At 41.6% G+C, this 68,914-nt stretch overlaps 5 protein-coding genes and 1 non-coding gene across 7 annotated transcripts in view; 4 read left to right on the top strand and 2 right to left on the bottom strand.

Moving 5' to 3' along the window:
* MRPL18 (mitochondrial ribosomal protein L18) overlaps window positions 1-2,149 on the bottom strand; it is a 2,975-nt gene extending 826 nt beyond the window's left edge. The window contains exons 1-2 of the mRNA XM_059468719.1: window positions 1,948-2,149; window positions 1,303-1,483 (exon numbers count right to left, since the gene is read on the bottom strand). Of these exons, the coding sequence (XP_059324702.1) occupies window positions 1,303-1,483; window positions 1,948-1,999 (233 nt within the window). The 5' untranslated portion in view covers window positions 2,000-2,149. The remainder of the gene's footprint in view (window positions 1-1,302; window positions 1,484-1,947) is intronic.
* Window positions 2,150-3,484: 1,335 nt separating this feature from the next.
* Window positions 3,485-11,912, top strand: TCP1 (t-complex 1). The gene is made up of 12 exons (XM_059468755.1): window positions 3,485-3,646; window positions 5,196-5,281; window positions 5,974-6,102; window positions 6,482-6,579; window positions 6,727-6,837; window positions 7,518-7,699; window positions 8,282-8,408; window positions 8,741-8,916; window positions 9,628-9,751; window positions 10,677-10,869; window positions 11,186-11,349; window positions 11,608-11,912. Exons 1-12 carry the CDS (start codon window positions 3,574-3,576, stop codon window positions 11,822-11,824), a joined length of 1,680 nt encoding a protein of 559 aa, XP_059324738.1. The 5' UTR covers window positions 3,485-3,573; the 3' UTR covers window positions 11,825-11,912.
* LOC132071903 (small nucleolar RNA SNORA29) lies at window positions 4,476-4,611 on the top strand. Its single transcript, XR_009418246.1, has one exon. It is a non-coding gene; the product is annotated as a small nucleolar RNA SNORA29 (small nucleolar RNA).
* A 182-nt stretch (window positions 11,913-12,094) lies between the features above and the next one.
* Window positions 12,095-20,876, bottom strand: ACAT2 (acetyl-CoA acetyltransferase 2). Its single transcript, XM_059468756.1, has 9 exons — window positions 20,775-20,876; window positions 20,553-20,687; window positions 19,259-19,440; window positions 17,987-18,104; window positions 17,075-17,218; window positions 15,921-16,043; window positions 15,074-15,228; window positions 12,890-13,000; window positions 12,095-12,344 (listed from the first exon to the last, which is right to left on the bottom strand). Exons 1-9 carry the CDS (start codon window positions 20,821-20,823, stop codon window positions 12,177-12,179), a joined length of 1,185 nt encoding a protein of 394 aa, XP_059324739.1. The 5' UTR covers window positions 20,824-20,876; the 3' UTR covers window positions 12,095-12,176.
* Window positions 20,877-28,849: 7,973 nt separating this feature from the next.
* On the top strand, window positions 28,850-52,247 carry WTAP (WT1 associated protein). Its single transcript, XM_059467324.1, has 8 exons — window positions 28,850-29,039; window positions 33,057-33,094; window positions 33,178-33,233; window positions 35,967-36,025; window positions 37,583-37,710; window positions 44,174-44,352; window positions 49,060-49,214; window positions 51,024-52,247. The coding sequence occupies exons 2-8, from the start codon at window positions 33,065-33,067 to the stop codon at window positions 51,605-51,607; spliced, it is 1,191 nt and encodes a 396-aa protein (XP_059323307.1). The 5' UTR covers window positions 28,850-29,039; window positions 33,057-33,064; the 3' UTR covers window positions 51,608-52,247.
* A 2,885-nt stretch (window positions 52,248-55,132) lies between these two features.
* SOD2 (superoxide dismutase 2) lies at window positions 55,133-63,404 on the top strand. Of its 2 annotated transcripts, XM_059468974.1 has the most exons (5): window positions 55,133-55,369; window positions 56,509-56,711; window positions 60,670-60,786; window positions 61,382-61,561; window positions 62,891-63,404. In XM_059468974.1, the coding sequence occupies exons 1-5, from the start codon at window positions 55,341-55,343 to the stop codon at window positions 63,034-63,036; spliced, it is 675 nt and encodes a 224-aa protein (XP_059324957.1). In that variant the 5' UTR covers window positions 55,133-55,340; the 3' UTR covers window positions 63,037-63,404. The 2 variants fall into 2 exon arrangements, with proteins under 2 accessions (XP_059324957.1, XP_059324958.1); XM_059468975.1 differs by lacking the exon at window positions 61,382-61,561.
* The last annotated feature ends 5,510 nt before the right edge of the window (window positions 63,405-68,914 follow it).

Below are 68,914 nucleotides of genomic sequence, written 5' to 3'. Positions count from 1 at the left end.
ACAAAATAGAACGCCTGTTGGGAGGAAAGGGTTAAAAGCAGAAGAATATCAAGGAGGATTCTCTCAAGTGACCTTGCAGCTGGGAATGCCAAGTCCTGGAGAATAACATTGTGGGAAACCCCACATATTATGCCTACTGCTGTTTATCCTCTTGACTGTTTTGAGAAGTAGAATCTCTGTGTGGAGGTAACAGAGGTGTTTGAAGAGCCTTGGAGGCTCTCTCATGAACATGCTTGAGCTCCCTCTTTTGACAGACAGACCATCAAAGCTCAGAGATCCAAAAAGCACAGGAGAGACCATAGCATGATGGCAAACCTAAATGCCCCTAATAAATGGGTGCCAACGGCAGGCTCAGCACCTGCACAGACTAGGCCTAACAGTGCCTGCATTCCTGCCTGTGTCTCTACCTGGGTGTTGCTTTGGGCTCCTTCAGTTAGCAAGGTAATGAAATTAAGTGTACTGTTTGCATTTCAGCCATAGTTTTGTGGTCATTCCAGCAGCCTGCCTGTGTTGACTCACACAACTCCTATTGGTAGCTCAGAAGAGTGAAATTCCAAGAGCAACTTCTCATCAGTTACTCAGGGCACAGTCCTATGTTGCCCCAGAGCAGCACCCACTCCAAACCAAGCACTATACACATGTAAAGCGTGGAACAGATATATATGAGGGGAACTGCTCCAACAGAAATGGAATTTTGGGGTCACTATTCAGTCCTTTAAAAGCTTGGGCTGACACAGCAACTTGTTGAGATCTGCAAGTGGTACCCCATAAGCATCCACACAGAACAGTAGAATATTTATTAGGAGCAACTATTTCTTATTGCACTGAGATAGTATCGGCTTTCCTGGTATGAACAAACTGGATGGGGTTCTCCCCACAAGGACAAAATAAAGACTTTGAAATGCCAGCTTAAAATGAACTTATTTTCCAGAGGACAAGTAAATTAAAACAAAACAAAACCCACAAATTTAAAACAACCCTAAACAGACTATTGTGGTGCCTCAAATAAAACCATGAAGCATGGTAAGCACAGGAGTGAGAGAATGCAGTATAAAAGCTGTTGCTTAAGCAACATTACTGTTGCTTTAACAATAGATGGAAAAATCTTGACTACATATGCTTTCACGTGCTACTAGTCTACTCTTCTCTGAACATAGAGGATGCCTGCTGATTAACACTAATGTGCTAACTGATTCAGCAACCCAAAATGCATATTTTGTATGTAGGTTTCTGGGGTTTGTTTTGTTGTTTTTGAGGGGTTTTTTTCTTTCAGAGTCTTAATTTCTGGCTTAACTGACTCACCTGTGCCAGAACTCACGCTTTGGCCATGTTGTCTTCCAGCCCCGCTCCTTCCTAGCCAGGGCCATCTGCTCTAAATTCCGAGGATTTCTGTTGGTGAAGTTTGGGGCAACAATCTCATTTTCACTTGTGTCCACTTCAGTCTCAGTTTTGAGACTGGCTGTAGTTGATGCAAAACGAAAACCTTGGGGGTGGAGAGCAGATACAAAACCACCAAAGATTAAAAAAACATGCAGTGCAGACAACAGAATGGATACAGTACAGAATGACATAGCTTACAGAAGTCAGCAGGGTAGAATCATTAGAATCATCTTGCTTTTATTTTTTAAGCAGTTAAAATTGAATGACAAGACCTCAACCTGTTTCCCCAATTTATGAGGTGAACGGCAAGTATACTAACGCCGTTTCTAAACTTGTATATAAAATATAAACTCACGCGTTACTAGGAAATCCCTAGGTCCAAAGCTTTACAAAACGCTGAAAGCGAAGTACACAAGAAACCAGAGGCAGCGCTACCAAACAACAAGCTATAAACCCTTCATCCTTGACGCCGGAGCACCAAGACACCCGGCCGCCGGATGGCCCCGGGAGCGCGGGGGTCGCGGAGCCGCAGCCCGGAAAGGCCGGCACGGCGAGCCCTGGGCTTACCCGCTGCACGGAGCCCGCCGGCAGCCTGCAGCAGGCGGCTGCTCAGCGCCATGGGGAGCCGGAGCCGCTACAGCCCCGGGCGGTGGCACTCCCGCGCCTCCGCTCAGGGACACCCGAGCGCCGCCATGCGCGAGGGGCGGCGCTTCCCGCGGAAGCGGCCGCGGGAATTCCGCCCGCCGCCGCCAGCCCAGGGGTCAGGCGGAAGCGCCGAGCGCGGGGCCGGGGCCGCCCCGCCGGCTGAGCCGCCTCAGCTCCCGTGGGAGGGGCGCCCGTGTGCTACTCATGCCTGGTAAAACTGAGCTAATAACACTGCACCGACTCGGGGGATCATCTTTTAACTCTTCTCCGCGGAAAAAGGGCTTTGGGGAATGCCGGCCTCCGGGTCGGCTTTTCCTGGAACGGGTGTAGGGAAGAGGGACCAAGGCGCGGAAAGGAAAGGGGAGTGGGTAAAGAGCAACAATAGGCGTTTCAGGAACTGCCACTATCCCGTTTTGGGCTTCTTTCCAACTGCTCCCGCGGCACACAGGTATAGCAGAGCTTCTTTGCCTTCCCGAAGCATCCTCCTGCAAGCCTGACCGCGCAGGAACCTTACTTTGGAGCTGTATTTAACTGCTGTAGTCCTGAAAATGCTTTTAATGAGCCATGTAAGAGTAAACTGCATTGAAAGGAGAGTGAAGGCCTGGAGATCCCCCTGGCACCACCTGGCAGGGGAACTCGACGCTGGTACAACTCCGGCAGTGGAGGTTGCTCCTGGCCACACAAGGTACTTGCTTGTCAAAATACAAGAAGCTTGTTCACATCATGCCCTATGAATGCTCAGCCTGAGCCTTGCAGGTTCCCCATCTCCCCACTACTCCCTGAGATTTTCCCTCAGACTGTAGCAAGTTTTCCCCCTATCCTACAAGCATCGCCATTTAAGCTAGCCATTGAAAAGTGGCAGGATAACAGTTACAGCTCATTGATCTTCAAACTATACAATGGTGCCATTATCAAGTGCAATCGCAATCATGAGTTAGGGTCATTCTCATTAAAGTGTTCTGCTTAAAGTATCAGCTTGAATCTCAGTTTCTCCAGGAAACAGATCTTTAGCTTCTTCATCTTTTGCCATCTCAGAACCCAAGATTGGTCTCGGAATTTGCAGCCTTCCCCACCTTGCCCCCAGGACTCGGGATACAATCCCGAGCAATGAGTAACGTGTTTGAGAAGGGCAGTTACGGCCCCGCATGCCGAAGTCCCCACTTTAAGAAGCTGGCTCTGTCCCAGCGCAGAGCAGCAGGCGCCATTCGCGCACCCCTCCCTTGCCCCGCCACCAGCAGCAATCCCAGCGCCTGCGCGCCCCGGCCCGCGACACCTTCTAGAAGCCCGTGGAAGCGCCCCAGCCCCGCCCCGTCTCACGGCTTCTTTGTTTAGCGGCGCCCGCCAATCGCGGCTCGAGGCCGGGCGGCGCCGCGCCCGGGATTGGGCAGGCTCGGGCTGCGGCCCCGCCCCCCGCGGGGCGTGCCCCCCCACCGCCCCCGCGCGCAGCGGGGCGCGTTCCCAGCGTGCCTCGCGCTGCCCCGGCCATCCCGCCTCTCCGCGCCCTCCCGTCCCTTCCCTGTGCGTGTGGCGCCGCGCCCGGGCGGCAAGATGTCCGCGATGGAGGGGCCCCTGGCCGTGTTCGGCGAGCGGACCAGCGGCGACACGGTCCGCACGCAAAACGGTAAGGGCAGGGCGCCCCGGCGAGGGCCGGGGGAGGGGGGGGGGGGGGGGGGAAGGGAGGGGCAGCAGGGAGCGAACATGGCGCGGCCATGGTCACCCCTGCCATGTGCTCACCCGCCCCGCTCTGCCCGGGAACTGCCGCTCCTCTCGAGAGATTCCTGCCGTCCCGGGCCGCTGCTGCCTGCAGGGAGGGAGCAGACGGAGGGAGGCAGGCGGCAGTGGAGCGCACGCCATCCCGCGCCTCTTCCAGGAGTCTGAGTGGCGGCCCCGCGTCCCCCTCCGTCCCTTGGAAGCAGCGAACGCCGGGCCGGGGCGGCTGAGGCTGCGGCTGCTGCACGGAGGCCTCTCTGCCCCGTCCCGGCCGCGGAGGGCCTGAGCCTGCAAGGCCTGCCGGGAATTCTGCAGGGGAAGGGGCAGCTGGGGAGGGTCCCTGCCGCCTAGCACAAGGAATAAATAACCTGATTTGGAAATTGGGGATCACTCTCGGAATGCGTGTCTGTGACTGCATTTCTCAAACGCGTTACCCATTGCTCAGGATTGAACCCCAAGTCCTGGGGGAAGGCTGCAAATTCCGAGACCGATCTCAGATTCTCAGTAGACAAAATACAAAGGAAGAAGCCAAAACTTGCTTCCCGATCGAACTGAGATCCTTTCCTGTAGCGCTGATAGTACTTTAGGCAACTACTGAAAATATACGAGCCTTGCTTTAATTCACGAGTGAGATTCCACGTGATAATGGCACCTTTGGTTCTTTCTTCGAGAAAGCTGACATTAATCCGCCTAAGCAGAATAAATTGTTGTGTTGTTTTAAGGTCTCTTGAGTTATAACTGTTCCCATTTAACTACCACTTTTTCAATTTCCAGATTAAGTGGCTATGCTTGTGGGATAGAGAAAAACTTGCCATGGTCTGAAGGAAAAGGTTGATTGTATCTTTTTCCTATATGAAGATGGCAGAACAACCTTTAAACAAGTCAGTGTTTTAGAGGTGTTGTTGTTTTAGTAGTGACTGAAAAGTCGCTTTTCGGTGACTTAGTTGCAGAAGGAAATGTTTTGTGTCAGTCACAGGCCTGATAAGGACCAGAGGATGTTTTACTGATTGATGTGTGGTGATGCCTTTGTTCTCTGTCTGCCCAGAACTGAGGACTAAGTGAGAGTGAAGTCTTGTTGTACAGCTTCCTGCAGCCAAAAGCAGCAGTGCTACCAATCCCTCCTGATCTAACACCACTGCTCCTCTGACCTCAGTCCTGTCCTCCATCTTACCGAGACAGCAGAGAAACCATTCTTTTTCTGGTCAGTCAGCTTAGCTAGCTAAACCAGCCAGGAGGGAAGAGTGAGGTTTGGTGCAGATTGTATTTTTTTTAGTAGCAGCAAGCCTAGCAAAGTAAGGTGAGGCCTCAGGTTAGATAGGCTGAAATGTAATGCTAGATTAGATCACTTGTTGTCAAATTCCTGATCTCTTGGTTCTTGGCACTGTTCCTTACAAACCTGAGAATCATCTTAAAGCTGGGAAGATAAAACTTTTTTTTCTTTACTTGTTTCATGTGTTCAGTTACTGCTGCATCTGCTATTGCCAATATTGTGAAGAGTTCTCTTGGGCCAGTTGGTCTGGATAAGATGTTGGTGGATGATATTGGGGTAAGTAATGTTACTTTAGCAAGTGTCAGGAGGGCTTGTATTCCTGTGTAAAAGTGCTCCCACTTAGTGTGCTTTATGTGCCTAATGTGCATGTGCCTGTTTTTTCCTGAGAAAGGTAGGAGAACTGTGGTAAAATTAGCTATTGTGTGTTACATCATTTTAGTTTCATCTATTGTGGTAATGTATGTGTTACAGTTATTTAATTTCTGTAGATAAGTCTTTGTAACCATTTAAAATATGGATCAGATTGCAAAAAGACAGTTTCACCATTTAAGTCAGGTTTAACAGGTGCTGACATAATTCAAGTAATTAATAATAAACTTTTAAGCAGTATTTTGAAATATTTCAAGCAGTTGAAGAAAGTTTGTCATTTTCCAGGCTGATGTAATAAAATACTGTTGGAGGGAAGTCATTGCATGACTACTTATCCAGTATTTGCAAAATGTTCAATAAATTTCTGTACCATAAGGCTTTTCTGATCAAAAGAAAGGGCAGATTCTGCACTGGTAACATTTCTGTTGCTAGGATGGGACTCCACGTTAAAAAGAAGCAGGAAAGTTTTGTTATAAATAGTTATTTTATGGGCAATTGCAAAGAGTCATTAATTTCTTTCTGTATGAGCATTATGAAATGCAACAGTGAAAGTGTTATAGAAATATACCTCATATGCACATTTGATTTCTGAAAATTAGGACGTGACCATTACCAATGATGGTGCGACCATTCTGAAGCTCCTGGAAGTGGAACATCCTGCTGCAAAAGTCCTTTGTGAGCTGGCAGACCTGCAGGACAAAGAAGTTGGTGATGGGACCACCTCAGTGGTAGGTAGCAAGTTTTACAGGCAGATATATCAAAAGTCAGTGTTTAGATTTGGTGTTTTCCGTAGATGATAGTTTCCATATACCAAGTGATGCTTCAGAAGGGAATTTGACCGCTTCTGTTTCATTATTGATTTTTCCTATATTGGAGGTTGGTCATAGAGGCTGAATTTAGGTTTTGAGTTTTTAACAACTGAAAGAACTGAAATATGAACAAGGATACTGAGTGTTGAAAACTTGCCTGAGACTTTAGATAGCCTGGTGGGGGTTGGAATTAGGTAGCTCTCACCTCACATCAGAAACTGGTTTTAGGTCTGTGTTGCACAAGGTAGTTACTTTGCTTATGTGGAATGCACCTATTTAGTGTTTGTATTTCAAACAGGTAATCATTGCTGCAGAACTTCTCAAAAATGCAGATGAGCTGGTGAAACAGAAAATTCATCCTACCTCCATTATCGGTGGATACAGACTTGCCTGCAAGTAAGAATCTGATACAGTTGAATTTCAGCATTTTGTGACTGCATTAATACAGACTTGTTGGTGCCAAGTGGAATATGGTGGTTTGTTGCAGGTTTTGGGTTTCTATGGGAGTGGTTCTTTACTAGTGTATTTGTCTTTATTTTACAGGGAAGCTGTTCGCTACATCAATGAAAATCTTGTTATTAACACAGATGAGTTGGGCAGGGAGTGCCTAATTAATGCTGCTAAAACATCAATGTCCTCGAAAATCATAGGAGTGTATCCTTTAAATTGATCAAGTGAGTGAAGTGGGAGTGGTTGATTAGGAAGCTTCAGTAGCTGGGCTAGAGTATCCTTGGCAGCAGTTTTTATGAACATGACACAGTATTGAAGCTGTTGTGTTTATAACAGGCATATTACAGGTATTGTGACCTGGCATAGGAAAGCATGTTCAAACTCTTCACAGTTTATTTAAATTTGGGTTGGCCCATCATGATAGCTTTTAAAGGGTATTGTTCCCTAACAATTGCTTTGCTTATTAGGGAGACTAGATACAGAGTTTTGTGAATAGAAGAAAGTGTTACAGAAGTACCTGGGAGTGAATCAGAGGAAAGATAGTTGAATTTTACTCCATGGGCACAGAAAAACCTGCATGTTTAGCTTTTGTGCAGACTGACCGTAGGATACACATTTTTCTTTAGCAACAAAAGGTACGTAAAATGCAGGTTTCATACTAGTCTGTCATAATTTCCAACCAGTGTTTCCGCTTTTAGAATTACTCTTTCATTTAAGAGAGTGGTAAGGAGAGCTAGCACTTACATGCCTTTCTGAAGCTCTTTTCTGGAAACTTAGTTTTGGCACTGTCAGTTATTTCTGTTCATGGTTTGTTTTGGGGGTTTTTTTCCCCTTAAGCATAATACTAGTTTCCTGCTTCAGTTCTAACCTTAACAGCCTGTCAGTGATGGCGATTTCTTTGCTAATATGGTGGTGGATGCTGCCCTGGCAGTTAAATACACAGACCAGAAGGGTCAGGCTCGGTACCCCATCAACTCGGTCAATGTTCTGAAGGCGCACGGCCGCAGCCAGAAGGAGAGCATTCTCGTCAACGGCTACGCGCTCAACTGCGTCGTGGGCTCTCAGGGTAAGGACAGGCTTCCAGAAATCCTCCATCTCACCTCAGTCCTCTCCATCTTTCTGCATCGCTCTCCTTACTGGCTGTGTTCATTGCAAATCATGTGGGTTTTCAGTTCCAGAACAATTAAACAGGAATACAAAATACTGCACTTCCCCAGTGTTTCTTAGACTAGAGCCTGCCAGCTAGCAGTGATCCACAAAGTGTTGGTGTAGTTTCCCTGGATCAGTGTCAGCAAGGTAGCATTGTGGTCTGGTGGAACTTAAATGCTTCCCTTATGGGGAGCCACTGCCAGGTTTGTGGGGAACTGTTCATTTAGCAGAGCTGTGCTGTGATTAGGTGACTTAGAGGATGTGAGACCAATAGGTCAGATTGTCATGGTCATGCACATTTTGGGGACAGGGTATGTAAAAAGGTAACACAGGAAAGTCTCAATTGGCATTTTTCTGCAGTAGGGCAGAACTGAAGGTGGAGAAGCAAACAGTAGGAATCTGAAATGTGAAAATAATGCTAATATTAATCTCTAATGCTGACTTGATGTTCTGTTAAATCAATTTGACAAAATTCTTCTTGCTTATTTTTCCTCATCAGGTATGACCAAGAGAATAGTTAATGCAAAGATTGCATGCCTTGACTTCAGCCTGCAGAAAGCAAAAATGAAGCTCGGTGTTCAGGTTGTTATCTCAGACCCTGAGAAGCTGGACCAGATAAGGCAGAGGTGTGTGGAAGCTTGAATAACTGAGGCAGTGGGGTTTCACAGGCTTGATTTGGTCTCTTCAGTTGAGGTGGCTCAATCTAATTTTGGCTGAGTGCAAGAGGTAAAAAATGTTTTGAATGCTAACATTTCCCACCAATACCAAATAGTAATGTAAAAAGCCTTCACTTCTGGAGGCAGAACTAGTATTAAGTCAGTTTTCAAGAAATACAAGTATGTTTGTGCAGTGGTCCATTCTTGCAGAGCTCTGCATTAAGGTTTCAGGAAGTTGGCTGACAAGATGTGATGTTACATTTTTTAATACCTTTTTATAACTTTGGCGCTAATCTTTGCAGAGAGTCAGATATTACCAAAGAAAGAATCCAGAAGATTCTGGCCACTGGTGCCAATGTGATTCTCACCACTGGAGGTATTGATGATATGTGTCTGAAATACTTTGTTGATGCTGGAGCTATGGCAGTACGAAGAGTCGTCAAAAAGGACCTTAAGCGGATTGCTAAGGCATCAGGAGGTATGTCTGTGTAAGAATAACTGGTTTATAAATTTATTCTTCAAAAGAGTAGCTGTTGTTAAGGTATTTCTTAACTCATTTTTAAAACACAACTTCTTAAACTTCAAGGTCAGCATGAGTAAAGTTGAGCCACTTCTTTTTAGCTTTACTGTTGCTTTTAAGTGACCTTTGTCAAAGTAGTAGTATTGTAAAACTTGATTGTTACTGTGGGAGGAGAAGAAGCTGCCTGGCACTGTGAAGACTGGCCTTTTGTGGAAATAGGAGCCATAATCTGTGTTTGTTTAGAAGTCTTTACTATGCTTGCATTCATAAGCCTCTGTTTAGACAGTTAAGTACATTGTTTGGATAGTTGAAGATGAATAAAGAACTCCTAAATCACTAAATCATACTTTTAAAAAAATCTGGTCCTGTACATATTTTTATCTGTCAGTTCTTAAATTTGGAAGAAAACTTTTTCATTGTGGTAAAGCATGGGAACTTGTACTGGCTGTGAAAAAAGAAGTGCTGTAAAAGTTGAACAAAAGGAGCAGTTTATCAGTTAGAACTACTGAATTGCTGCCTGAGAACTAGAAATGTTGTTTAAGAAAAATCTATTCAACACAGCTTTTATTTCTGCTTTTCTTTCTGTACACGTATTCTGGGAAGTGGGCAAAGGGTTATGTGCAGGAATTGAATGTTAACTTCACTTTTTTGTTTGTTTGTTTGTTAAAGCAACCATATGTTCAACCCTTGCAAACCTTGAAGGTGAGGAGAGTTTTGAGGCATTAATGCTGGGACAGGCTGAGGAAGTGATTCAAGAGAGAATCTGTGATGATGAGCTGATTTTAATCAAGAAGTAAGGATCCTTTTAAAAATACTCAGTTTTGTTCTCTACTAAGTTTGAGATATAATTGCATTTATTTACTTGATGCTATCTGAGTGGTTGGAGTAGTTATACACATAGGAAAATAGTTATACAAAAATCCAGTGCAAATTAGAGGTGAAAGTATCAGTATTTAATATCTTTTGCTGGAGCTGGATAAGTTTTGTGAACTACAGTAAATGAGACAATCAGATTGCTAGGCAGTTTTTACTTAAATTTTTGTTAATAAACAGATATTTCTAAACTGGCTTCCCTTTAGAGATGGTAAAGGGAAATAGGTGCCATCTGAGTATTTTCATTTGAATAAGGAGGTGTGAGCTAAATCTTTCCATTTGTTGTGAAAGACAGTGTTCACTTCTGCTGCTGTCACTGCTGTCAGGTACCTGAAGACTTAAATATCAATTCATTTAACAAGAACATACTTTGGATAATAACTTTCCCGCTGCTTCAGTATCCCTTCTGGGTGTTCATGTTCCTGTGGTGTCATTTGAGCATGAATGACACTCTCCCCATGGCACTTGTGTGTCAGCTACATGTGACAGCCTTTTCTGTAACATTGGCAGTCATTAATTTACTTGAGGGCTGTCCAAAAGGGATCTTTCTTGCTATCTAAGTATGCTTTCCCCTCTTTGATGGGGAAACATCTTGTCATGTCACTTTGAGTCTTTCTTTAAAAGATTAAAATTCAAACTAGATCCATGCATGTTAGACTTTAAAATGGTGACTTAAGTTACAATGTATGTATCCTGCAAGGGACATAACAATGTTAAGATTTTATTTTAAATGTTGAAATAATGAGGCTGAACTGAACTTGGCTTTAGAAGAAAAAAATTTCCAAGAAGAATTTTAATCTAGGTTCCATCCAACACAGCTGACTTCTGATTCCTTTTCTTCTTAGTACAAAGGCTCGTACTTCAGCATCAATTATCTTGAGAGGAGCCAATGACTTCATGTGTGATGAAATGGAGCGATCTATACATGATGCTCTCTGTGTTGTCAAAAGGGTTTTGGAATCCAAGTCTGTTGTCCCAGGTGGTGGTGCTGTAGAGGCAGCACTCTCAATATATCTTGAAAATTATGCAACCAGCATGGTAAGTCTTGCACAAAGCAGCAATGTTGTGTATGTGTTAGACTTGCACCATGAATCTCCAGGTGTTTATTTTCGTCTACTAGAAGTCATTTCTGTGGTTCATGAAAACATAATCACCTTACAGAATCTAAGATGGTTCTTTAAAATGGAGGATATTAGTTAATTCTTTCTCTCATAATTAGATTCTATGGTTTTTTTGACCCAAACACAGGTTTTGCATGTGAAAACCCCTACCTGTTAGTGCTGTTCTGGATTGTGGCTCTATTTTTTCCTCTCTTGTTGTAGTATGGGTTTAAAAACTTTTTTCCTCTTTCTAGGGATCACGTGAACAACTTGCAATAGCAGAATTTGCAAGATCCCTCTTAGTAATTCCAAATACATTGGCAGTAAATGCTGCTCAGGATGCCACAGATCTTGTTGCAAAGTTGAGAGCATTCCACAACGAGGCTCAAGTTAACCCAGATCGCAAAAATCTGAAATGGCAAGTATCTATCTGGTAGAGGGCTGGTAAAAGTGATGTGGGTTGGTGACCTACATGGAAAATTATTCTCCCAGTTTACTGAACCATGATTTGCATAGTAAAAAAAATAAATGTATGTATGTTATCAGTGAACTCCTTTTCCCCTGCCCTTCAGTTGTGTGTATGTATTGCTGTAATGAAGCAGTAGCTACCCAGCATACTCCCAGCTGTATTTCTGCTGTTTCTCCCTCTCCATCTGACAGCATTCCTTCTTTCCAGGATTGGTCTTGACTTGATCAATGGAAAACCTCGTGATAATAAGCAAGCTGGTGTCTTTGAACCAACCATGGTCAAAACGAAGAGCCTCAAGTTTGCAACAGAAGCTGCAATTACTATTCTTCGAATTGATGATCTTATTAAACTGCACCCTGAAACTAAAGAAGAGAAAGGAGGGTGCTATGAGGATGCAGTTCAGTCTGGAGCACTTGAAGAATAACTTAGGCTTTATTTATGTTTGTTTCACTTACACTTCCCACTCTTATAACTAAAATGTTAATAAAACAAGTGGTTGAATGTTGCTGCTATTTTCTTGTGAACAAACTTAATTTTTGAAAGTGAGCTTGGTCCTTGCAGTGAGAATTTAGGCTCTAGAGTGTGTTAACAACTAGTGTGCCTGCAGTAACCACTGACCTCTTTGTCAAATCAGTGCTTGAGTGTCAAAAAGTAATGGTGTAAGCTTACTTACATTTAGGCAAAACAAAATGTGAACTGTTAAAATGTTATTAGAAGTTTATTAGTAAAATGCTTCAAAGCTAGTTCATACTAGCTGTTCATTCATTCCCTCACATTTATCTCTCAACACACATGGCTATTCCCATTCCTCCTCCTATGCAGAGAGCAGCAACACCACGTTTTCCACCAGTTCGTTCCAATGCATAGAGGAGAGTTACAAGGATGCGACAGCCAGAGGCGCCCAGAGGGTGGCCAAGAGCAATAGCTCCACCCTGTATGTTGATCTAAAAGGAAAAAAAAGCCAACATAGACAGTCGAGAACATTTAACTGGCTTAGCTGATTTTCAACATATATTACTTCACTGGGATCTAGCCCTTAATTACTTGTGAGCTTGAAATCCCAAACCTCACTTCATGCAAGAAAGTGCATACAGCTGGTAATAATCAGTATTTCTTCTGCAAGGGTGCAGTCTTTGCTCTGAAGAAAAGAGGTGAATTTAGGGAGGGGAGAATAATACCCATGCTTTTTGCCATCACTGAAATAATACCTGAGGCAGCAGTTTCAAATTCTGAATTAAGTATGTTTGAGCAGTTGCCTACATTTGCATAAAAATCCACTGCAGCAACCCTGGAAGTTGTTCAGCTGGGACACTGCTAGCAAAGCCAGTGGACTGAGCAGTGTGAGGAAATGCCTGCTAGGGCTCCCACCCTATTTGCTTATACCAAAGGGATTGCAAGAGAGCTGTACTCATCTTTACAATCCACATGCACAGAATGGGACAAGTTTGAATTACAGGAGGTAAGCTAATGCCAGCCTACAAATCATTACCTTTTCTGGGTTTACTTTCAGTTCTTTTGAAATTGCAATAGATAGTGACGCAAAGGCTTCATTAATTTCAAACAGGTCAACTTGTTCCAGAGTCCAGCCAGCTTTGTCAATCTGAGAAAACAGTGCAAATAAGACCTTATTATCTTTTAGCTCTTCCTCAGCACCAGAGGAAGTTTTTCATAAGATGTAAATTGTGTAGTTTGAAGCTTTGTAAAGTTGAAGGAAAACAATTTTTTATAGCCACTGTTGATGACAGAATTCTTGAAGACCACAGTGTCAGACAAGTCAGTACAAGTCAATACAATAATGCTGGCTGCTCATAAAAATCTTGACTGATTTTATACGTAGTAGCAGTGGTGGTGCAATTGTGAGAATCAAACTGTATCTGGTGCCCTTACTACAACAAACACTGCATTCAGAAGCAGACTTTAAGAGATCAAAAGCAACTTTTTAGGACATAGTCTGACTCCATTAGGGAGACTTTTTAATAAACAGGACATAGTGCGGTGTCAACCATTAGTGCTCAGTGCCACATCTGATTTGTCCAGTCTCTCCTGCCTTTACACTGAAAGCTGGCACTTTAAGCTTTTCACAGGTGACTATTTTTGAAGATGGTTTGGCTCATGTTTTCACTTGAGAAACCTGTGATGCAATTGCCTACTCTGGTACAGGTGTAGGCATGTTTCACATGTGTACATTTTTACTTCCACTCGCTTTGTTTCTAACAGCAATACTTTATCAGCATAATCATCACTATTGATGTTTCACAACCTAGGCTGGCCAGACTGGTGCACCTCTGAGACTGTAGTCAAGGAAGAGAGCCTTTTTCTATAGATAAAATAGACAATATGGAGTATCCCATTCTTCTGGGAAAAGCTTAAGATACACAATTGTTATTGTAACACTTAATGTATAACATAGTCATTCTCTTACTATAAAGTGCTACTCTAAAATTCTGAAGTGATAAACAATACATGGGGGGTCTGAACATTTGGTAACACACATTACAAAGTTTAATTGCCGAATCACAGGATATTCTGTGTTGGAAGGGACCCATGAGGATCATCAAGTCCAACTCTTAAATAAATGGCCCATGAAGGGATTGAAGCCACAGCCTCGGTGTTATTGGGACCATGCTCTATGAAGCAGTGTGCCCTTTCTCATAGTATGTGTACAGTTATAGGTACAGCTTGTCTGTCCCACAGTTTATACTAAAACTGTATTGTATATGCAGCCACTGCATCCTTATTTGAAAGAATGCTTTGAGATCTGGTACGAAGAAGCTTTAGCATGATAGTTCTGATTTTCTTGTCAAAAGCCACAGAGCTTGGATGAGTTCAGGTCATATCTCCACATCACCAGGACATTACAGAGGTGAACAAAATAAGACCTTTACACAGTATGAAAAAAATAAGGAACATTGAAGCAAATCTGTTCTTAGCTCTTTCCATGCTCACTTTCATAGCTAAGCTTTAACAAATAATCATGTGAGGCTGCTATGGGTTATGGATGCATTAGCAAGCAGTGTGGTACCAGCAGGGCTACTCCCTCAGGCACTGAGAACCTTGTCCTGTGGACTGAGCACTGAGCACATCAGTGGCTCAGTAATGCTCTGAGCACGTTAGATGTGGTTTTGGAATACACCTTCCTGTTTAGTTGCACCTGAAAGGAATCCAGTTTGTAAGCTGCAAGCATTTTGCAGGCCAAACTGAAACACAAAGGGCACTGTCCCATTTGCTAATGCAGATGGCACTCAGTGGCCCTTCCCTCAGTGTTGTACTATTGCAAATACATTCAGGCAATGATCTGAAAATTAACCTGGCCACACACAGCATGAGAACCATATCACTGAATTAGGTTAGTTACAGCATCCCTGACATTTGATCTTTAGCCTCCTTGGTTATCTAGGTACCTTTCCACAAACCTGACTAGTTTATACTCTGAAGTCCATTTATACACATATGCATTTGGGTTTTCTTTTTCCAACATGCAGGTGCTAGGCTAGTAGCACTAGGATTCCTAATCTTATATACTACACTATTTTGAGTCTGCTTTTCACATAGTTTACTTTTTTCTACTAAATTTTCTTTAGAACAGGTCAAAACCAAAACATGGTCAGAAAACAAAAAGCAATTAAAACCAAGAGTTTTAGCATCATGGATACATAGATAAATGATTACTTACAGCTTTCCTTATTGCTGAAATGGGCCCTACTCCCATAATAGATGGATCTATACCTGTCTGAGCCCAAGATACAATCCGAGCCAAAGGCATAAGACCTCTCCTAGCAGCTTCTGATTTCTTCATTAGAAGAACAGCTGCAGCTCCATCATTTAAACCTGTGGAATAACAAACAGCTTGTATCTATTTGTTGGACTTTATGGCTTTTACTGTACCACTTTCTCCTGCTTGCATAAAATCACAATCTAGACAAAACAAAAATCACAAATAATTTACTAGTTTAGGTCGGTACTGCTCATACCAGCTAAGTCTGTTCTCTGCCACAAACACTTGAAACTATATCGCTGTAAATGTGACATGTTTGTGATTCTATTTGGAAAACAGCAGGTGGAAGAATCAAAGCAAAATCTGAAAAATAAGTACATCAGACTTGTTTGGCAGGCTTTGGAAGGAGCAGCATAAAGACACAGGAAGATGTTTAAAAGCTGCTTGGGTCAGTCCCACAGGAGTAACATTTTCAAACATGAATCATTAAGTTTTCCACTGTCCAAACCTGCAGTGTCAGAAACCCCTACACAGTTTTAAAAGGAAATAGTCCTTCCAGCCTATCAAATATTGCTGTTACTGTCCAAACTCTTGTATTGTTTCATAGAAAACAAGGAAACAAAAGACAACTCTCTAAAGAAATCCCCCACCACATCTAAAATGGAGTTCTACCCATGTTGGCAAACACATTGCCATTTCCTGCATAGCAGGGAACACACAGCAGCCACACCCCTCACAGAGACCCTGCCTTCAGCCACAAACAGCTACAGCTCTTCTCCATGTCATTTAAGCCAGGTGGACCAACCTGAAGCATTAGCTGCTGTTACTGTCCCAGTTCCATCTGTCAGGAAACAGGGCTTTAACTTTGACATTGTTTCCAGGCTGCTCCCATGTCGAGGGTGTTCATCTATTTTAACTTCTATAGGACCTGCAAAACAGAGCATTATGCTCACAAGAGTGTCTAATCACACAAACACATCTCAAACAGAAAGACAGCAAAAACAACATGCTGAGTGGGAATATACACCATATTCCTTTCAACCAACAAGGCATTCTTACACTGGAGACAGCTGCCGACTCAGGGCAGTTTAACAAGCAGCTGTAACCCTCCAGCTCCTTCTAGCAGGGCAGACAGCTCAGGTTTCCTAAGACAAACACTAGCAGCTAAAAAGCTGTCTAGTTATGCAAAAGTCAGTATTGTTCTTGCTGTTCCTAACCTATTGCCTTCTCTTTCAGCAGAAGGCTATATTTCAAATGATACTTCTAGTAATCTTGGTACAAAGAATAGTCAAATGTCAATGAATATGATAATCTAAACTGTTATCATGAAATAGTTTGTAGCCAGCATAAAGCCAGGACTTTTTCTGCAAGGTCTGTTCAATGGAATTGTTGAAGAACTGATTCTTGATTTCTTTTTGGAAAATTCAGTTTTTGCATCTACCTCACAAGGTCCCCTGCTCAAGAGAGACCTTAGTTCAGACATTGTAATAGGTCTATCCCTCACAAATTTAAAGAGAAGCATACCCATTATATGTAACCTGACTACATAATTAACTAGTAACCCTAATTATTGTCAATCTGTATTTTACTAGGTGGGCAAGGTTTGCCAGATCAATATGACTGTTTTAAGTTTGGTGCAGCAGGAGTCTTAAGAAAATGAAAACCACTGATTTTGGTACCATATCTAAGCCTATGTTAAATCAGTGCTTTGTCTAGGTTGTTCTTCTATATCCAATAAACACACTATTACTATTTGCAGAAAGCTACACTGAGATATTCCAAATTTGCATTGCTTCTCTGTTATTTAAAATATAACCACTGAAAGCTGAAAAAGAGAGCAACAGGCCACTTGCTTACAAAAAGGCTGTGTAAGTGGGAAAGCATCCACTGATTACAGGAGCCATAGCAGAAAACAGATTTTTTCCTTAAAATCAGCTCTCGTTATCCATTCACACCTACCTTTTTTAGAAGGTACAAGAACAGGAACTATTTCTTTTGTAAAATAGCCAGCTTTCTGTGCTGCCTCTGCCCTGTTTTGTGACTGTACAGCAAGTTGGTCTTGCTCCCCTCTGCTGACTTGCCACTTCTTGGCCACATTTTCAGCTGAAACAGGAACAAAATGCAAACTGCCATCAGGAAATGCCAAAATTTTAAGTTGCAAAATTGTAAGCACAAAGGTAGTCATTAATGTTTGCTGTAGCAAGCAGCTGAGTTTGTTGAACCCTTTTCATTCCAATTTCCTCGTTTTGTTTATTCATGACTTTCTACTGTATTTTCACTTGAGGGTAAAATGTTCCGTGTGGAATCACCTCCCAGATGATATTATTAAATTAAAAACAAATGCAAACAAGCTTTTGTAGTTTATTGCTTCTCTGAAGTACTATGCTCAGATCTCTCTACAGCCACTTCAGGAAAGGGAACACTTCTGCAGTCACTCTGTTTCACAAGCAGGGTCTGGAAATGCAGTTGGCTGACCATCCCAGCCAGGGTGCAATAACCTGAAGCTGCAGAACCAAGCATATCCACAGGGCACTTTACGTAACTGCCCCCCACTGTAAACCTGTGCTGCTGAATGCTCCAGTCACATACAGGGATTATTTTATTTATATTTTTTCTGAAATTAAATTTCTCAGATGTAGAAAAGATGCAGAGAGATTAGTTCAGACAGAAGAAAAACCCAAAGCAGCAGCTTTGCAAACAAAATGAAAAATGCCTTCAACGCCTTTCAATATTATGTATTTCTTTCTTTCTTTTTCATGACTACAACATAAGGACAGCTTGAAACATGTTATTTGTAACTTCAGGTTTCTGAAATTTCATCAGTGAATTCTTCCAGTTGACTATTTCATTTTATGGACTGTCATCACTTACCTGTTATGCCCATATGATACTGGTAAAAAGCATCTGTAAGGCCATCAAAGATTATGGTGTCCTGCAAGGAAGCCTCTCCCATTCTGACCCCAGCTCGCATGTGAATGACGTGAGGAGCCTGCAAAAGCATATTTTGAAAGGAGTGAGATATTCACATCTCCAGTACACAATTCAGACAGACCATGGCAGAGACAGACTCCTGCCGGCTGGCTGGAGGTACCCATCCCAAACCCTTGCAGTCTCTCCAGCTGCCTGCTCTCCCTGTCCCTCCAGAGGCTGCCAGCTGGCGTGCCATTTGGCCTGTGCATTCCCCTGGTAGCAGACCACCACACTGCAAGTGCTGTTGCCTCTCCACAGACCAAATCTGTCATTCCTGGGCCACATGGCTGTAGCTCTCCCATCCTACTAGCCTCCTCCAGGTAGTTCCCAATTGCACTCTGCTGCCAGGGAATGTTAACATCACTTTCAGCACAGGCAGCTGAGCCCTGGCAGAAGAGGTCATCTGTTTCTTGGGAATCAGATCACCAGCTCAGACCCATTCCTGAACACAGCCTTGGGATGAACACCTTGAAATAAAACTGCTTTGCTTTCTTTCCAAGCTCTAATTTCTTGACAAGCAATAACATTTTCAGTTATTCCTTCTCTGGGCTTCTAACAATACAAAAATCCTGTTTATTGTGATATGTCACAGGAAAATCTATAGAGGGATAGAATATAAGGAAATAAAGATAGTGTAGAGAGTAATCATACCCCTAAGGAGTTGCAGCTGGGCCAATTAGCAAAGATTAGGAACAGGCCTGACTTTAATAGGCCACAGCTGTAACCAATGAGAAGAAGAGTGCTATAAAAGAGTGGGGGGGGCTGGGTGAGAAGGGAATAGAGTTGGTTGGCTGCTTTGTGAAGAAAGAGTCAGTGCTCTGAGGAGCTGTCCATGAGAAACACCAAGAAGGTGTGAAACTTCTGTGGTAAGGAGACAACAGCATGGAACCCCTATAATGAGATGACAAAAAAATCATTCACCATAACAGGGCTAGATGGAAATAAAGATGGAATTTTAAATGCAGTGTGTGTTTGTAGGGCACCTTTTCAGTAGCTACAGTATGAAGTCTTGTTTCAAAAGAAGTGTGCTACTGTTGCATATGTAAGTTCATTCACAAGCACAGCGACCCTTCTGATCTGGCTCCAGGTGCCAGCCTGGAGACCCAGGGTCTCACCACGGGGCTCTCTGCTCCCAGCACGTCAGCACAATGCCAGTCTAACCCTCTGCTTTACCTTGCTCATGCTCTCCATGCCCCCTGCCACCACGATGCTGGAGTCTCCCATCAGTATGGACTGAGCAGCCAGACACACAGCCTTCAGGCCCGACCCACAGATCATCTGGCAGCTCCAGGCGGGCACGGAGTACGGGATTCCCGCAGCCACGCTGGCCTGCCGCACGGGGTTCTGGCCAGCACCTGTGGGAACAGGAGCATTGTGCTTTTGGCTGCTCTTAAAACACAAATCCACCTTGTCACTGGTCACAATACCCCGACTCCACAAAAATTTAAAGCTCACTCCTACTTTTAGCTGGTGGGTAGAGAAGTGCCCAGCCGTAATCCATAAACAGATAACCTCTCTCATTTATATTGATCAATAAATACCTGCTACTGATAGTTCTATATATATATAGCTCTGCTTTTGATGCCAGGTGAGAGGAAACACTACTTCAGATCAGCCCTAGCCTGTTGTATGTGTAGGATGAGAAATCATTTAAATTGCTACTTTCTGAAGAGTTTCTTTTTGACATCTTCTGTACATCACCAGCAGTTAACTTTTCCTGACAGTTCATGTGGAAACCAAAAGCATAACTATGCACAGATGGACCTGAAATCTTCCAGTCTTTGTTGTGATCTTGATGGAGATAATAGGAGCACTATATTCAAAGAAAAGAGTCTTGATCTGCATCTCCCCAGGCCAAAGCTCTTTGTACACAAAGAAAAGGACAAGGAGAGCACATCATTCAGCAAACTGAAAATACAGAGGAATCTGAATCATCTGAGACAAAAAGATATATTTCCTTTCTCCACATTTAAAATACAAAGCTGCCTAATGATTAAACATTACCCTGGAAAGAGCAGGAACAAGTTCAAAACAAACAATTCCCTGCCAGTTACATTTTCATTAAATCAAAATATTTGTCTCCAAACAAGTTGCATCACAAGATCTTGCAGGTCAGTCCTGCAGACTAACACAAATGCAGGCCTAGCTCTTAAAACCTCAGTTATCATTACTTAGGATATTAAATTTAGCAGCTGAGATGAGCAAGGTGAGAAGGATGCTGTAACAAAGAAAAGAAACTGACATTCACACGCACACTGTTGGCTACTTCAGAGATTTAAAAAAACCCGAACTATTCCCCACAACACCTCCTTTCCAAAACCCCATCCTTTCGATCACCCAGAGTGTAGGGAGAAGCAGCCAAGTCCTTTGTTAAGGAACCGTGCTCCCAATGGCAAGGCATACGGCCCTGGAAGGTGAAACCGGAGCCGTTCCCATGGGACAGCCCCGAAGGGACGCTGTCCTGTACCTGCGGTGAGGACCTGCCCCAGGATCACCTCGGACACCTCCTCGGGGGCCATCTCGGCGCGGCGCAGCACCTCCCGGATGGCGGCGGCGCCCAGCTCGTGCGCGGGCAGCGACGACAGCCCGCCGTTGAAGGAGCCTGGATGGGGACACAGGGGGAGAGCTCATTCCCGGGACACCCGCCCGGCCCCGCCGCGACCCTCCGCCGCCCGCCGCCGCCTCTCACCCACGGCGGTCCTGGCGGCCGACACGAACACGACGGGATCCGCGCTCATGGCGGCGGCGGCAGCAGCGGCAGCGGCGGGCACGGAGCGGAACGGAGCAGCGGGAGCCCGAGCGGAGCGGCGGCCGGGCCGGAGCGAAAGCGGAGTCGGCGGCGGTCCCGCCCCTCGCCGCCGCCGGGCGGGGCGGCAGCACGGAGCCCGGGCACGGGATTCGCCGCCGGACACCGGAGCGCGGCGCGGGGGCCGGGCGGGCGGTGGCGTGGTCGGGCCGCGCCCTGGGGCGATCGATGGGGCGGCCTCGGCCGATTCCTTGCCAGCCCCTTCCCTTCCTTTCCCTTCCCGGGACAGAGGAGCGGCTCTGCCCGGTATACCGGGGCTGCCGGGCTCCGGCACTTCCCCGAGTCCCCCGCTCGCACACCCGGTGCCTGCGCAGCGCCGGCTGCCAGCTCCCGCTGGATTATTTATTTACAAAATAAAGCGTGCGGGTCAAGTGCTACCTTGTCATATTGTGGCTTTAAGGACAGTTTCTTTATTTCATGGCGGCCTTTCTTGGGATCTGCGTGAGCAGGGAGAAAAGAATAATAATCTGAGTAAAACTATACAAAACTGCCGATCGCTGGTTTGATCTGCTCAGCAACTGATGTGCAGAGATTACCAACACCCTTTTAATATTTTTAATATTTTAATATTTTAATTCATGATTTAACACATTAATATTAAAATATTAAAATATTTTAAATATGTAAATATTTTTATGTTTTTCCTAATTTCAGCAGAAGCCTGACATATATTTATATTTATATTTATATTTATATTTATATTTATATTTATATTTATATTTATATTTATATTTATATTTATATTTATATTTCTCCGCTGCTGGCCCAGAAGCTGTTCCTGCCTGACCTGACGAAAGAGGCAAGCAGGGGGCTGTTCCCAGGCCGTTCCGTGGGAAGCGATGCTGCAAGGGGAAAGGCGAGGTAGTCTGGAACGACGCAGGAGCTGGAAGGAGAGGAGGCGGCCGCAGCAGTGGCCGCAACCCACAGCCGGACGGGCAGGCAGGAATGTTTCTCTGCGGGGAATGTAGGTGGGAAGCAATAATATTAAGATATCTGTAAGAAGAAGGGATAGAATAAAGGGAGGAAGCAAGAAAGTAAGTTAAAGTAACAACAGTTACAACTAACAACAGTAACAACTAACAACAGTTAAAAAAAATTTACACGGGCTGAAATAACTGGTCTATTGCACAGCCTTGAACTTCAGTCCTTACTCCTTCTATCCTCATTCATGGGTACCCAGCCTAAGAGACATGCCAGCCAAAGCACTGCATTGAATTTGCATCTGAAGTCCAAGAAGATGGTTAGAAAATGTGCTGTTGCTCCTACCTTAGCTATGAAGTTGGGAGACTTTTTTTTCTATCCAGGTAGTAAAATTCTGTAGGTTTTCACAGAGAGAACAGAAGTACAAATTAAGTCCTAAAAAAGCACACAGCATGTGATGACAAACACTGACAAACATAAATGTGGTTATATATGCAGTGAATGCACCAGTACACCTGTGCTCACATCCTGCATGTTGGCTAATCTGAATTTGGCAGATTAAATCTGCATCCACAAAATGCATCTGTACTTTCTGTGAGGGTACAACGAGCAAAAGGAGCACTACAATCCCTGAGTTGGAGTCTTCTGACTCCTATCAGCTTCTATTTTTGCTTTAAAATGTAAAAAACTATAGCATTACGAGACAGGGAAAAAATCCTACTTCAGCTATGGAAAGCAAGATTGGCCTAGATTTCACCAATAACTCTGCTAAATCATGCTGCAGGACTCCAACACTCAAAATGCATTCCTCCTTTTTGTGGGATCTCAGCACCTCAGGATGGAGGTGCAGAGTGGCCAAGAACACCCTTGGGGGGCTCGGGAGTCCTGGAATGTTGCCAGAAGTGTCTGGTGGCTGGACTTTGATCCGACACAGGAGACGACACCTGTATGAGGACTGGGAAGGTTTCACTGGGTGTATGGTAAAGGGATAAGTTAATTAGAGTGTAAAACACAGGGTTTAGGATTTTGGTACAGGGGGGTCTAAAGAAGTAAGATGGAGGAATTGGGGCGTGCCCTGTTCTTCTTCTTCTTCTTCTTGGCCTCCATCTTCTGTGGTGATGGTGGCACTCTGGGATTGGTTATTACTAAAAGTGCACCGGTTAATAAGGGTAGAAGGTATTGGGGAAAAATTATAAATATTGTATACGTAACTTCAGGTATAAAGATAAGTGACCACCCCGGGGGCTCTCAGTGTGCTCATGGCTGGCTTGCTGTGCAGACCTCTGTCGGGCTGAAAGAAAATCTTTTAGATAAACAATTAATAAACACCGAGACCGAGAAAAGATCAGAAGTCTCTTCTCGTCCTTTGAAGCGTCGGCTCTTCAAGGCCATTCCTGGGCCTTTCCAGGCCACCTAAACAGCCGAGAAACCGAGCAAGTGGCATCCCTGAGCTATCTCCGGACATAAATCAGCAAAGAGAAACATGAAAGCGACACCTTTTAGGTATTTTGGCCTTTGTGAAGGATAAGGCCATAGCAGAAAACCATGTGTTCTTCAGTTACTTTGGGGTTTCCAGCTTTCAGCAAGAGATGAATCCCCATCAGGTGTCTTCAGGAAAGGAAATTGCTGGAAAATCCTGCAGGCAGCTAAATGCTTAGGCAGACTGATGTACCAGACTCCTAAGATGATGCATTAAAGGATGTGTTAATTGGCAACATGCATGCAGCACTGCTGTTCTTTAATGGTGCTGTGCACTCAGAGCAGCCGATAACACTGACAAAAATGTAAGATTAAATCTGGAGGGGAAAAACATGTTTTGTGTCTTTTCAAAAGGCTATCACTAAGCAAGTAGTAGAACTAACATAAAAGCAAAAGTTAGGACTCTAGGATATTAAGAAATACAGTGATTGTTTTAGAAAAATATTGTACAATTCCTGAGCAAACCTGCATGACTGAATATAGTCCCTGCACATTTTCAAAATTCAGTAGAGAGTGAGTAACACAGACATATGAGGGCAGCACCAAGTAATGTTGTTTATCAACTGTACCATATACCAAAATGTCATTCTTAATGCAACATTTGACTGATTACAACTTAAGGCCATCAATGGAAATACAAAGTCAATAATGTGAGATGAGCTCAGATTAAATGTCAGCAGGTGTTCACAGTCCACAACTGACACTACACATGAAGTAACCCTCATGAACAGGATTCTGTTGATTTTAAAACTTTACAAATATTGAATGGAACATAAAGTGAGGCTTCAGCCCCTTCCCTCTCCACAGTTCACTAGCAGACAGAAAAAGTTCAAATATGAAGCAGCCTTAGGGCCTTGAGGCCAGCACACCCCAGCGAGCTGACCTGCTGCACCTTTGCTCTCAGCCCCAAACAGCAGAAGAGTTTTGCAGCTCAGCATTAGTAACAAACCAGGCTGTGAGGCTGGAGCACCCCAAAACAACAGAGATGAATTTTATCCTGGTATGTCTATCAGGTTTGCAGTATTCTATTAACTCTGCTTGGGTGGTGTCCAGGGTTGATATCCAAATGGACAAAAGGGGCATGTAACATAGCGAAATAATGTAGCAATCACACAAAGGCAAATAATTATGAAACATGCATGGTACAGATCAAAGTTGAGTTATTTAAATGCAGAAAAAACACTTCTGAATGGGAGTAGGCAGCTGTGCTTTTAAATTCAATGTAGTTAATGAGCAGCATAATACTCAATAACAAACTACTGCCTCATGCTGGTACATTTTGTCATTTCTCAGAAATCTAAACTCTGAGAAATGAAGTAATCGATTCAGAACAGAAATCTCACCTGTACCAGTTGCACAAAGTTTATTTACTACTTTGCTATGAACACAATCAAATGGACAAGTGCCTTTGGTTAATACTCAAGGATTTTTGCATTTTCATTTGCTAGTGGTGGCTCTGTTTTATTAGAAATAGACAAAAAGTTAGAGGATTTCAGTGTTCACTGATTTAGTCTCCTGCTAAATGACTTTTTTCTAAATCTGACCTTTTAAAAAATCAGTATGGTTACCAAAATCTGAAGCCTTTGATTTTTTTTCCTTAAATCTGACATTTGGTCAATGAATATTCACAAAAACAGGTTTGTTGGGAATGTGATTTTAATAAAAACTAAGCTGCACCTCTTAAAGGGAAAAAACCCAAACAAAATCCAATTACTTTAATAAATCTCAATATGAGATAATTCTATTTTTTAAAATAGATTTCAAAACTTTCCTGTAACAGCAAATTCTCTAGTCTATTAAGTCTTATACACAAATATTGGTACTAATATCTGCTATAGGAACTCGGGCTTCCTGGATGCCTTTAGTACTTCAAGACCTTTCTTCATTGATATAAAGACAATTCATTCTTTTTCTGGGTCTTCTTAGCAGTGGACTGACATTCAGTTGTTTATGAGTAGGTTCAGCACAGAAGGCCTGTTTTAAAAACAGACAGACACACTGTTTCCCAGTGAGGTAAAGAGCTACATTTTCTAAAATTTCTCAATCTCCCACCTGACTGACAGGGTCCTTGGAAATCAAGGGAACGAAATGTCCTTGGCTGTGTTAAGACCAATCTGTGTTTTCCTTGAATCCATTTTTGTAAGGGAATGTTTGGTGCTTAATTAAAGGGAATATAATTGGTGCTTAATTAAAAAATGTAGTCTTCCCCTCAGTCAGGAAAACATTTGCACTACTAAAACTATCTTGACCTTTCTATGGTTTAAAAAAAAAAGTATAGTAAACACCTGGGCTTATATCCTTAGCAACTATATGCACACCTGTACTCCAAATGCAAGCTGGCAGTATTCATCAAGCATCCCCAAAAATGAATTTAACTTGAGTCATAATTTGGTTGTAATTGTATCTGGATGGATTATCAGTCAGGGGATGTCTTCAGGAGAGGCTCTGGAGTTCACTCACTCTCTCTATATATAAATTGCTGTTAAATAAAAAGTAATTATTGCAAGAGCTTTCTGAAGAAGTTTATTTACTTCTTGCTATAAAGATGTGAGCAAAATAGGTGATAATTCCACTAAGACCCATAAAAGCATGTTAGCAGGGGATATAAAGACAGCATTAAGCCTGCAGCCTCACATTCAGGAAACTTCTCTAAAAGAGAGAGTTCTCTGATGTCAAATTTGGACTTTCTGCAGCCTAGATCTTTACCTAGTAGTTACCTGAAGGACCTCTCTGTATCCCTTTCCTCTCAGTGCAATCCACAGATTTTATCTTTCTCCCATACCTGTAGGCTGCAGCAGCCTTTTCCAGTGCTCCTGAGAGCTCATTCTCTGCTGCAGATGTACCAGGGGTTTGCCTTGCTCCATCTCCTGTCCTTGCAAGTCAAGGACAGCCTTTGCTACAGCCCACTGGCCTTTCTTCTGTTCCTGGTATTTCAAGGTCCTTTAAAACGCCAAGAGTATGTACAGTACTCCCAACTTTTTTTTTTTTTTAACTTTTGAAAAAGGCTTTATGTCATTTTTCCCCTAATTCCTCATTTTCCTGACCTACAGACTAATTTTTTTTACAAGTGTTTTACACTAGGAAGCTTTTCCCTTAGAGCCTGCCTTCCCCAGGGACAAATAGCATCCCTCAGAGCTGGGAAACATTGTAGTATTGTGTTGGTCCACATGGCTTCCGTGTGAAACCAAGGGGTGGAACAGAAACCCAGAACTGAGCCAGTAAAACCAAGGAGGAGCCATCCAGTTAATGGACAATTAAGTTAATGAGTAACACACCATCATTCAAGGAACCTAAAACCCAGTGAACTCTGCTGCCCACTCATTCATAATCTGGTTTCTATTCCATTTTATCATTACAGTTGAATCAATATATGAATTTGACTTCTGTGTTGATGCTTGGACAGATCAGGACATGCCCTCTCATCCAAACACCAATGCTGCTGCTGGGGGTTATGACAGCACCTATTACCTGAAAAGCTAATTTACTCCAGTTACCACACTGTAGACACAACCCAAGGCGGGTGTTGACACGTTTGTTCCAGCAGCACTAAAAAGTCCCAGGTAAGTTCTCCCTGTGTAAGAGATGTGCAAACAGAACAAAGGAGTATTTCAGTTAAATGTCCTCTTCCCAAAAGTATCAGAGGACAGGTTACCAAATTGTTGCCCTTATTTCCCTAAACAAAAATTGTAGGTGTAGCCTGATAATACACTTACCAACTTGAAAGTACAGAAGGAAGAAAGCCCGGAATATTAAGCTCTGGAGGCTGATTCCACTTATCTCTACATGTCCCTGGCTGCCTGCCTCTTGTTCAGCTAGCACATTTCCCACAAATGTAATCTACACTTGTAAAGATAAATTTAAAATAACTAGGTGCTGACAAGCGGTAAAAAACGCAGGAATACTTTCTACATGCTCATGAACACAAACAATTGTGGAAGGTTTACCATCCCACACCTTAGAGGGTATCTGAGCTAGACCCTTTATCTGTACTACTGGGAAGACACAAAGGAGTTTTGGTTTCTGAACATAACAAAAAGTAGCCAAACTCTAGACAAAGTACTGGGAGATCTTGAGTTTAAATCACCACTGATACACAGAACACGTTAGATATGTTACACACAGAATAAAAGAAGCCCCAAGCATACGTCTGCACCTATTTTATGTAGAAAAAGTTTCAGCTTCTTCTCCTGCTTGGTTAATATGCATTTTTAGTATCGTAATGGTTACATTTGCTCAAGGAAATCAAGTCAATTTGCTACATTAATGTTTTTGTTAAGGCCAACTCTAATGTTCATCTCTCATGCTGCCATATCCTGGGATAGCTTCATCTGTTAATTGGTATCTTGAATGCTTAAAACAAATATCTGCAAGAAAAGTAGGAGCAGGTAACAATACAGTAATCACAGTGCATCTTTTGTCACTTTTAAATGAGGTAAGATTTCAAAGACATCTATTCAGGTCCTTTCTCCTTGTGGTCACCTTACCACCCTACCTCGGGTAGCTACATCAATTCATTTGCAGTGAGGTTTTTAAACATTTTAAGTTCTCACTGAAAATTCTGTGTATTCATATATACACTACATGTGGATGTGGGACCACGTGCATTGGGTTCTATTCTGTAGTGATTATATTGTTTCTGCTACCATGAAGAGTCAGGAGAGATTTCTGGAGCACCTTCAGCCCTGTCACAGTGAGTGACAATCAATTTCATCTGTGCAACCCATGTGACAGACTAATTTAGCCTGCAGCAGCTCTTCGACTTTGTCGACAAAAGGCACAAGTATTTACCCAACAGCACAGCCTGCGAAATCACGACAGTAAGAAGGATAAACTTTATTTTAAAGCACCAGCTCACTGTTAGACCTCAACGAAGGGCAAACTTTATCGGTTTTTATTCCCCAACGCGAGAACTGATGTTTCACTTCTTTGGAAGCAGCTGAAATTTAAGTCCTGTATCTTTCATCAGTGGCCGAGGACACTGACTTGCACTGCCGGCGGGTAGGCAGCCCCGGCAGCCACGCCGAGCAGCCCGGCACCCATCTTGCGTTTTATTTAGCGCTGCGCGTAGTTTTCCTTCCCAGAGCTCCCATGTTCTCCGGCAGCCTTCCGGGAAGGCGCCCAGCGCTCTTCCAGGAGGCGCCGGCTCCCGCTCCCCTCAGCCGCTTTGGCGGGAGACGGGCGCCGCTCGCCCCGTCCCGCCGGACAGCGGCGCCCCCCGCCGGCAGGAGGCCGCGCGGCACCCCAGGGACACGAGCGCTGCGCGGTCCGTTCGGCTGACAGGGTTTAAATCGGCGCTCTAATAACCCGCGGGAGCCGCTTCTTCCCGGCGGGGCGAGCGGCGATCCCCCGCAGCAGCCGCCCCGCAGGCGGGCCGAGGTACCCGGGCCGAGGTACCCGGGCCGCGGCCTTGCACCGCTGCGGAGCCGCTGCCGCCCCCCCCCCCCCACGCCGGGTGCGCGCGCAGCCGCCGGTCGCGGGGCGGGGCGGGCGCTCATTTCCTCCCTGGGCGCCATTTTGTAGCGCAGAGAACCCGCAAATAAAGAGCGGGCGGGAGCGGCGTGCGGGGGAGCTCGGGCGGGGGGAGGCACGGCCGTCTTGGCTGCGGAGCTGGTGGCGGCGGAGGCGCCCGCGTAGCTGGTGGCGGCAGGCGTGGAGGTGGCGGGTTTCGCCCCTGCTCGATGTGAGGCGGAGCGCGGCCCAGGCAAGCGGCGTGCGAGGGGCGCGGGGCCTCCGCGCCGCAGGCGGGAGGTGAGTGACCGTGCGAGCGCTCCGCCCCAGCGGGACGGACGGACCGGGCAGCCCGGGGTGCCCGACCCCTGCGGCGCCTCCATCCCTCAGCTCGGGCGCGGGAGGGAAGAGCGGAAGCACTTAGAGCCATTTTGTACGAGGCCCCGGAGCCTGGCCTGGCAGCGCGGCTGGGATCCTCCCCCGGCCTTGGGCTGCCGCCGCGCCCCCGGGAGCCGCGTTTGGTGCTTCCCTGTGGGAGAGGAGCGAGGGCGGCGGGGCGGGCACTGCCTGGGCCGGGGGGCGGCCGCAGCAGCTGGGTCTGTCAAACACCTGCGGCTGCGGCCCTCGGAGGGGGGTGGGACTCCCGCGGTTGTTGCTGAGGCGAGTGTGAGGGCTGAGCAGTTACGGGGCTGCTGTGAAGATTTTCTTTCTAAACGTCAGAGGGCTCCTTAGTACGAGGGAGACAAGGAGATACTGGAGGGGGTCCAGGGGAGGGCTACAGATACGATTTGGGGTCTGCAATGTTTCTGTTGCGAGGAGAGACTGCGTGAGCTGGGCCTGTTTACTCTATGGAAGAGAAGACTAAGAGGGGTTCTCATCAATACATACAAATATCCTAAAGGCGGGTGCTGTCTTAAAGTGAAAGGTGCCAGACTCTTCAGTGGTGCCCAGCGGCAGGACGAGGGTCAGTGGCCATAAACTAAGACACGGGAAGTTTCACCTCATGAGGAAGAACTTCTTTGCATTGAGGGCGGAAGAACAGGCTGCCGTGGTGGTGCATTCCCCCTGAACTCCCTTCCAGGCTGCAGTGTGAGCTGAGAAATTTTTGAGCAATCTCAGGCACACTCATTCGGGACAGCTGCCCAGGCAGGTCACGGAATCTCCCTCTGGAGACATCCGGAACCACCTGGACACGTTCCTGTGTCATCTGCTCTAGGTGACCCTGCCTTGTTAGGGACAGGGCCTTCCAGCCCTAGCGATTGTGTAAATTATATGTTTGTATATATGTACACACGTACGTGCTTTGGGAGCTGGGAGCCCATACTGGGGTTTCCCCGTGGAACTCTTTCTAGGTATCATTAAAATAACTCTCAGTTTGTGTATAACAAGTAAAACCTCATACCTGATTCAATTACTTTTTGTTCATTGAGGTTTTTAAAAAAGTTTTTAAATCCTGTGTTTTATAAACGTTGTAGGAAAAGCTGTGTGGGCTTCTATCAGAGTTATTAAAATTAAAATGTACTTTCCTTGTTTCACATTTTTTCTAATTGAAACTGCCATAGAAGCCTAAAACATTGAGTTTTTCTGAAAATTCATTAACTGCCTGTTATTCTAAGTATGGAGTATGGTTTTGTGTTGCTTGTTGCCAGGAGCAGACATGCAGGAGTGGTGTGTGGCAGCCACTGTTTCTGCAAAATCATGCAAGTGCTTAGTTAGGACAGTACAGTTAAGCTGTTCATAATATAAATCACAAATACAATTGTGTTAATTCCAGTCAGTTATGTAGGAATGTTGTTTACATTGACTCTTTATTGTAGAAAGTGACTCTTCATCATGTTCTTGCAAGATATTTCTGATATGGGTAGGAGAGAGATGATTTCTTCTAGAGGTGAGCCGAGTGAGAAGATGTGCAGTGCTTGAGAAGTTACTGTATTATGTTAAAATAATGAACATTTCAGTGACAGTTGTGTCTGTAGCATCCAGATTCACCTGTTTGTTGACAGAAAACTAAGGAAAATCACCGTGACTGTTGCTGCAGCCGGCCTGGCGCTGCTGCTGTTTCTGAGAAACACGGAGCACAACGACAGCAGTATTCAGCAGTAGTAAATGCTCAAGCTTCTGCTGAGTTACTGCAGGTTCCCAAAAAGCTGTTGCAGGGCAGTAGCAAGGTGAAATTTATATGTGTGGAAAGAGCATTAAGTGTTTATCTGTAGATATTATCAACCTAACTTTTCCAGAATAACCTATGGAATATTTTTAGCTAGTGTGTTTTTTATCATAGCAAGTAATAATAGGTGGCAGTAAGGAGTAACTTCTGTAATGCAGTGGCCCATAACTTCAGTCTTTCGTGCTCTTATCTGAAAGCAAGAGGTGGTTTTGTAAACAGTGATGTGCTGGATGTAGAGTTAGAGTAGCCTAGTCTGGTGCTGGAATTTTGTATAAGGTCTGGAGATGCAGGGTTTGACTACCATTGCATTGGAGCATCGACCTTTGATTTCTTGTACTCTTGATTGTGACAGCAATTGTATGTTTATAATTGCCATATGCTGCAGCAGGGGTTACAAGCCAGATCTTTGGGGGAAATTCACGTTTTTTGGTACTTGTGTGCTTCTGTACTTTTTTGGGGAACACACACATAATGATGTGTGCACCATTTAATCAGTGTTAGGTGTAGTTGTGTGAGACATTTGAAAAGCATGTTTCTCTCTGTCAGGAACTTAACACTAGCTGAGATCTTCAAGATTACTTCCAAACTCCAAAGGAGTTAAAAGCTCTAAAAATCTTTGGAAAAATTACAGTGAGGGGGAAGGTAGGCAGCTTAAATACAGGGGTCACAAGCATTCCCTGTGTAATCTCAGGTTACTCTAAATGATTGAATTAGGCACTGGCAATTTGTATCAGCAGCCTCTTATGCTTGTATTTTCTATTTGAGGTATGTTTTTGGTAAAACAGTTTCAAATAAGGAGCTGCATGCAGAAGTTGAAGCAAAATACTTGAATAACTTCGTGTTAGCAGGGGGAAGGGGGTGGGAGTGAAGGGCACTTCTTAGTTTAGGGAAGCACTTAGTGTGTTACTAAGCCTAGCGACAGGAAGCTGCCATTCATCAGTGAGATGCTTCTACTGAATGTTTTCTTTCTGTGGGTTCTAATGTCAGTATTTATTCTAGGAAGGGAGAGTGAGTGTTGGTTGTTTTGTTTGTTGTTAACCAGGCCCTTGTTTGGTAGCGTGCTGTGTAGTTGTCAGCAGTCTCACTTAGTGCGGGTTGAAAACTCTGCTTCATTGGAATGTGTTTGCTTGTCTTACTGACCAACAGTTTTAGGGTTTGGAAAAGTTAAATTGGTTCATTGAGTATCATTGTGGAAATACTAAGATAATCCATAAAAATCATTGAGAAAATAGAATATCTACTCTTTAAGAGCATTGTTTCTTTAAAGCTCAGTGTTCACAGCTAAGGAGTTGACGCATCCTTTCCCTGGTACATGTGCAGTAGCTTTACAAGCTTGTCAACTCTTAGTATTATATGCAATTTTTCCACTGGAAAGCATATTGCAAAGATGCATGCCACCAGCAAACCCTGCATTTATTGTTACTTGAATGCCTGTAAGATTTAGGAACTCAGTATTTCTTACATAATCATAGTTGTAGAAAATACTGTGCATTACTCTTTAGAGATAAGGAAGCATGTCCTGTAACTCAGAGCAGTGCGAATATTTAACCTCGCGAAATGCAGCCCCCTTGTGCTCTGTGTGCGCCAGAGGAATTCAGTTTGATGGCCTATCTAAGCTAGTTTGCATTCTACTTTTCTTGAGACTATTCACACGGGTTTTAAAATAACCGTACTTCCCATTTGTTTGAATCTTAAGAGAATAAGTACTTGTAAGAACATGTTGTAATGTTCACAAATTATTCTCTTTTATTCCAAAGAGGAGGAGCAGTAGTATAAATTGCTTTCCTCAGACCCTGATTATCCTTTACCTTGTAAAATACGTTTTGTAGATGTAGATGCATACTAAATGTCAGTTTGATACCAAGTTGGGTGGTTTTGATTAGTTAAATTGGAAGGATTGATTACTGATTGGCTTTTTAGATAGAAATAGAAAGTTTGAGGTAACTTTTAGAAAAAAATGCAGCTGACTATATCTAGATTACCGGAGCAAACATGTCATAGTGTTATTTTGTACTCTGGTGCTGCCTTGTGCGGAACCAATATTTCAGTGGTGTAATATTGCAAACTAAAACAATTAAGGCTATAAGTTTCTGACTTGTTCAGTGTTCTGTTTACACTAAATAAAACTCCTCTTTTTCCTCTCCCTTCAGAGTTCACAATGACGAATGAAGAACCTCTCCCAAAGAAGGTATGTGTAAAATTACTTGTGACTTCACCCTTCCAGGTAATCAGGACAGCTTGATAAGTTATGCTTTTCTTTTTGCTTCATAGGTTCGCCTTAGTGAAGCAGATTTTAAGGTTTTACCTAGAGATGAGCTTATCCTAAGGTAATGTAAAAAGTCTTTTTTTTCCATCTCAACATTTTTGTGAACTTTCTGTGGAAGATGTGTGAATTTACTCTTTCGTTGTCTTTCAGCATCCTTGTTCTGAAAAACAGTTTTATTTGTTTCATAATGTATCTCTTCTGTAAAGTTCTCCTCTTGCCTCAAATATTTGTAGTTTGGAAGGGAACACTTCTTCCCAAGAGGCAAAATCCTTAATAGTATTTTGTAGAACATGAGTACGAGTATTTTTTTTCTTCACTCCTAACGATAGAAGATATGATTGCTTGCATTCCTTGATAGATAGCAAGCTATTTTAAACATCAGAAAAATGTCAACTCTTTACTTCTCCAGTACTTTTTTACGCTTTCTCAGTCCTTGCACTTTTCTTCTCAGCATGTTCAGATATTAACACAAAAATGTTAAAATGAAGCTTTCATTGCCTAGAACTTTGATAAGAAAGAACCTGGCTGTCTTTTTAACTTTTTAGAAGGCTTAAGTGTCACGACAGGAACAATTATGGGGAATTCTGTTGAACATACCATCTGTTTAAAGAAACCACCCCAGGCCACTTGTCTCTGTATGCCTGAATTTCCTGATTTGTAAGCCAGGAGCTATCCAAACCAGTCTTCTGTGAGGTGTCTGTTTATCTGCTGAAGTAGTGGTAAGCATTAGTTCTTGGCTTCTTGTACACGGAGTTATTAGTGTTATTAGGGTCTCAAGGTAAATTTTGCTGTTTTATAGAACAAAGACTAAATTGTATGGAAACAAGGGCTAACATATGCAACACTTAGTGTACATGGTGATCAGCTACTCTCCCTTCTGGGTAAACTGTCCTGCCAGCTCCTTTTGGGGTGACAGTTGTTTTTCCAGGGAGTAAACGGTCTGGCTCCATATGTTTAAAACTAGTTTCTGTCTGCTTCTGAGTATCCAGTCTTTTGGGTTGTAAAGAAAAATGTATTTAAACAGTTAGAAAAATTGCTTCTTTCATAAATGGTTTTGGCCCTGTGATCCTTTTTATAGAAAACTCCTAAGTCTCCAAACCTGTGCCCTTAACTTGCTGCAATAAAATTAATGTGAAAGTACCAAAGCATAGATTGTGTGCCACTTGCTTTCTGACTGGTAGTGTGAAAACAAGAACAGGCTGTCAGTTGTAGTCAGTTTGTAACTTGCAATCATTAGTTGCTACATAGAAGAGATGCGTTTCCAGCACATATTCAGGAGAGAATGTGATGGAATGCCCGCAAGGAGGTAAAGTATGTTAGCAGCTCACCTGTGTTGATGAAGAGGCAGAAGGGAATTTGCTAATTAAAGCTATGTTGCTATTGAATCATCTTCTTAGTGTGTAGAAAAACTAATATGCTCTCAAAAAGGGCACTTGATGGATTTAATGAATATAACTGTTCAATATACTCATGTCAGTTTTTTAATGTAAAATTAGGTTCTTTCTTTCTAGACTTGCTGTTTAGTAGGCCATTTCAGTTTTACTTCTGGGAGATTGAAGTCTCCTGAATTAACATAGAATTTTTAATGGTCAAATGGTGAAACTCCTTAGATCAGAGAGATCAGTTTAAGGGTTAAGTATGAATACTACTGCTCTCTTTTACAGAGCTTTGAGAGTTTGTTCATGCTGTTGCCATGCTCAGCTGAAGAGATGTAAAATTTTGTTGTTGCTTGAAGGAAGAGATCTCGTGATTTCATTTCCTTTTCCCAGTGATGTGGTCTTGCTTGCTGTTACAGATCTCTGATTCTCTGATGCTTTTTTAGACCCTTCAGTGTACTGTTGGAATTCACTAAATGGTCCAAATTACCTATAGGTAGATTTCATAGTTTCAATTCAAGTAGTGGTATAGGTTAGAGAGTTAAAATGGAGCACTTGTGATGAGTCTAGCATAAAATACATGTCAGGGAGAGAAGGTAATGGGGAGGAGGGAGCAGACACCTCCTATAGTGGTAAGCTATCAGATGAATTTTCTTTATAATGTGCAGTTGTACCATCATGAGGAACACACGTAGTTAGGTGCAGAGTACTACTTAAAAATCCCAAAAATACTGTGATGTGAACTTTTTCATAAAGCATTTCATGCTAAACTTCACAGCAGACTTTATTTGCTACTGATTTGATGGTTTGTATAAAATGCAGTGCTGTTTTTAGGTGATGTTTGACTGCGGATGAATTTCCTAAATAACGTGTTTTCAGAGAGTTGTTAAGCTGTTTGGCTTATTGATGGTGGATGTAATCAGAGAGTGGTCTTACCCTGAATGAGCTGATACAGCTGCTTAACCTAGACTGCCATTTCTAGTGTTATGATACACTTCTGCTTGTCCTGTTCACTTGGTAACATACTTAATGTTGTATTTGTATTGCACTTTGGTACAGAATTTTGTTTGAATTGCTTTGCTATGAGAGTAAGATGCATATAGGGTACTTTACAAAGATAACAAAAATAAGTAGTGTTTGATCCTAATGTTTGTCTAAAATACTGATTTTTAAGATGTTTTAAGTGTTGTAATACACAACTACCATTTTGTTCCTCTGAGATGCAAAGCAAATTTAACTATTTCCACAATTAAAAGCTCCTTTTTTAAAACTGGAATTGTCTTTTGTGCAATTGTGTAATTCCTTCTTAACATTTTCTGATTATGGTATCAGTGTGTGCTCTGAAAGTTTAGGAATGACATGCCTTGATTTAATAAACAGAGCTTCAGAAATGTTTTTTCTTTTTATATCTGTGACAGGTGGAAACAATATGAAGCATATGTGCAAGCTCTGGAGGGCAAGTACACAGACCTTAATTGTAAGTTAGCTGGGTTTCAAAATGGTGCATGTTATCAGAATGTATAAAATAATATGTGTGCTTTCTAGAAGTAAGATATAATAATCTGTTATGTCCGCTACTTGTTAGGAAAACAGCCCTTGTTTTTTCTACTGCAAGTTTTCAGCCTCTCCCAGCTTTCTTACCAACTTTTCCAGTTGCAAATTTCTCCCACCATGTAAAAAGTCTTTATTTTGCATCTATAGGACACAGACTGCTGGGCAGGGGGAAGCTTCAAAGCATAACCCCATAAATAGGTGTACTTTCAGAACTTGACCATTAGAAAAAGAAACTCTGTCTACTGAAATACTCCAGCAATGTCTGTGTCTTTATTAGTCTTACAGGATTATAAGGCTGGGAGGAGAAACAGTGTTTAGGGGTAAATGTCTAAAATGAGTCCCCAAGAATTGTTTGATCTGATTAGGCAAATTTGATTGTCATTCTTACATGATAGTTAAAACTTGGTCTTTTGGAAGATAATGTGGGGAAAACATCCTACTCTGAAATGATAAAATATGAATACCTTCTGGGAGTGACTGAACACCCAGTCCTAAGTCACTTTTAAAAGTTGTATTGCCAGTTAGGGATGGTATCTTTCGTGTTTTCCACTCACCTTTTCAGTCTAAATACTTAGAGCTGTAGTACCACTGAGTTTGAAGGGCATTTTTCTGTCAGTCCAGATGGATGTCCTCTTTTTTGCTGTTGTTACCTCCTTTTTCTACTGCTGTCTCATAATATTTTGTAGAGAATAAAATAGAGCTCATGGAAACTGGTGGTTCCATTCACATCTCAAACTGTCTAAACATAGATAAATAAGTTGTTTCAACATTCCTGGTTTCTTGATTTTAAAACAATTCATTAACATTGACTACTATGGCCTGTACTATCTGCAAGGATTTATTTAGAAATCATTGTCCTGAGGCAATTTGATGCTCAGGTTATATTTACAACTGATTATTCTCCAGAAATTAGGAAAAAATGAAAATTTAAATTTTTCAAGTTTTTAATTGTGTTACATATGGCAAGTAGTAGAGTGAATGTACACAGTTGGTATTGAGCTGCCTGCATGTTTTTGTTTGAGTAATTTGGAAATGTGCTGCATTCTCTTGTATTTCATATATAATTTTTCATAAATGTCCGTGGATCAGAATTCTAGTTGGAACAGAATATTCTTGAATGTCTTACTGTTTGCTCCTGGAGTGTTGAGGCCAGTTTGAGGATTGCCCATAAACAGCAGTGTTTTACAGACTGCAGATTGATTTTTGCAGCACAAAGTTATTTCCTATACAGACATGGAAACATCTTGAAAGTTTTAGTAAGTCTTAAAGGAGGACCAGGAATATGGCTTTAAAGCCAGCTGTTGTTAAGCTTTCCCAATACTTAATGACATTTTGTTTTTTGTTTATGCTAGTTATAAACATGCCTGCAAAAAGTGTAACTGTTTATGAAATTGGTTTTTAGATTCTTTTAGCTGTCTTTTTAAAACTTCCTATGAGAGGGTACTATAAAACTTGCTTTCTCTGTTGTTGCTTGTGTTAGCTAATGATGTGACGGGGCTGAGAGAATCTGAAGAGAAGTTGAAACAGCAACAGCAAGAGTCTGCCCGAAGAGAAAATATTCTGGTGATGAGGCTGGCAACTAAGGAACAGGAGATGCAAGAGTGTACTGTAAGTATTCAGAAAGGATAAATGTATTCAAGCTGTTGTAGCAACATCAGCTGTTGAGCCAGTACCTACGAGCTGTGCAATGTTTTTTGTGTATCTACACCATCACATTTTCTGTGTTTAAAGGCACAGCAGGGTAGTTTAATTGAATGAGTAAAGATCACTTCTTAAAAGTTTGGGGTTTTTTTTAATACTAGTTATTGCTATTGATTTTCAGCAGCAGTTGTGATTGAAGCTTGGTTTGCTTCAAACCAAGCTAATTCTTGCATGTGCCATGCTTACTCTTTTCTAGCATTTATCTGCAGAGCCTATCTACAAAAATCTTACTTCTGAGTATCATTAGAGTCAGGAACAAATGAAAACATAAGGATATGATTGTGTTTGTTTGGTTTCATTTAGGAGGTTTTAGGCTGACACATTGCCTTTGGCTAACAGTGTAAGGCTATTTGTAAGCCTCTGCCTTCTTGGCTGGATAGATGAAGTTGCTACTGACTTGTTTAAAGTTCTTTTGCAATTTGGCAGGTCTGCTTAATTTCTGCTGTTCTGAATATGTATTTTGTTGATCTTTGTTTCTTGCTTCTTCATTTCTGGCCATTTTCTGTGTCTTTTACATCTGTGTTTAGTTTTGGTTTCTTGGAAACTATCTCATATTGGATTGCTTTCTTAACATAATTTTCATTCTGCTTGAATCTGGCAGCTTCTGAGAGGAATGTAAAAAGCTTATTGCTAGTTTTAGTAATATACTCTTTAGAGCTTCTCTTATGAAAAGTACAAGCTCTGTGCAAAACTAATAACTAGTGTTGTAGTTTTCCTAAGTTTTCCTTTCTTTTTTGCCTGAAGTTTTTCAGAGCAGTCAGGTATAGTAGTGTGACTGAACTCTGTACACAGTATTTTCACTGTTGTTAAGACCGTAAGATCACTTTGGTTCACGGTGTTATAAACAAGGAAGAAATAAAGGGGATTAAGCTTACTTTGCAGTGGCAAAAAATGAAGCCCAGAATCATTGAGGTTGGAAGAGCCTGGCAGTTTCTAGTCCAGCCTGCCTGTTCACAGCAGGTCAGTCAGGCCTGGTTACTCAGGACTGCACACTATTTTAAGCATCTCGTGAAATGGAGAGAAATGCAAAAGTCTTTGACCTGTGCCAGTGTTGAACCACTGATGCAGCAGAATGTGTGTTCTTATGTTTAAGTGGAACTTCGTGTGTTTCAGCTTGTGCCCATCACCTTCTGTGCTTTCAGTGGGCACTGTTGGCTTTGCTTTCTTTACTCCCCATCAGGTATTTATGCACATTGGTAGCATCTCCAGATTGAGCAGCCCTAGCACTCTCAGCCTCTGCTTGTGTGTCACATGCTCCAACCCCTTAATCAGCCTCACAGCCCTTCATTGGCCTCACCCTGGTATGTCTGTGTTGCCCTTGTACTGGGGTGTCCAGATCTGGACCCAGTACCCCAGATCTCTCACCAGTGTCAAGTGAGAGGAAGGATCACCCCCCTCAGCCTGTTGGCAGCACTCTGCTAATGCAGCCCAGGGTGCCAGTGAAGATCTGTTCTGGTACAGGACTGCAATGCTTCCCCAGCTGTAAGGCTACTGTATTGGTCCTGCTTCACTTGTGCAGTTGTACTGATAAATTCTGCTATGTGGAACAGCAGTAATAATAGGTTTTTTTCTTTTGAGCTTCTTAGCATATAGCTAAAACAGTAAATACTAAAAATAAATAAAAAGAAATACAAGTTTTTCACCAAAACCAAATTTGTGTGTGCTGTATTTGCCTTTGTTCCTTCCTTGAAGTTATAAACTTTAAGTATTTAATGCTTTGAATTTGGCTATCATGAATGATTTGAATATCATGAAGACCACAGGGATTTTGGCTGCACTTTGTTAGATGTTTATAGCTGCATAATCGTTCCAGAACATCTGTTTAGAAGAACTTCTGGAGAGCTTTTATTTACAGTTTACTTTTAAAAAGAAAAAAAGGGTGGGTAACAACCTACCAAAAAGAAATAAAAAACAGACACGTGCCCACACCCTCGGGTGGTTTATATTTCTCCTGCTCTTGACTCAAGAATAACACTGAGGATGTAATCTCCACAGCACATGGTGGTGGGAAGATGCATCCTTGAAGAAGAGGTGTAAAATGGGTACCCTGGAGGTGTATAATGGAGACGTGGTCACGTTTAGGTATTTTCAAGTTTAAAAATGCACATAGTTTCAGGAAGGTCTGAAGGACTGCTTTCCTTCATAATACTAGAGAGTATTTTTTCCACTACAGTAACAGTAGAAAAATGTCATGTTGGATAAGATGCAAAGCTACAGGTTGCTAAATCATTTAATAAGCTAATAATCATGTGATGTTACTTGACATGCCTGATTTTAATCTATAAAATAAATTTTCCATACCTTTATTATAGTTAACAATTCTTTTATAATCCAAAAATACACCATTAACATTTATATTAACATTTAATGTTAGTGGTAAAATATACCATAACATTTATATGTAAGTCTTCAGTGTTTCCTGTCACATTGTAATTAGAAAGACTGAGCTGTTATGGTGTCTAGTTTCTTGAAAATCTGCAGATGTGGTTTTGGGACATTTTATTTTTACAGACTTACCACATTCAAATTTTAATGGTTAAAAACTTAATACCATACCATGTTCAACTGCTAGTAGTTGGCAAAGACTGAGTTTTCTGGTCACTTGTGTAGAACACCTTGCTTACTGAAGTACACCAGCTCTGTTTTAAAGCAGAGTGTGATGAGCTCTATTTTGGTGTTATAATTTTCACCCTTTTAAAAAATAGTAGCTTTTTAGTGTGTTTTCAGCTTATGAAAGTCACCAGTTGTCATCTTAAAGTGTAGGTGTGCATGTCAGAGTAGCAGAATCATTGCACTTATTCTGTGTCAGTGCTGTTTTTGAAGAAAGAAAATGGGAGGGGGTTGCATAGCTCCATTCTCTAATGCTCTGTGCTGAGTCTGGCAGGAGAATATATAGATTTCTTCAGAGCCAGCAGCTTAGTAAAAGTCTGTGGCAGGTGCTGCAAAGTTACTCTGTGGTTTTAGAGTCACTAAGGGCTACTTTGAAGTACAGGTGTTTCACATCCTGTGTGCCCTGCTGTCAGCAGCAGCCTCGAGCTGCCTTCCCCCAGCAGGAACAGCCCTCTAGAAGAGGTTGCTGCTCTTTGGCAGTAGTATTGGCTGTGGTTTCTACATAAAGCTTTATTTCTGGCACAAGTGGTGGTCAGGTTAATGCCACTTCAGGGAAAGGCCTTAACCTCTTTCCAGGCTACTGTACAGTCACTGAGAGTCAGTGGGTAGACATTTGGAAATACTTGCTGCTCAAATATACTTTTCATGGAACAGATAACGATGAGTGGAACTCTCTGTGGATGCAAATTGGACTGTAGCACTAGGTAGTCATCACTCCTGTGGTTTACATTACAGCTCTGTTTTTTCTCTTCTTAGTTGTGTGCTTTATTCCTTCCTTATAAGAAGGATATACAGTTGATCTGACTTTGGTTGCTTATGCTTTCTCTCAGGCACCTGTGATCTGTTTTGTAAATTTGTTATGTTAGAGTGTCTGTTTTTTATAGCTATCTTTGGATGATTTCAGCTGAAAGCATGCAACTGTTTCCAAGAATGTGAGAACTAGGGGGATTGAAAATGTTATTGTCTGTCTTTAACAAAATAATAAAAATCCATATGAACAAAACCTCACACAGCCCTATACATAGACTGCTTTCAGTGCTCTCCTGCCTTGGGTTGGAACAGAGAGAAAGCTGTAATGCTTAATGTAAAGCAAGATTTTTATTATCTTTGTGAAAATTACCTCTACTTGTCCATCTGTTAGGCTTTTGAAAAATACCAGCTGGTGTGTGCTTTCATGTTTGGGAACATGAAGAGTCTGTAGGCATTTCAGGTGTTAAAGTGGGCATTCCCTGGGGTCTAGCATTGAACATGACTATTCCTGTATGTACAGCTATAGCTTGAGGTTGGGCCTGACTGTAGGCAAACTCTCCTGCTCCCTAACCCTTGCCACCTGGAATATCAGTGGGAGGTGACTCATACCAGAAAGTGATTAGAGGGAGCAAGAATGTGAGGTTTGGACTGGCTAAGCAGGAAGACAAACGTTGGGAGCAGGTCATACTTGGGAGGAGGAGGTTGTTAGGTCTTCATGGATGAAGAGCCTGACAGATGAGAACTCTGGAGTTAACAACTGGAGAAAACACTTGTGGAGGAATTGAGAAAATTTAAGTTGGAAAAAGTGGAGGGAAAGAATGGTCTTTGAGGTTTGGGGAGGGAATGAGCAAGGATTGTTAAGCTTAAGTAAGTTTTTTTTACATGACTGCTTTAGAAATGATGATTGAGCTGAAGTCCTGTGCAGGTGCCATCTGCTGGGCTCAGGAGTGTGAGCTGGAGAGACCCCCATGAGATTGTTAAGTAACTGGCATTGCACAGCATTGGCTGGGTCCTCTGGAGTGTTTAAGTGCATTTCTGGTGTGAGGAGCAGCAGCACCAATTCTGTGTGCTAGTGATCCAGGCAATCTATTACAGTTTTTAGATTTATGTGTAAGAGGGAGGATTCTGGGCCTTGGTAAAACCAGAAATGTGGCCTTTCTCCCCCCCCCCCCCAGGTAGTGATGTCTCTTTAAAAATGGATTGGGAACAATGTTGCTGTATCATGATTATATATCTGAAATATGTTGCCAGTGAAGTTGTCCATTTTACTGTCTACTAGCTCTAGCCATCACAAAGAATTGACAGGTTGTTGAAATACTTCAGTAGCAGAAGAATCAAATAATTGCGTGGATAGGAAATATAAATCAATAACAATGAATAAAATTTACCTTTATTCAGTGAGCAGTATATTTGCATTCAGTAAGGCAAAGGCCCGAGAGGTAAAATGCCATCCAAGAAATGTTAGCATAACCTTTATCTGGATTTTCCTGTTTCTAGGTGCATTACCCACGTTGCATGTGGATTCTTTATTTCCTTAAAATATTTATATGCAGTGCTTTATTCCCTTTATATTTCTTTCTGCATATATAGAATTTTGTCTGTTTAAAATTTAAAGTATGATGATTTCAATTTTAAGTAGCCAAGTATTTTTATTTTTATAATAACAAATTAATGTGTCCAAGGAAAGACTTCTGTTATTCCACCTTTGAAACCACTTGAAATAAAATCCAGGAAATTTTACTACTTAACAATACATAAATTAAAACATGTTACACTCAATTTAGAAGTGACTGAGGTTGCTACTGCACACTGAATGTATGTAGGACTTGTGTACTTCCTCTTCACCACTGCTGTGTAAAGACCCCATGAGAGTAGCTGCCTGTACAGGAACATGGTTGAGCTGTCAGTGCTGCTGCCTGTGCTGTGTGTCCGAAGGGAAGGAGAGAGTGCAGGGAGACTCTTCCCCTTTAGGGTTTTGTCAGTTAAACTCTCTTGCTCTCAAGTCTGCAGGACTGCCTGCATGGGAAGCAAACCATCTGGCTTTCAATGAATGCCTTTTAACAGTGTGTGGTTCTGTTCACCTCTTGCTTATGAAGAAATGTGTGTGATACAGGGGGCATCATAAATTGAATTTAGGAATCAACACATTCTGTGCAGGCTTATGCAGTATTGGTGATTAGCAGGGTTCCAAATGTGTACATTTCATACAATTTTAGATATGTCTGTTGTGATGGGATTAAAATTGAAGAAACTTTTAAAGTTAATCCTATTTATTTACATTTGTTTTGAACAATAAATACTATATTTAAAAGGAAACCTCTCAGTTACTACTTCTGAAATGTTGACTATTGCTAGTGTTTCAAACATATAAAATTGCAACTCCTTTGGCTTAGTTTTTTGCAAAGAGAATAAAATCCAACCAAAATCTGTTTTAATTGCTGTTAATATTTCTAAATTTTTGTTTTAGAGATACTCAATCTTGCATCATAAGTGACTACTGCAGTTGCAAAATCCCTTAGGTTCTAAAAAGCTTTTTTTATTTGCTTGTAAATATTTCTTGTCGATTTCTGCTGTAATGTTCCTTAGTAACTTCCACTGAACTTAAGTGGGAATTGACTGTCTGTTTTAAGCAGGTAATTCTTTCCATATGCTCTTTGTTCCCCAGAAGGAGTGCAGGGAGATAGAAAAGAAAGGGAGCATTCTAATGTTCCGGATATTGCTCTGACAAATGTAAATTGACATGTAGAAAATAATCTTGGGACCTGGAGGGGAGTCTGCCATGCAAGGTAAAGCATGGCAGGTGCTTAGGATGGGGCCTTGGGTGAGCAGGCCCATGGACAAGGGTGCAAGGTGTGCACAAGTGGTTGTTATCCTGTGGTTTTCGGGTTACAGCGTGAGAGAGGGCAAGCTACCTTAATGTGAACTTCGGAGTAACTATTGGTATTGAAAGGACTCATAATTTTTATTTAATATTGTATGAATAACAGTCTTTTTTTCTTATTTTATGCAGAATCAGATTCAGTACCTCAAGCAAGTCCAGCAGCCTAGTGTTGCCCAACTGCGATCAACAATGGTAGACCCAGCCATCAACTTGTTTTTCCTAAAAATGAAAGGTGAACTGGAACAGACTAAAGACAAACTGGAACAAGCCCAAAATGAACTGAGTGCCTGGAAATTTACGCCTGATAGGTAAACAAAACAAATACTCCCCAGTCAAGACTTCCCTGACAGTCCCACTACGAGAATGCTATGGTGGGACAGCCAAGTACTCGTTTCCACACCAAGACTCAGACGTTTTGAGGCAAAAGCCACATTCTTATACTGTCCAGCTTGTAATGCTTAATGTAAAACTTACCAGATGAACCTTGTGTTTCAGCTTTTTTCTCCCCTTTGCTTCAGAGGCCTGACAACGTCGGACTATTCTGAAGAAATGGCCATCTTCGAAAAAATCTTTTCTAGAACATGTAGACATTTGCAAAATTGTTCTATTTGAAGAAAATAGAGGGAGAAACAGAAGTCTTAAGTCTGTGGCACACTGTGTCTACAGACAGTTTGGAGGAGAGAGAACCTAGAGATTATAAATCATGAATTGAACATGTAAAATTCCCAAAAAATGTAGAAGTGGAATATGCTTCGCTCATAACCTTGAGCCTAGTGACTTAGAGACACTGTAAGTCAGTTTTGCCAATAAGACTGTGGACTTCCTGCTTGTTCACTGAACTGCTGGGTCAAAACTCGATGAGGTGAATTTTGCATTAAAGAGTTTATTTGCTAACCAGTTTTGAATAGCCACAAGAGTGCTATTTGATATCACTACAGTGGTAGTGTACACATTTGACTGTTTAGCCTTTGGGCACTCTAGCACTTGATGCAGCCTTAAGTCACTGTTTCTAAATAATGAACTGTTTTCTGGATGGTTGGTAATACTGTGGACGCCTCAAAATTAGGACTGTACAAAACTGTACGTTCCATCTAAATGCAGCTTTAAAATTGTTTGAAGCAATATATATTTGATCACAACTAGCATGTATAAGAAAAACTGGTTGTGATTAGAATTTCACTGCATGTTTTCATGCAGAAATGAGACTTTTTTGATCTTCATTCTAAGAACTGATCTCAAATGCTTAATACAGAAGGCACATGATGGCAACTGTCTTCAGTGTTGGTGGGGTGCTTTTATTCCGTTGTACACCTGGGGTTTTTTGTATTGTGCTTCTCTATAAAATGTGCCTTGAAATAGTTGTAATACATAGTTCAAGGAACACTTCTGGTTTTACTGTTGTATCGTGAAACTCCTGGGATGAACGAGAATTGAACAGGTTGTTATTTCTGCATTGTCTCGTTCGCTGAAAACAAAGTCAGTATTTTAACAAACCAAAAAACCTTAAATGCATGCATTTTCTTTGGTGGATTCAGTGAAGGAGGTTTTGCTACTCTGCTGATGCCTCTGTTCTGTCCTTCCAAGTTACTTGTAAGAGTAGCAATCTGGGACAGTTGGGAGTGCATGTCTAAGGTCTGTAAAGCAAAATGTAGATCTGGTGTAGCATTTGTGTTTGTTTCTTCCCATAGCAAAGAGAGTTCTATTTAGTAATCTGAGGTGTTGATTTTTCAAAACAGTTGGGCAGCGTTTTATGACTCAGTTTAAAAATTAGTTTTTAAATTAAAGAGCCATTCAGCTGTCACAGAAGGTGATGTATTCTAACAGTTTTGCTGACTTTTATTAAGATTCCATTACATAATTTTGACTTGGAAGTATCTTTAACTGTTTGTGCTTCAGATGATTAATATGGGATAAAAGACTAGTATACTTATGCAGGTTTTTTTTTTTTTTGCATGAGTAATGACTTAACACCAAAAGAAAAATCCACAGAAAAACTTTACCTTTTAAAAAGTTATATATCTGGAATGATTTTGCTATAGCAGTATCTATGCATAATTTTATTGATCTAGCATCAAAACAGAGGTAAGACTTACATTAATAAAATGTTAATGTGTTACCAAGACATTTGTAAAGCTCACTGCAGTGTGTTGAAAGAGGCATGCCATGCAGATTGTTTGTTTCTAACTTGGAATTCAGAAATTTATTTAATACATGTAGGTACAGGTTGGTTGTTTTCCAAAGTCTTCAGGCTCTGAATGCGTGAGTACCACTGAGGAGAGACAAGTAACTTGCCTTTCAAACCCAAGTGTCAAAAGAAAATGCTGTTTCTTTAGCTACAGCATCCCCTAATTTGCATAATATAATTTTAAGTCAGTGGTGTGAATGTGCATAATTCATACATGCAGTGGCAGGGATATAGAAAGTTAGTTATTTCCTGGTAAATATTTGAGGCTTTGTTAACTGGGTTAAGATTTTACTGGTTTTATTTCTTGAAAGGTGAAGAAATTGGCTGATGTAAAATATTTGTAGGGTTTTTTTCATTCTCTTTGCATCTTGGGCCTCCTCCCCCAATTGTTTTAATTGTCCATTTTTGTACACGACTACTCATTTCATGGCATCTGGCCTAGTTTTTGAAAGAAGCAATGGCCCTATTCAGATCTTAAACTGGTGTTCTCCAGGTGGTTAACACATTAACTGCAGCCCTAAGCAGAGCTAGCTCTGGACCTTAATGTAGGTAAAGCTGTGCAGCATAAACATTGCTGATGTCTGGAGGGGGGAAATAAAAGACATGTAATCAAAGGAATGGCTATGCTAAGCCATTTTAACCGTCATTAAGCAGAGTATAAGCTTGGAATAAAAATTAGTTGAAATGCCATTTTGCAGTAAGTGTAGTACAACAAACTTTAGTCTTCTGAAATTTAACCATTTATATTCTTACAGGTTTTGTTGCATGTATGTTCAAGAGGATTTGTGAAAACAATGCTGAACTTAGTTTTACAGTTCATATGAATTATTTTAATATTTACTGTATTTAATTTTCTTGAATGTGCTGTCTTTTTTGTAAATTGCAAGGGTTATTCTCTACTAGCTCAGAACATCTGGAAAAATTTTGATGAGAAGAAATAGCATTATAGGTAACTATGCAAATTTCTATACAGGTAATAAATATTTAACATTTTGGCAGGAATTAACCTGAAGATATTAATGGGATTCTAAAATTGTCCCAATTCTGAGGTAACTGGTACTTGCTGATTCTGCCGTTGATGTTGGTTTGTGAAGAGAAAAGCATTCAATGACAAGCATTGTAAACTTTTTCTATTTGTAGTGATGGTGAATACATTAACAGGAATTTGCAAATGGCTAAAAATCATGTCTGCCTAATAACTTTTGGGATCTGTCACATTGGTTATCTCCAAAGTGGTCCTGCTTTGCACAGAATGAACATCTCTAAGGAAACTTGCATCTTAAATGTGCGACTTGGACTGTATTAGGTCGGCACAATTTAAACTTCAAGGACCTGGCATTGGACATCACATCAAGAAAGAAAACAGGCTGCTGCCTTTAGCAGATTTTCAGGCCTCCAGGACTTTACACAGCCAGATTCCTTCTGGAGCAGCCCATCTGAAAGATTTGGGAAAGTCAGTTGAAAAATGTTGAATGGGGCAGAGTTGGCAGAGAAATTAAAAGTTGTTTAAGGCTTGAGTGCTCAGAAGGTAGCTGATAAGGAATTGCTGTTTTAAATTATTGTACTTTGGTTGCAGGAGAGAACTGTGGCTGTGATTGTAGCAGAAATTTGCTCTTCTACTTTTTTAATCCTCAGGTTTTTTTCAGTATTTGTCACTTGTTTAAAAGCCTACAAAAAATTAAATGACCTTCTTGGTCTTGAAGAGTAATACAAGTCTTGCTATTGAATTCACAATAAAACTGTTCAAGTTTGGGGTTTTGCCAGAGCTTACACCTCTGTAGAAAAGAAGACAGCTTCATTATGGTGCTGACCCTATTAAAAGGAGAATTGTTTGGGGATGCTATCCTGTCTTGGCAGACTGAGAGTCCTAAAGGACTTTAATTTCTTTCTTTCATGGAGTCAGCTGTATTGCCTATATATTAATTTGCATACTACTTCCTATAATGCTTTACAATGAGATTTTTATAATGAAGATTAAAGATGTGTAACATTACCAATTTAGTAAAGAAAATCTTGTCAGTTTCTACCTGTTTCATGTTTCTTTCAGAAACTGTGTCCTAATGATCATTACTTACGTTCTGAAATCTGTCAATTTAAAGAAAGTAGATAGATAATATACCCCTTCCTTGATGTCCTTACAATGTCCAGATACATTTTCATTCTTCTTCACCATACAAGATGTACTTATGACCATAGAAATCATGAAGCAGACTCTGCATGACTGTCAAACACAAGTTGAGTTGCAAAATGGACATCTCATTTTTTAAACAAGAGTACCTGGACAGCATTTAAATGAATGTTTAAACCTATTAAAGAAAAACGGTTGTCAGTATGAAAAATGAACATGAGATTGATTATTTCCCCCAAGCAACTTCTCTTCACCCAAATTCAGTTATTAAATTTCATTACTACAACAAATGGGCAGTGATTTTGCTTATAATTTGCTTGTTTGTATGCAGTCCTTGATTTTTTTGAATTGAGAAACACATCTTTAATCAAGTATTTAACTACATTAAGAATTGGCACATGCAAGATTGTGCATACTGATAATCCAGATGTTGGTATTTAAAAAGTGCAATATGCTTATTCATATTTTCAGTAATAAAATTTGCCTTCCACTTTGTGGGACAGCGACAGAAGATCACCTGGCATTGGAACAGCACGTGGTAACTATAGGGAGACTTTCTGCTATGACAATTATGTTGAGGCACAATGTTCCTTGAATTGTGACATGCAGAAATTGCATCTCCTTTTTGTCTTTATTCGTGATTGAGGAAGATAACTGAAGGTTTTATATTCATTTTGTGATAGATGGCTCTTTCCTTTGCAGCCAAACAGGGAAAAAGTTAATGGCGAAGTGTCGAATGCTTATCCAGGAGAATCAAGAGCTTGGAAGGCAGCTGTCCCAAGGACGTATTGCACAGCTTGAGGCAGAATTGGCTTTACAGAAGAAATATAGTGAGGAACTTAAAAGCAGTCAGGATGGTAAGGGATTTTTTTAACAAAAATAGAAAAGTTGCCTTGCACTTCTGCAAGTTTAATTCTGTGATGATATAGATAATACAAAATCACCTTTGCCAGAATGAAAGGGCAATATTGAGTAAAATATGTAATAGTAAGTATTAATTGGTAGTCTTAGTTAAACAAAATCCTTAAATTTGGGGGAACTCATGGCATTCACAGCTCCAATAATGCAGTGCTTGCAATAGAGATTTTTATACTGTAAATCTTGCTATTTAATAGGGAATGTTTAGATTGCACACATTACTGGTGAATTGGCAAGATGAGAGCTGTTAACATATAGCCTAGGCATGCACTGAGAGCAGAAAGCTTCTTGTTAACTCTGACTCATTTGGAATTTTTTAAAAAATTCAACTTTTCAACAATGCTTAAGAATATGAAAAACTGATTTTTTTCCCTTTGGAAACTTAGGTGAATGAAAATGTCTCATTGTGTTTATAATCTAAATTTTGCAACACCATAAGCCTAAATTGAAATGATCTAAAAACTCTGACCTCTTGCACAATTTAAATGGAGGGGAAAATGCAGGTTTAAAAGTCTTTCTTCAGTCTCAAATTCTTTGTCGTGTCAGTGGCTCTTCATAGAATGTTAGATTAGGTGTTCTGAATATAACCTATATGGGTAGTCCTGGGGTTATAACCTATAGATCACATAGATCTGAATATCTTTTTGTTTGTTTTGCATCTGAAGATTGTAAGATGCCAGAAAGTTGGTATGGCATCCCATCTGAGATGCATTTTTAGGAGTAGATCATATTCCCCAATCATGTTTTCATCTCTTTGAGAAAGCAGCAGTATAAAATAACTAGAACTCTTAAAGAAATGATTGTATAGTATCGTTTTGTGGGAATAGTAACTACTGTTTTGATAATGCACTTCAACAAAATTTACCAAGTACATAATTAAAGCAAGTGTAGATGTTCTTTAAAGACTGCTGCTTTTGAATGTAGTAATTTCCAGCATTGAGTTGCTTCTTCCCCATATATGAATGAAGATGATGTTACTCCTGCAATAAGAGTTCTCCTAATGATTGTTTTCTGTAGCAGCAAGAACATTTAAAAAAAAAATTACAATATTAAGCAGTTTGCATTTTTTTTCTCTGGCATACTGATGCTGCAGTTGAACTGAAGACTGAATCAGTGTTTCTTACACTGTTTTGTGGTCAAATTTGTTTTGTTCCAGAATGCAATACTAATTGTAAAAACCTTTTTCTGATACATAAATATTAAAACGCTATGAAATTAGTTAACCCTCTGTTGGTAAGAAGGTATTTTTGTGTTCTCTCTTGAACAATTTCAAGGATTAAACACAGTAAGAATTGAAACTTCCTTGAAACAGGATGAAAAACTACTACTTTTGGCTATTGAATAGGGTTTTGCAGTAACTCAGATTTGCTATGTATGGATATGGTTCATGGTCACTTTTACAGTATTTCTGCCAGGGATTTATACTTGAGTAAAAGTAGACACAATAGGATCTACTTGCACAATATTAATTACTGCAATTGAGCTTTTTCCCGAATATCTTCCTTTCTTGCTCAGAAGCTAAATTTTTCTCATATATTTTCAATAGCAGTTTAGAAAATGGGTAGATACCACATTTTCTCCTTCAGAGGCAGAGTATCAAAACCAGTGCATACCTGATGGCTGAGACAATAGTTCATTGAAAAATTTCAGCATAAAATGTTGAGTTACGGGATTTTAATTTCTTGTCTGAGATTTAAACCATATATGGGCTATTAAGTGTTTGCAACCAATGTGTTTTCTTTACATAGAATTGAATGACTTCATCATCCAGCTTGATGAGGAGGTGGAAGGTATGCAGAGTACCATTCTAGTTCTTCAGCAGCAGTTGAAGGAGACGCGGCAGCAGTTGGCTCAGTACCAGCAGCAGCAGGCGCAGGCCCCCAACCCAGGTACCAGCAGGACTCCATCCTCCGAGCCCGCGGAGCAGGGAGAGGTGGCGGGCAAAGACTGCAGCCGCCTGGCAAACGGACCAAGCAATGGCAGCTCCTCCCACCAGCGGACGTCTGCGCCTGCATTTTATAGGGAGGGTAGCGGCACGGAAGATGACTTCCCGGCTTCTCCAGGGAATGGTAATAAGCTATCCAACCACTCTGAAGATAGAACTGGTAGAGGAAGTGGTAGCTACATAAACCAGCTCAGTACTGGGTATGAAAGTGTAGACTCTCCCACTGGCAGTGAAAACTCTCTCACTCACCACTCAAATGACACAGACTCCAATCATGATCCTCAAGAGGAGAAAACAGTGAGCATGAAAGGTAACAGAACTGTGGGTTCTCGTCATGTCCAGAATGGTTTGGACTCCAGTGTAAATGTGCAGGGTTCAGTTTTGTAACATTTTTCTGCAAAATTTTTATACAGTGTCATTGAAATTGGGAGAGGATACTGTCCAGAAGCCGTTTAAATTAGTGCATACTTGTCACAATTTTGCCTTTTTGTGGGTTTCTTTTTGCTTCAATACCTCTGCCACTTTGGAAATTTTAACAGTTAATTACGTTGAATGTTGCTAAAAGGATGTTTGTGTAGCTCAAGTTATTTTTATATGAGTTAATGTGAAGTTGAAATGGAAATTATTTCCATAAAGTATAACATAAATGATGTCTGTACAAATCTGTGTATATCTAGAACCTGTGCTGTGTAAGGGCATTCTTACTCATACTGTTATACTTAACACCACCTTCAAGATTTGTCATAATAGCTGTGGGTTTGACTGCCAAGTTTGCCCAGTACAGTAGTTTTATCACTAAAAAGATGGACTTACTGAAGGAGTCCTGTAGTAGTTTCAGTGTTAATTACAGTTTTTCCCACCATACATCTGTGCATTTTCTCCTTAGGTGACCGAATGTTTATGAATTGTGTGCATAGTTACTCAGTTTTTAAGAACTGTTGTATCCTGTTGATGCATATTGCTCTGTGACTCCAATATTATCTTACCTGTACTGACCAAACCTAAATAAAAACTTTTAATAATGTAATTTCTTCATTGTTCTGCATTGGCTTATGTGGCTTATTTGTATGTGGTGTATTGATAGTCCTTGCTTTTGAGTTGAGTTTGTATCTGTGTCAATCCTCTCTGGTACAGCATATGCCCAGTACATGAAGGTGTAGGTGTGTGCTAGTACTAATTTCAAGACAGCCTGATAGTGCTTGTTCCAAAGGTTTTGTCCTGACTGGCAGAAAAAGGGTGGGGATGGGGGGGAGGTGGGAAGGAGAAATTAATAAAGTAAGCTTTAGAGTTTGAACCCGGTTTTATTAACGAGTAAAGAAAAACCCAAAAAACAAGCCAGACTCAAAAGCTTGAAGTACGTAACAGGTAAATGCACAAATTAAACTAAAAAGCATAAGGAATTAGCAATTCAGCCTTTTGAACTGGTTAACTTCGTTTTTAAATGCCTGCCTGAGGAAACTGATTTCTTAACAGGTGCAGAGAGTGAAAGAATTCCCTTTAATTAAATATACTTTTATTGCTCAGTAGCAATGAGCTGTGACTTTCAGAACCTGGGTTTCTGGTATTTATTTTTGATCTGCTAGTTTAGTGTTGGTAGCACATGAGCAAGAAGATGAAAGAGCACTGTTCAAGGTAAGACAAAAGTACTTAGTAGTGTATTTGAGGGTGGACTAAAGAGTTTCCAGTTTCAACATTTTTCTACCTGTGAGTCTTGTAATTACCAGGTGACTAATAAAATTATTGCATATGTAGCTATTAAAATTATAAGTAGCTTAACTGCTGTGCAATTCACTGTGGAAACTTGTTTGAAAGGAGTCTCTCAAGTTCTAGAGCACACTTGCCTTGGTTTAAATTTACAGTTACAGTAAATTCTTTTAGAAGGGCTTCTGTGGTAGCATTTTTAAGTGGCACAAATTAGTATCTGCAGTAATATTGTCCAAGACAAATGGATGTAATTAAAATGCTACTAGCTATGCTTGTCTGTATTAAAATCATGCTAGTCCATAGCTAGCCCCACTTCTATTTTAATTTTATAGGGTTCATATCAGTGTTCTCAAACCACTTGGTAGTGGTCACTGGAAGTATTCCACACAAATTCCATTGGTGATTCCTTGTTGCTTTTTGAAAGTTGCTTCAGGCCTTTTTGCTTGAAAAATAGGAGTTGAATGGTTGAATGCATGAAAGGGAAGTGACAAATACCTATACAAAAATGCTACTGGCATCTGGCACCCAAAGGAATTTTTAGATCACAGAAGTCCCTGATAATGAATGTTATTTGATCATAACATCATATTGCTTGCTTATGTAACATGTATATATTGTACATCCTGGATCCTGTACATGTTAAAATACAATATTTTTTAAGAAGCTTCAGATGCTGATAACACAATATAATAATCAGGCTTTATGTGATCAGATGGTAAAAAGCCTACTGAGGAAATCTGTGGTCATTAAAAAAATGGTAGAGCACTTAGGTGGTGATGACTTTTTACTTAGTCTTGTATTACAGGACATTCATTACTTCAAAATTACCTTTATGTGAGGTTTTTCTCAAGTTTTTAAATAGTAAAAGAATAATCAGAAATACAAATTATACCATCAGCCTTCAAGTTAACTTTTTGGAAAAAAAAATGGTGTAAAGCCATTCCCCTAAGCAGACGCCTCTGCTTAGAAGGTGTCTCCTAAATAAGCAGGCTGGGGTGCTTTGTGTGATTTTCTTTTTTTTCCTTCTAAAATGAAAGCAACCCAGCAACTGTGCCAGTTAATAGTAAAATTAGAAATATAATTACATAATTGACTTGCTTTCATGGAACACTTGCTACAAACATTAGTGAACTGCAGTGTAATACTGCATATGCAAATGCTAATTACTAAAAGCCTGTAATATTCATGGTTTTGCCTGGCTGTTGGTGCCTGTATTATGACACTTAATAATCCTGAATGTAGTTGGTTCATTTTAACAAAAAATGATATTGATCCAATAAAGACAATATATTCCTCTTTAAAATTAGATATAACTTATATGTCTTGCTGAATGTATTTTCAGTAGTCAGGGATGAAGAAACAACTCACTGATTTTGGACAATTTGCCTTCTATCTTAGCTGCTGCTAAAGCAGCTATTTTCACTGCTCACATTCCCACAAGAGTACCGCTGGTTCCTCTTCATCAGAGGAACTCAATTACTGTCCTTTTCTAGGATGCCTCGAGAAGTGAGGGGTGGAAGCACGGTGTCTTCCAGGGGCTGGGATTCCCTTTGTGGGTCTTTCCAGGTAGATTTCTTCACAACTGGCAAGATGAGGTTATTTATTCTCAACAAAATTGTTCAGGCTTAGCCCCCACTGAAATTTTGTAATTTGAATTTTTACAGTCTGATAAATGTGGGTGCTAGACGATCTTAAGGCTATGTGTATTTATTTAGAATGACAAAATATGATGATAAAGGTTTTGTGGTAGCAGAGATAAATTGTATGGAATTAAAATTTTACCTGATGTTTGTCTTGCCTGCAGAGTGCCTCCTAGCTCTGAGGAATGAGTTTCTCCTCCCTGGCCTCGCTGGAGAGCCAGTTTGTAATGGGTCTTTGGACTCATTTGCATTAAACTGGGTAAAGGATTTTCATGAGCACCAGAGGCCGCTGAATTGCTACATGCAGGAAAGCACGTGTTGGGGAAAACAAGATGCCCACAAAATGGGTAAAAGAGCACAAATGAACGAACAAAAGCGAGTCGTAGACAAAAGAGCTGAAACGGTAGCGTTAGTGCTGCCGGTGCCGTCGCTGTGCTGCCAGACCCATGTCATTGCGCGGCAGGGTTTCAAAGCCGGGCTCTGCCGTGCTGCTGAATCCTGCCGGGGCACAGGCGGCATTTTATCTCTTTCCTAGGGTCTAAGGCAGCCTCGCCTCGCCTGGAACTACAGCGGGCCTGAGTTTTACGATAACGAATCTAGAGCGGCTATGTTCATAAGGACAAGCTGCTCCCATCGCTAAGCAATGGTATTTGCCCGCATGGAAGGCGGGGGCTGGCCGCGGGGTGTGACACCTGCGGCGCGGCCCAGCTCAGCCCCCGCGGCTGGGGCGGGCCGCGGCTGCGCCCTGACAGTCGCGCCCGGCTGCAGACGCCGCCATGTTGTGCCGTTTCGCCGCCGCGAGCAGGTGAGAGCCGCGCCGCGCCGGGGAAAGCGCGGGGTCGGGCAGAGCCCCGCGCCAGGAGGCGGCGGCTGCACCGTCCTTGCCCTCTGCAGCCGAGCCGGGGACGGGACGGCGGGAGCGGGGGAGGAGGCGGCAGGAGGGTCGTGTTGTCGCCCCTCGGTGTCTGCCCCCCGCCATTTCGCGCGCAGGGAGGTCGCGCTACTGCCGGCTGCCCCGCCGGGTCGGCACCGGCCCGGGCGGGGGCTGCTGCCGGTGTCCTTGAGGGCTCTCAGGTTCTGCCTCCGCCGTCCGCCGAGGAGCTCTGGCGGCCTGACACGGTGCTGGCAGACACTCCTGTTTCTGCTGGCCGGGGTCGCCGCTCTCGGCTGCTCTTCAGGGTCCCGAGGGCTTCGCTCGCGGTGTGTCCCTGGCCTATGTCAAGGTCACCAGCGATGCGGCGGCGGCCCTCAGAGCTGACCGTCCCGCCGGCCCGGCGAGTCTCCTCTCGTCCTGGCCCTTGTGTCGCATGACAAGTGCGAGGTGTTAAAATGGGGAAGGGTAACACAACCTGCGCGGTGTCTGTGCCGGGCATCGCGGCTGTGACGCCCCCTGTGGCTTCCCGGTACGCCGTGTGGGGACAGGGAAACACGTCTGTGTTAGTGCTGGAGAGATTCAGTCCTGGAAACCCGTCACTGTGCAGGTTTTTTAGCACTTCCCCGTGCACAGACCTTGTGGATAGCGAGGGAAGGACGCTTAGGTGACATCTTTGCTTCTATTTTTAATGAATAAAGATTAGGTGAAGCTTTGAATGTCATCAGGTTACTACTGATTTTTCATTGCTGTCCCTGCTTTTCCTCCACGTGCATGCTTGGGAGGATACATGAGTCTCTGCAGGGCCTGGAGGCTCGGATTGAGAAGCAGCAGCTTCACAGTGCAAAGCCCTGGTTATGTGACCTTGGTGTGAATTCATCTTTGCAGTTAAGCTGCATAGTATGCCTGCTTTAAACTTGAGAAGTGGAAATATTATTTCCTTGGCTGAGATATTATCCCAGGTATTTAAAGCAGCTGATCAGAACAGCAGTGTATGCAGTCTATTTCACTAGTGAACCCCAAGTTTTACTGAATAAAACTGCTTCTTTCTGTTTTTTTTTTTTCTCTTCTAGAAGCAGTGCCAAGTTGGTAGCGCCCTTGGGGTGCTTGATTTCTAGGCAAAAGCACACTCTTCCTGACTTGCCATATGACTATGCTGCTCTGGAACCTCATATTAATGCAGAGATCATGCAGCTGCACCACAGCAAGCATCATGCCACCTACGTGAACAACCTGAACGTGGTTGAGGAGAAGTACAAAGAGGCAGTGGCAAAAGGTTTGTATCTCCACAGTCAACAGGTGAGGTGGAAGCTAATTGGCATAGATGATACAGAAGAACAAAATAAAAAAAGAAGCAAGATAAATTCTTTGAAAAGCTGTGGATTATGTCCAAATAATTGGATAATTGGAAATGGAATGTAAGTAAAAAGCATGAATTCTGTTCTCTGTAGTGCTGTAAAACTAGAAGATTTGTTGATTGTTGTGGGTTTAGTCCATACTCCATTAGTAACTTAACCTGAACAAAGACTGAGTCAGTAGGAAATTGCAGTCATTTTGCTGAACAAGTACTATGCAATAAAAAGTTAGTGGCAAAGTTAGAGAAAGTGAAAGATGCGTGCCTTGATAGTTTTCACATCAGATGCTCTGCTCAATCTTTGTAAATAATCTCAGTTGCCTGCAATTGAGGTAAGACAAACATGTTGTTAATGTATACAACACACAGTGCAGAGACCTGAATTTGGGTGTAAGTTATATCACTGGGTCAAATTAAATGGTTGTGTAGGTGACAAGCCCATGTGAGACAGGAAAATATGCAGGAAACCATCATGGAATTTTTTGTTAGGATCCCAAAATTTGAGATACACTGCTTTTTGCAAAAGCTTTGCAGGTGTAGCAGAGCTATGCTGAAACATGAGATGTGTTTTTTCCAAACTCTGAGTCTTTCAGTTGGACTGATAAAAGTGTGTGAAATAACATGTATGTCTTTTTAAGAAGGTGGAATATATTCTGGGTTTTTTTTTCTGTTGTGATGAACTTAAAAGGTATCAGTTTATCTCAGAGAAATGATTACTGTACAGACTCACTTCTGTCTGCTTGCCAGGTGGCTTCACAGTGGAATTTAATGCATGGACTTGGGTGAAAGTTAGAATTGCTGATGTCTAAGTAAACCTGAACCATGTGTCCCTTGATAGTTAATTGCCAGTGTATTTGAATAGAAAATGGGGCTTTTCAAGTACCTAAGTGAGCCTAAAAATACCTTGTGCAGTCTGAATTAATGAACTAATGAGATTCTTTTAAGAAGCAGGTTATCAGGGCTGCCTGCTGCCTTGCCCTGCCAGTAGCAGATCCAGGAAAGGTGGATTCTGGAGATGTAATTAGGGCAAACACAACTGGGGAGGGAACCTGCAGTGTCAGAAGACACTGTGTGTGCTGCTGCTGTTACTGATGCTGTTAAATTACAAAAGCTTCAGCTGCTAGTGGAGGCAGATTTTCTGGTTATCAGATGCATCTGCACTGTTGTGGATCCTTTGAGTTGTTTTTTAGGAATTACAGCTTTTGATAGCATCTCATCACTTGTGTTGAAATGTTTATTACTTAGAGATTAATTTTTCCTTAAGGATTCTGCAGAGATTATTTTCCAAATGGGTGACTGACGGTGTGGTCATGCACACCAAAGCAGACAAATAATTGCTTGGGATATTGGTGATTGGGTGGTTTGTTAGTTTGTTTTTTTCCTGATTGGTATCTCAGTATACCATGTGCAGTATTTTGACCCTCATTAGAAGAAATTCTAAGACCAGGGCAAAGTCTGAACTGCCACCTCATTTTGTCAATATTGTTATTTTTTCATACTAAAACTGAGCACTGCCAAAAATCTTGCTGGGCTGTGTATCAGTGTTGGGTTACATAGCGCATCTGATCACTATCTAATAACTTTTCTGGACAGCAGAACCTTGTCAATGTCTCTTGTTCAGCAATAGAAAGCAAAGTATTTTCTTCAGATTATCTTTAACATGTTTTCATTTATCTATATTTGCATAGAAAACTCAAAGCCATCCTGTTGGCTGACATTGTCAGTTCATTTGAAAATGAATTTACATTTCTGTGACAGCGCAGAACTTTGTTTCAACATAAACTGGTCCTAACTATTGGCCCATCAAAATGTGTCAGATTTGCTAATTGAAGGATATTAACTTGAATCTCATTTTCATTGAAAACTTGTTCCTACCATAGTTTTCCCTGCTCTTCTTTGACCACCATGCAACCTGTGATTGGACTGTTACAAGGAAACAAATTATTTAAGCTGACAACCTGAGCTGCCTACTCTCTTTAGCACCTTTGAGCTTCTTGTCTTGGTTTACTGAATTGTCCATGGGTTCTGTACAAATAAATTCCAGTATATTTTTGCTGTAACTTAAGGGCAAGTTACCCCTTTTCAATTGTTTTTTTTCTTTTCCCCAATGCAAAGTTCAGCAGCACAAGTACTGTTTAAGGACAGTGGTGAAATGCTGTCTCTGGTTTCTAGGGGTCCTGAGGAGTGGGTTCTTCTAAGGAATGGTGCAATAAAGAGTTTTGGATGCATTAAAGGCTTTCTAAGTTACCTTTTGATTTCTGGCTTGCTATATGTTGTATGCCCTGGATTAACTTGAAAGTGTCATTAAGGCATGAGAAATTCAGGGAAAATGTCCCTAAGATGCCATGTGAATGGCCATGAGAGACTTCTTATCCTTAACCTGATACCTAAATCCAGCAAATAATGGTTTTACAAACAAAGCATTGGATGCTTTGTTTCAGTGCTGCACTCCTCTCTGAAGTTGTGAGGAAATGCTGAGAACATGAAATCCTGAATTAAAACCTTTGACGCCTTGTGAAGGCTGTCCTAGAACAGAGACTAGACAGAGCTAAAGTAGGAATTTATTAGAAAGCCTCAACAGATCCACCTTGAGCAGCACAGGAGCCCAGCCAGGGCTACAACCCAGGAGAACCCAAAATGGTCACCAAAAAAATGGACAGCCAGTCGCAGGGTGTCACACTTCTATAAGTTTTGGTCCATTAGCACATTGGAGTTAATTGTCCAATTACAGCATTAGCCCATGCATTCCCATCCTGTTTGTTTTTCTCTCTTTGGTCCACCATTGTTTATGTTTTTGGGCCTCAGATCTGGATCAGTTGTCCTTGGTCCCCAGCTAGAGAAGGAATTGTTTTGTCTGCCTACTCTGTGAAGAGAGCTTACCATCCCCTAATGTGAAGCCCAGACCCACACACTAAAGCAGCACAAGATCTCAAAAATACAAAAGTTAAAACCTGAGGCATCGCCTTGGTAACAGATTGCTTTGAGGTGCACTACTTCTTTGAGGATTGTCTTCATGTCTGTGTTGTTGAGGTGGCTCAGAAAATTTCTACAACTCAGTCCTGAGAGTGGAGAAAACAGGTCCCCTACTGATTCCTAACTAAAGAATGCATTGGAGTTGTGGAAAAAGCTTTAGAACCTTTGAAATGCTTCAGTGTTTTTAAAAGCCAAAATAGTAATGAAAAGACTTGTATTGAAGTGGTACAAGACTGTTCAGAGACACAAGGCACCAGTGAATTCTTCAAGAATTCTTCTCTGGAAATACAGAGCTGTTTGATCTTGGTTTCAGATGCAGGATTCTGTCACGTGTAGCAAAATTATTTCAATCACTTTTCTGTGAGTATTCATTTCTCCCTCCAAATGAAACAAAAGATAGGAAGGAGAAGAATATTTTGTGTATGTGCTCACTGTAGTTACTGACTTTTCTCAAGCACAGGCTGTTTGCCCTGTAAATTGTTTTAAGAAGTTTAAAAATGCTTAGTTTCCAAATCATTGAGCTAATGGTTGAGTAATATTTTTGCATTGTAGTGATGATACTGACAAATTTACAAGTTCTGGGTCCTCAAAGAGTTCTGGCTGTGCTCGTTGCTTTATTCTACTGTAGAGTGGCAGTAAGTCTTAGATGTGTAGTGTGGGCTGCCTGATAGTTGCAATATTGCAGATCACTTATTACAGCATAAAAATGGTCAAAGATAGTAAGTCTTCAATAAAGTTTGTCTGTGACTGTCTAAAATATGCATAACAGTACAAACTTTGTTTTCCATTGATAAGTTACATGCTTGTAGAAAGATTTTAGCTATCAATGGAGGCTTAGTAGAAACTTATTGCCTGTTGTAGTGATGATAATTTTTTTATTTATATTTTTTATTTTCTGTATCCTTAGGTGATGTTACAACTCAGGTGTCACTTCAGCCTGCCCTGAAGTTCAATGGTGGGGGTCATATCAATCACAGCATCTTCTGGACAAACCTTTCTCCTAATGGAGGAGGAGAACCTAAAGGTTAGTGCATGTTACAGTGGTTTATTGAACAGTTTTAATTACAGGTAGAATTGATGATGTTTTCTCTCTTTGAAGGAGTCTAAAGGATCTTTATTTTTCAGAGTTAATTCACCTTTCTATGTGACAATTACCAAAATTCTGAGGTATTCGGGGGAGGTTTTGGATGTAAGCCAGAAATATAAAAAATGAGTAATGTTCAAAGTATTTTTTAATTTCTAGAGCTGATTATGAATACACTGCAAAATACTTGGTCTCTGCTGCATATACCCTTTCCACCTTCATAAGAGAAAATAGTTGTAGTAAGCCATGCTAATTAAATTGCTCTATGTACTCAATTCACAGAAAGGGAAGAAATGTGCTGCAGGCCCACCCAGCCTAGTGGCTGGAGTTATGCTCCAGTTTGGGTAGGGATAGTTCAGCAGTTAAAGCCTAATGGAAAGAATCCTCCTGGTGAGGATACAGTACTGATTCCCTAAAGTGACCTAAATTAAAGGCCCTTTAGTACAGATCTCACAAAAGCTGCTGTGATAAACCTGGGAGGTTTGGATTGAGATTGATATGCTTGTGATCTTACTGTGCTTTTTATCTGTTAAAGGAGAATTGATGGAAGCCATCAAGCGTGACTTTGGTTCTTTTGCAAACTTCAAGGAGAAGCTGACAGCTGTATCAGTTGGTGTCCAAGGATCAGGCTGGGGGTGGCTTGGCTATAACAAGGAGCAGGGGCGCCTACAGATAGCAGCTTGTGCAAATCAAGACCCTTTGCAAGGCACAACAGGTCAGGTTTCTTTCCTTCCCCTCTGCTTCTGTAGATTTGGTAGGCAAGTGTATGACATCTGAAAAGTGATTTGGGAAAATGTTGAGAAGAAATTGCTGATAAATAGATGTGAAAAACCAAATGTCTCTTCTAGCAGAAGTGAAAACTCATTTTTTAGAGCAGCATTTGTAAAGCAGAACTTAAAAACTTTGAACAGCAGAATTATTAAGTGTCCTTCTAGTCCAAGGAAAAATAGATGGGCCATGTTGTGAAAGTGCTTTTTGCTTGGTGAATATTTTAGCTTCAGCTTCCTTGGATTTTTGAGTAACTGGAGTAACTTGCGCATATCAAGCAATATAAGCCTTTTGCCTTCAGATTTTTTTTCTCTGGCAGAGGAGCTATTCACAGCACTGTCCGTGGAGGCCCGACAACATGAGAGGGGAAGATGAACATCATAACTCTTGTTCCCATCTAGACTGGGTTTTAAATGGAGCCTTATAATTTGCTTCCTTTATAGTTATAAGAGTAATGAGTGTCAGCCAAATTAGTCTGTGATGTGGTTAAGTGTTACAGCTGGAAAAGCAGCATAGGACTGGCAGTGATCTCTTTGCAATATATTCTTACTTCTTTAGAGAGACATGAAAGTGGTAATGGCAGACTGGACACCCTTCACAGAGGGAAGAGGTCATGTTCAGTGAGAATCTGCTTGCAGTGACAGTTTGTCCAAATCATTTTGCAGATACTTTCTGCAGAATTCATAGAGAATGGCAAGGAATTTCATGTATTGCCAGCAGTCTGTGTATTGCCTATCAGTAGGGTGAAAAGAAATTATAGATTTAGTATAGGGACATAGATTATAATGGGAGTGAATTTCACCTTCCCTCCTGTGAAAATTTACCATAAAAAATTCAGTGACAAGGGTGTTTTAGCACAAAAGCAAGTAGGTAATTAGGTACTTAACAAATAGCCTGTAATTAAAGTATTGGAAGCAAGCTGGCATCACAAGAAACCTTCATAACGTAATTTTTTATGAAAGTGCTTGCATAAGCGTGCAAAAGATAGAAACCTTTCAAAAATTACTTCATCTGGTTTCAGTTATGTCTTCAAGGCAGTTCAAGAATATTTATATGTGTGTTTACCCAAATCAGCTCTTTGAGTTTAAGCTCTGTGTGTGTGTGTGTGAGCACAGTTTTGTAAAATACTGCAGTAAAGACCAGTGTTCTGCAGAGCTCTTTGTCTTCCTGCAGCTTAAGACTCAGAAACTGGGTACAATTTGAAGATGCAATATAAAACTTTACATGTAAAGTGTGTTAAGTGTGTTTTCATATATTTACCCTCTTTTTTTCACAGGTCTCATTCCTTTGCTAGGCATTGACGTATGGGAACATGCTTATTATCTTCAATATAAAAATGTTCGACCTGATTATTTGAAAGCCATCTGGAATGTGATCAACTGGGAGAATGTATCTTCAAGATATGCAACTTGCAAAAAGTAGAGTGGAATTCTTGCACAGACTACTAAAATGTCAAAAGTTCTACTCTGATACCACTCTTGTAGTAGTGCCTGTGGCTTACAAATGAATTGTTCTACTGCAGAAAGCACTTCACTCATCCAACAAAAGCATTTCATAATCAAGCAAAGTGTCTGCTTGTTTAATTCTGTGAAAGGTATTTACTTAGAGTTCTGAAGCTTTAAACTGTTGTGCAACAAAGGGAGGCACTTTAATCTGTTCCATTGCATATAGAAACATAGGTCACCTTGCTGAAGCCTAATGGATTTCCTTGTTGCACTGAAATACCTAAGTGGAAATATGTGCTACTGTTACTATAAACAAATAAAACTCAAAAGAAGAATCTTCTATAATTGTCTACAAGAGACTCTCATTTTTAGTAATATCTGGTCTAGTTACTTGATTTTAAAACAGTTGGAAGAGAAAAATGCCTTTTGTGATTTGTTATATTACTGGCTGCAGAGCTTTCTATAAAGGTTGAAAAGATAAATGGAAATAGATGTTCCTGTGCCTGCCTCAATTGACTGTCTTCAGTCATCCCTACCCCTTCCTGCATTTCTTATGTGAGGTTTTTATGTCACACTGGTGCACGAGCCCTGGAAGCATTACCTTGGGCAGAGATTACAGTACTGGCTCAGGCATAGGGCCTCAATGACAGCATGTGGCACTCATTTCAAACTAACTGTTCAGGTATGTCTCAGACCATCCTTTAGCTAAAGGGGCTGATTGCATGCATATATCAAGTACAGATTGTCTCTGCACAGCGTGTTGCTGAAGCAGTAGTAACAAATTAAACTTTATGCTTGAAGGCAGGCATGAAGTAACCTCTGTTGTAAAAGAGCATGCCCATGGTCTTGAAATAGTTGGTATGTTGTGCTTACCATGGTGTCTGCTTGAAGGTGAAGGAAACTGGAGATTTTTCTGTTTCTTACTACATACAGTGAAGTACCACATAGCAGAGATGAAAAACAAAGTGGTGAAATGCTCCTCAGCGTGAGTGACTGCTGAGGCAGGGCTTTGGTGGTGAGTGCTGTAACGTGTGTGCCACACATCCTGGTTCTGCACACTCCAAAGGAACAGGAGGTAAATGCATGTAGACTGGTGCTCTGGAAAGGAGTGCTTAAGCTAGGAGGAAGCTTGAGTTAGCTCCTGGTGGTGAGGCTTCAAACCACTGAGTGATCCTCAAGCACAGCCAACATTTGCTGCAGCTCTAAAGGTAGTAGTGTGAGACCCAGCACATGCTGTAAGGCTCAGTTTCTGCTGTGCACCAGGTTAAGAAGAAGCTCCACTCATCTCCTGCTTCCAGTCAGCTGGTGAGTCGGTCCTGCTACCTTGTGTCCTGTCTAGGTCTGAATGTGCCCAGTCCTCAGCTCTATACAGAAGCAAAGTCTGTGGAATAGGAAGATGGGAACTTCGTAACTGTTGAAGGCAAATAGTAGGGACAGTGAAGCAGTGGAAAGCATTTAATGTGTGTTTTGGTGGACAAGTGGTCCACCAGAAAGAACAAAGATTTCTTACGTGGTTCATTTGAAGTAACAACTTGCTTAAACTGTCTTAATTCCGTACTGCTGTGAAATCTGGAAAAAGTGGTTCTTGCAGCACTATGAGGTGGAGTATGTTCCTGTAATTTAGCAAGTGTGCTAGCAAAGCTGTTGACTGGGCAGTGAAAGTGCATAAACCTCTTACTAATCTGTGTGAGGCAGTAAGCTCAGAATTGCTGCTGAGAACTAGCACTTAGTGTTACTGTGGTTGCTGTGGAGGTGGGCAGGTCTGTCTCTCCCTACATGAACTGAGAAACAGGAAGGGAAAGCCTCACAGCTGATCTCAAATGCCTTGTGTGGACAAGTCTGAGACCCATTAGTCAAACATGAAATTACCAGTTAGTTCTATCTAGACCTTCCTAACCCCAGTAGTAAAAATAGCTCTGTGTGTTAAGTCATCTCCAACCTGAACTGTGCACAGTATCATCAATGAGCATGGAATTATTTGCAGACTTGATCTACATGAAAGGAGCAATGAGTTTGCAAATTTCAGTGCTGCATTAGTCTTTGACCTGGACCAAACAGAAGAGTTTGGTGCAAAATTGCATCCTGACAGACCCCAGGGCTTAGGCATGTCACTGCCGTGTTTGTAGACACAGTTAATTTGTGTGTAGGCCACATTATGTTAAAATAAAAACTTGGAATAATTTTCAAGAGGGCAAAAGTGCAGTACCTAACCCAAAACCTGGGAAATTATAGTGTGTCATGGGCTGAAAGAACAGTGTGCATCAGGGTGAACCCATAATAAATACTTGCAGGTGCACACAGAGACTTTGGTTTGCACCTTGCAGATTTTGGTGGCTGAATGTTTTTCAGAAACATGCAGTTGGGTCCAAAAGGTCAATACCCAGCTGGGAAATGCAAGTACGTGTTTGTGACTTTTGCTGACTATAAGAAAGCATTTGAAGGCCAATAGGAATCACAAAGTGTGTATCTCATTCTGTACCAGAACAGATGAAAGTAATTCAGGCCAGCCAAACTGAATTTCAAACATCCTTTCTGCCACCCCTTGTGGCAGGCCATGGGGTAATGCCATGTCCAGTCCCAGTGAGCCCTCAGGATGGCACCTTCATCCTCCTGGAAAACAGGACAGGTCTGTGGGTGTCTTACTGAGCATGCAGAAATAGAAATAGATCAAAGGGTCTTTTCTCCTCTAGCTTCTAATTGCCACCTTACAATTTTTTTATTTTACCTTTATCTACAGCATGTATTAAAAATCCCCCAAAGTAGTAAACCCCTAAACTGTCTCCAGAAAACACAGTGACACAGCTTGTGAGCTGAAATGCTCTCCTAGATATTAAAGGCTCTTTACATACTGAAGACTTATTTGTCTGTATTTTGCATTCAAGAATTTAGTTCTCTCTAGGTAGTAAAGTTGGTTTAAAATGCCACTGTGCCATTCAGCTATTTTACATGCCTGTTGCATTGACCTTGCAGAAGTTAATTATTACACTACTATAAAATGAAAGAGTTGTGTTTGCAGTCATGTCTAATACTGAAGAGATAAAAGCACTGGTAACTTGGTAGGCTTAATCTGCTTTTCTTCTGCTTAATAATTAAAAGTAATTCTCTCAGGTTGCGTCATAGCTTTTACTGTTGTTGATTCAAAAAGCAAAGGTTCCTGTGGTAGGAGTGTGTGAACCTGCAGAGCTGAGGCAGCTCCAGTCCCAGAGGCCCAGAGCTGTGCCTTCCCCACTAGGTGGGAGTGTCTGTCTGTCTTACTCTGCTGACTTGGGCTTCTGAATTGAATTTCCAAGAATCAGGTTAGGAACCTGGCTGGGTGTTCTCACTACTCAGGAGGGGAACTGTTTGGATTTCCACTTTGTAAATAATCGAGGTGACCCTCTTTAGTGAACAGTATTTGGGGAGGAGACAATGCTGCTATGCAGAAGGCAGTTTGTGGTAATGCATACAGTCAAATATAGAATTTACTGTAACTAGAGGCAGGCAGGCAGAGGCTAGAGGGAGGTACTCTTAATTAAAATTAAGATACTTCTAAGTGTGTTTGTGGTACATGACATCCTGAATGGTCTTTCAAGTCCAGAGACCACAGATTTAACTGCAGGGGATGAGGCCTGTCACATTGCTGTAATTAAGCCAAGTCTGCAGGGAGCACACAACCTGAGGATGGAGCTTTGTAGTTACAACTGTGCTCCTTTATAATGCTGCTGCATCAGCTTTTCACTGGATCTTCTCACCTAAGAGGATTGATAGACCAATTTGCACAAATTGCACAAATTAGCCCAGAAATAAACCTACTGCCTGGACCTGCCAGAGCTGGAGGTGGACCCACACAGCCTTGTGACACCACAGAAGCAGCTTTAACATGTGTCCTACAGCAGTGTTTTAAAGCATGTCTGGATTGATGGGAAATTCCTGGAGCTCAGAGAACTCCCTATAGCACAGTACTTGGGAAGTCTTGACATTAGGGCTGTGTGAAGTGACTGGCAGTCCCCATAGTTATGGGCTCCTGTTGCATAGAAATTTGAAGAAGAAATGTCAGTTTTCTGAAACTATTGATTTCTGTGGAACTGTGTAGAAACATACAAAAGTTGCTGGTTATTGCACGTGGTATATGCAGACAGGTTGGAGGCTTTGAGAATCTGACTTCCTGTGAGGGAATTTTGTCCCAGTTGGAAAAACTTTGAAAAGTCTAGGTCTGTCTACAGTTAGACTACAATTCCTTAGTCCTTTCTTGTTTTCATCACCTTTTTTCTGAGCAGAAACAAAGTCTGTACTTCCCTGGCTTCTCCCTACCTCTCCTGAGGTCCCTTATTGAGCTCCACTTCCTTTGGAGTGTGCTCTGCAGTTGTGTTCCTTGCAGCTGTGTTCCTTCTCACCAGCTGCTCCACAGTGCTGCATCTTAAGGGCTTGTCCTTTATGCTACTGGCACTAGGACTGTAGCTCTAAAAGGTCAGATCTAGAAACAAGTAGCATGGTGATGCAGCTACTTTTATCCATAACCTTTGCAACACTCAGAAGATTACTGCACAGGAATTCCAGTTTTGCTTTGTTTTTGTAAGAGAAAGTTAAAAGTCTTTGTGCAGTTACTACAAAAGTATCACTGACACATTAGGTGTCTGCAAATCAGAAGGCAAGAGAACATCTGTTCATTTAAGTATCATGATTTGAAGGTAATCTCACAATTCTGACAAGGACTAATTTGTACTGTTTCAATATTTGAACTCAACAGGAAATGGTGATGTTGCAATCCTTGTTTTGCCTCTAGAAATTCAGACCTGAGGTAGCTAAAAGCAAGGGCTCCCAGTTTTCAGGAATTTTGAAATTTGGCTGTGGTAAAAACTGGATAGAATTGAAAACTTGTCAGTGTTTCCAGGAATCCAGAAGCTCCCCAGGCCCTATAGCTGTCAGGGAAGTCTGGTGTCTTGTCTGTCAGGGCAGCTGTTATGGGCATCAAGCCTCAGGCTTCTCCAAAGGTCATTTGCATAAAGCTGTTTCAAACAAAACATTTTAGGCTCATCAAGGTATTGTTTGAGAAATCTCTCTGTCTCTCTATGTCTCTGTCTTCTGGCTAAATGCTTCACTGGGACATTTCTAGCCACTCTTATCCCTCTAGCAGAAATGTGTTAAGAGGCTGTAGGGAGGAAAGGAAATGCAGTCTTTCAAAGGAAGCATCATCGAGCTGTCTTTGATTTTTCCTCCTGAAAAAGATGCACACAAACCTGGCCAGCTTGCCAGGAGAAGAGCTTGGCTCTTGGGTCCCTTGAGTGTTTGAGTTTGCTTCACAAGTCACTGAGAGAAACTTGTGTCAGAAGGACTCTAACTTCTTCTTCCATCTGGGCTCCCCCACCTCTTCCTGGGTTTAATTGCAATAGGTTCTACTGGTATTTTCAAGGAAATGTATTCATTAGTTTCTGCTTATTGATTTTTCTTATGAAAGAATAGGAGACACAAAACCAAAGCTCTCACCTGGGCTTTTTGGGAATGAAGGGATATGATTAATAAAAGCTCACATGTAGGACTTGATGCTTGTTTGCAGAACTAAATAAAATGGGAATAATCAACTTGAATTAGCCTGTCTGAGGGTCAAATGCTCCAATGGGAGTTTTTACTTGCCTTCATGACATCCAGGTCAGTTAAAAGCAGCTCAGGGCCAGAATTGCTGCTTTTCTGTATTATCTAGCTGGGAATTAAAGTTGTCCCTGGATTTTGTTTCATTAGAATGTAAGTCATAGCAGTTAAGTGTTGGTTGCTGTCCATCTACTGACATTCCTTGCTGTCCCAAAGGCGTTCTCTCCAGCTGGTGTGAGACTGTGCAGTGCACATGGAGTATATGAGTGGCAAACCCATGTCTTGTACAG

The sequence above is a fragment of the Ammospiza nelsoni genome, chromosome 3 (assembly GCF_027579445.1).
Source record: "Ammospiza nelsoni isolate bAmmNel1 chromosome 3, bAmmNel1.pri, whole genome shotgun sequence".
Classification (NCBI taxonomy): Eukaryota; Metazoa; Chordata; class Aves; order Passeriformes; family Passerellidae; genus Ammospiza; species Ammospiza nelsoni.
This window is presented reverse-complemented; position numbering and strand designations above follow the sequence as displayed.

Excerpts from the sequence above, each read along its gene's own strand:
- TCP1 (XM_059468755.1), top strand. The coding sequence starts at position 3,574 with ATGTCCGCGATGGAGGGGCCCCTGGCCGTGTTCGGCGAGCGGACCAGC. Across the intron at positions 5,282-5,973 it reads TGTTGGTGGATGATATTGGG|GACGTGACCATTACCAATGA; the intron begins GTAAGTAATGTT and ends TCTGAAAATTAG. Across the intron at positions 9,752-10,676 it reads GAGCTGATTTTAATCAAGAA|TACAAAGGCTCGTACTTCAG; the intron begins GTAAGGATCCTT and ends TTTTCTTCTTAG.
- ACAT2 (XM_059468756.1), bottom strand. The coding sequence starts at position 20,823 with ATGAGCGCGGATCCCGTCGTGTTCGTGTCGGCCGCCAGGACCGCCGTG. Across the intron at positions 18,105-19,258 it reads GCATGGAGAGCATGAGCAAG|GCTCCTCACGTCATTCACAT; the intron begins GTAAAGCAGAGG and ends ATGCTTTTGCAG. Across the intron at positions 15,229-15,920 it reads AACAGCAGCTAATGCTTCAG|GTTTAAATGATGGAGCTGCA; the intron begins GTTGGTCCACCT and ends GTTATTCCACAG.
- WTAP (XM_059467324.1), top strand. The coding sequence starts at position 33,065 with ATGACGAATGAAGAACCTCTCCCAAAGAAG. Across the intron at positions 33,234-35,966 it reads AGAGATGAGCTTATCCTAAG|GTGGAAACAATATGAAGCAT; the intron begins GTAATGTAAAAA and ends TATCTGTGACAG. Across the intron at positions 37,711-44,173 it reads AGGAGATGCAAGAGTGTACT|AATCAGATTCAGTACCTCAA; the intron begins GTAAGTATTCAG and ends TATTTTATGCAG.
- SOD2 (XM_059468974.1), top strand. The coding sequence starts at position 55,341 with ATGTTGTGCCGTTTCGCCGCCGCGAGCAG. Across the intron at positions 55,370-56,508 it reads CGTTTCGCCGCCGCGAGCAG|AAGCAGTGCCAAGTTGGTAG; the intron begins GTGAGAGCCGCG and ends TTTCTCTTCTAG. Across the intron at positions 60,787-61,381 it reads TGGAGGAGGAGAACCTAAAG|GAGAATTGATGGAAGCCATC; the intron begins GTTAGTGCATGT and ends TATCTGTTAAAG.